General features: G+C 40.5%; 4 protein-coding genes across 10 annotated transcripts; 2 read left to right on the plus strand and 2 right to left on the minus strand.

Annotated features, from left to right (window-relative positions):
- The first annotated feature begins 435 nt into the window (after positions 1-435).
- On the plus strand, positions 436-4,552 carry LOC308400028 (regulator of G-protein signaling 1-like). Of its 4 annotated transcripts, none has more exons than XM_080887486.1 (5): positions 436-696; positions 994-1,053; positions 1,358-1,419; positions 1,573-1,739; positions 1,907-4,552. In XM_080887486.1, exons 1-5 carry the CDS (start codon positions 617-619, stop codon positions 2,093-2,095), a joined length of 558 nt encoding a protein of 185 aa, XP_080743612.1. In that variant the 5' UTR covers positions 436-616; the 3' UTR covers positions 2,096-4,552. The 4 variants fall into 4 exon arrangements, with proteins under 4 accessions (XP_080743612.1, XP_080743611.1, XP_080743613.1 ...); XM_080887485.1 differs by having other exon boundaries at positions 437-696; positions 1,355-1,419; positions 1,907-4,551; XM_080887487.1 differs by lacking the exon at positions 994-1,053 and having other exon boundaries at positions 437-696; positions 1,355-1,419.
- Positions 4,553-12,209: 7,657 nt separating this feature from the next.
- On the plus strand, positions 12,210-14,516 carry LOC308399757 (regulator of G-protein signaling 2-like). The gene is made up of 5 exons (XM_080887195.1): positions 12,210-12,474; positions 12,589-12,666; positions 13,043-13,104; positions 13,304-13,470; positions 13,614-14,516. Exons 1-5 carry the CDS (start codon positions 12,383-12,385, stop codon positions 13,806-13,808), a joined length of 594 nt encoding a protein of 197 aa, XP_080743321.1. The 5' UTR covers positions 12,210-12,382; the 3' UTR covers positions 13,809-14,516.
- Positions 14,517-18,251: 3,735 nt separating this feature from the next.
- Positions 18,252-30,738, minus strand: uchl5 (ubiquitin carboxyl-terminal hydrolase L5). Its single transcript, XM_080886021.1, has 11 exons — positions 30,536-30,738; positions 30,064-30,127; positions 29,882-29,987; positions 29,247-29,372; positions 27,963-28,024; positions 27,634-27,764; positions 27,315-27,378; positions 27,124-27,226; positions 19,503-19,616; positions 19,266-19,364; positions 18,252-18,639 (listed from the first exon to the last, which is right to left on the minus strand). The coding sequence occupies exons 1-11, from the start codon at positions 30,609-30,611 to the stop codon at positions 18,595-18,597; spliced, it is 990 nt and encodes a 329-aa protein (XP_080742147.1). The 5' UTR covers positions 30,612-30,738; the 3' UTR covers positions 18,252-18,594.
- A 141-nt stretch (positions 30,739-30,879) lies between these two features.
- Positions 30,880-37,829, minus strand: glrx2 (glutaredoxin 2). Of its 4 annotated transcripts, none has more exons than XM_080886026.1 (4): positions 37,783-37,829; positions 36,586-36,652; positions 35,111-35,287; positions 30,880-32,091 (listed from the first exon to the last, which is right to left on the minus strand). In XM_080886026.1, the coding sequence occupies exons 2-4, from the start codon at positions 36,649-36,651 to the stop codon at positions 31,927-31,929; spliced, it is 408 nt and encodes a 135-aa protein (XP_080742152.1). In that variant the 5' UTR covers position 36,652; positions 37,783-37,829; the 3' UTR covers positions 30,880-31,926. The 4 variants fall into 4 exon arrangements, with proteins under 4 accessions (XP_080742152.1, XP_080742151.1, XP_080742150.1 ...); XM_080886025.1 differs by lacking the exon at positions 37,783-37,829 and adding an exon at positions 37,596-37,776; XM_080886024.1 differs by lacking the exon at positions 37,783-37,829 and adding an exon at positions 37,501-37,776.
- Positions 37,830-71,096: the final 33,267 nt, after the last annotated feature.

Here is a 71,096-nt window from a genome sequence, read left to right on the forward strand (position 1 = left end):
TGTGTTGTGCACATTTCTACCACATCTTGACGAATTTCCCTTTTTTGGGATCAAAAAATGTTAAATATGAAAGACAGAAGGACAATCCCAATATTTGGTTTCAACCGCCTTCTCTTTTACATCCCATTTAATGGACTCACTACACAAACAGCGTGCGAAGGTCACGATTTGCCTATCAAAGTCACTGTTGCTGTCATTTGCATCTGTGCTGGCAGACTAAAAATAATGGGAACACAGCAAGCTTTCAGCCACAGAGAGTGCTGTTTGTTTGGCTAGTCCGGTTAGGAGGCGGGAAGGAGCAGCAACAGCAGAAGGGAAGGAAAAGAAGCAGAGACATAATAGGGAGTAAGGCATCAAGGCGAGGGAGGGAGACATGCATGCAAAGCACCGAGTGAGTATGTGTTGTTTCTAACTGTGAGGTAGAAGGAGGAGGAGAGGGAGGGAAGGAAGGGGTGCTTCCTCTTTAGTTTAAGCTTCTGATGTATCCCATCAACCCCAGACCGTCAACAGGAAACCTTGGTATAAAAAGCTGCATTGCAGGGGGAATCCTCCTAAGTGTCTCTCAGCCACAGCATGACCAGGACCGAGAGCCCGAGAGAGTGGACTTAATAAAACAATGCCAAGCTTAATCGTCGAACCACCCAACACACAGCGCTTCATCATGGACAGAGATGACAGGAAGAGAAACAAAAACATGTGAGTGAAACTTTTGACTTTAACGCTGAGCTGGAGTTTCCAGTAAATGTGCTGACTTGGAGCTTGACGAGAAAATCTCGAGCTGTTTAATAGCAAATAGTGTGGTGACATAAAAAATATGTTAAAAATACTTCATACTATCTCTGAAAATAGCCATTCATCTTATATAACGGCACGAGTCACTGTCTTTTCTAAACACCAGCCCTCCTAACATTCTTTGACACATTCATTGGAAGCTAATCGAACAGCAATAAACGCAACAGGGATATATTCATATATTTTTTATTCCCTACACAGTGGAAAGAACTTTATGTGCCGACTCCAGTGCATGTTCTCTCACTCCTCCAGCTCTGAGAGGTAAGGAGACTTATGGAGTGTTTTGCATACATTTCAGTTTTAAAATAGCCAGCCTGCGCCTATGATTTCCATCTATGGCATCATTGAAAGGATTCAAATGATCCTGAGACACCATGTTTGCTTTGGCACAGCACGCACACCAACCCGGCATATCCCAGGGTTCGGCATTTTTGTTTGAATTCGATAAGCCCATCTGCTATGCTTTCTTAATGAGTGTGCTTCTGTGTGACTCGCACCCTTTACAGCTTCGCTTTGCTCAAATTTGATTCTGTTAAGTAATCCAACTTGCATTCTCTCCCAGCAGGCTAAGTTTAGAAGATACCCAACAATGGTCACAGTCACTGGAAAAGCTTCTCGAGTCTAAATGTAGGTTCCTTTTCCCCCTGAGAGTGAGAATGCTGCTAAAACAATATTGTGTTTGTAAGAATGACAGTTTGGGCAGACTGATTTGGGTTTTTTCTTCTTTTTTTGTTTTAAATAAAAGCTGAAAATGGGCTTGTTTTATTTGCTTCACCTCAGATGGACTGGCTACTTTTCGCAACTTTCTCAAGTCCGAATACAGCGACGAGAACATTGAGTTCTGGCTCACGTGTGAGGACTACAAAAAGATCAAGTCTTCATTCCGAATGTCCTCAAGAGCCAAGAAGATTTATGAGCAGTTCATTAAAGCAGAATCGCCTAAAGAGGTAACTTCAGAGTCACACACAGACACCGTTTCCCTTACATATTGTCTTTATATGTCAGTGCAAGCAGTCCTCTGAAAGAGGAGAGAAGTGCCAGCTGAAATGTTGAATCTCACATCTTTTGCTCTTGGCTCAAATCCCCTCATTCCTACCTTTGTGCTTCATTCCAGATCAACATCGACTATCACACCCGAGAGCAGATCAAAAGGAACGTCAAGACTCCCACCATGCACTGCTTTGACGACGCTCAGAAGATCGTTTACGGGTTGATGGAAAGAGACTCGTACCCGCGGTTCCTCCGCTCGGACATTTATAGAACTCTTCTGGAGAGCCTCGCCGCCGACGCCATGAAGGGATGAAAGCACGGCAAGAGGAGGGGAGAGAAAGGACATAAAACCCATAACTGGAATGTTTGAGCTCCTTCAGGTGGAAGGACTGACAACAAAGATGGAAGAAGGGCCAACCGGCGCAGCACACGCGTGCAGAGGACTTGTTCCTCAGTGTCCAGAATCAGCCCTCAAGCCCCGTCACGGAAGTATCTCCCCCCGACTCCCTGCCACCTCACACTTAGCATCACACACATGAGGACTATATAAGAATGAGAAGCACAGGCAGATTTCTCAATATCAAGCATGTAGTGTGCATTTTCGCACTGGATCATGAGTTTGTGTGCGCACTTTTGACAGTGAATGAATCAGCGGGCTGGTTGCCTCTCGGTCTGACTGTAGAGCTGCGTAAGCAAACCATTCAGTAGACGCCCTTTGGCCTTTTTTGGAGACGTGTTTCCTATGCAGATAAGGATAGAGGATGTAACATGTCACGGTCACACTTGAGAAACTGTGTGTATGCGTGTGTAAAGAGGGAAAGAGAGCGAGCATTTTAGATGTAGTGTTTTTAACCGTCACTGATTCAGAATAAGCTGTCATGAAAAGAGCCGCCCAGTTACGGGATGACAGCACCAAGGAAGACAACAAATCTATAGATTTAACACTGATAAGCAATCATCAGTAAAAGCATGCAGAAGGCCACCTAGCAAGAGCCACTCATGGACACTTTCTGGTTTTTTTTTTAAATAATGTAGATTGCACCGATATGGGGTTTGAAAAACTGATGATTTAGGTTTTTTTTTAGTTTAAGCTGTCTATAGGCGTTATTTTGTGCCGATATTTAATATCCTTTAGGGTTGTTTTGAAACTACAAAAAGTAAAAATAGTTTGTTTCAATAAAAATAACTATTAATGGTATAGTTTTGTGATTGCAAGAAGCCTAATCATGTATATTTTTTGTGTGGGATCTGAACTTGCCGTTTCTAGCCGCTGACGTCTAGCCTAGTGACGCAGCGTGTAAAGACTAAAATCTAAGCAGAAACCTTACAACGCTGAAATGTCATGAGTTGTGATTTTGTTTATTTAAGTTTTCTGGCGTGGAATGATTATAGAAATAGGATGTCTCACATTGCATGCCGGGATGTCAAAACTCCTTTTATACCATGAGAATAGGCCCGATTGCTGATGTCCAAAGCGCACTGTGTGAATGTACTCTTAGGGAGCTGATAGTTAAGTTAACTTAAAAAGTTCAATGTTGTGTTATTTATTTTTCATTGTCACCATTTGAGTACAAAGTTTGCTGCAGTGTTTAAGTACTTGTTAAACTTGTTAGGGATTTGAATTACATTAAATTATTACATTGAACCACATTTACATTATTTTATTTGCCGACCTGCAACTAAGTGAACTTTTCAGTGTTGTGCACCACCCTGCGGTGTAGGTCCTTCTCACTCACAATGTCACTTTTAGAATTCTGATTACAGTTTTGTGGTCTATTTATAGAAGGCTTCAAGACGCTTAGAGTGAAACAGTTCTTAACGCATTTCATTCAAAAAGAAATGGGATGTTTGCACGTGGTTGTGGGTTTTATGTTATAACAGACATATGCAAACATTTGCATGCAAACATGTATGCATGGGAATGTATGTACCTAAGTACAGATTAAGCTCATTCACTTAACAAAATCCTTTCAAAGATCACAAAGAATGTTAACTTCTAGTTTTAATTTCAGTTTATGAAATGACATTAGAAAAAAAAAATCTCTAAAGATATTGGACCAATATATTCCTCTTTTTTTCAATCACTGAAAGGCATCTGGTGTCTTGAAAATCAAGCTCGTAACAGATATGTGCTGTTTCAGAAAAAGGAAGGCACGAACTTCCAGTTTCTTGTGAAATCAGACATTGTGAGAAATGAGATTTTCTCTGCCTGACTTTGTACCTTCTCTGTTCCTTCCTGGAACGTAGTGCAGCTGAACAGGCGTCACTGGAGCAGATTAACAAGGCTCACAAAGGCTGAAGATGTGACATGATATTCACACAATACACAATAAAATACACAATCATTACAAACTTTTTTTTGTGGTAATTTTAAAGAATTCTGTGCCAAAATTATAATTTTTCAGTATCTTCACACTGGGCTTGATGCACAGACTCGATAAAATGATAGTGTGAGTCACCTTCAAGTAACGTAGGCATTTAATATACTCAATTTTAGCTTTATGGCCATCGCTATCTTGATTTTTTTTTTTTACAGCAAAAAGAGACCATAATAGGGTGAGAAAGTGAACCCATAATAATGCAAACTTTAAGTTTTAGGTTTTAAGTAATAAAATGTAAAGAGCTGAGCTGTAAAAAGTTTCCATGCAAGTCTATGTGGATTGTTTGGAGGCAGCCCATAGACTGTAAATAAAATGACTGATGTAGCGTGCAGGCATGATAAGTGAAACTAGATGACAAGTGGTTTTTAATGGCCCTGAGGATGCTCTTAAAAACCAGCTCCCTGTGACCACTTTAACTACTTTTCTGATGATTTAATGGTCTAATTAGCCCTTTTATGATTTTCTGATTATAATATACAAAATTAACCTCATGTTTTATTGATTATGACTTGAGACAATCCAAAAAGACCGCAATCTCATCAGGTTTCTTGATAGTTTTTAGTTACTGCAGAGCAAGATATCATATTATAGATTTCTACACAAATGAACTTTGATTAAAAAAAAGAAAAAATTCTATACAGGATTTGCTCTCTGCTGGCTATTTGAAACCATCACAGTTTCAAGTATTTCCACACTGGGTTCACTTTTCAGAACTGGAATCTACGTCAGTCTTTTCTATACAGGCTTATAGGCCAACATCAAGTGGCCCTTCAAGGACTTGCAGCGCTTGATTTTTTCAGTCCTGGATTATTATGTGGTATGTTTGCACCACTTAAAGGTGCAAAATCTAATGTTGGCAGTGCCTTAGGTCAAGTTTCTCTCTGTGTTTCATTCCGCCAAGGTCTAATGAACAGGCAGTAATGCATTATAAAGCTCACATGTGGCATGTTACCACATTAGCCAATGGAATTTAAATTATTACCTGCTCCACAAAGTTTACAAAGTAACAATTAAAACACCTTTTGGAGAGCAGTTGTACACTAAAGCAGAGAAGGCCGCCAAAGCAATGCTAACTGTTTTGGTCTCCTTTGAAGATCATCTGCATGCTTAAACACAAGCAGCAACAGGGTTTGCGTGGTTGAGGACAGGACGCTTGTCAACACAGCAGCAGGTGATTTGCTGTGGTACAGTCTTTGATTAAAATGCACCCCCATCAACACTGTTGTCAACTTAATTATGTGCTTGTTTCACAAATACACTGTTGGACTGAGCTCAGCTGGCAAAGTGCACCTTCATGTGGGCATGTCAACACTATAAGGACAGTGCCTCACAATGGGGGGAAATTTTTTTTCAGTAACGTGGTCCAAAAATATCGGTACTGTGCAGCATGTGTTAATAATTTCTTGTAACTTTTGACTAACATCAATGCTAAGGGTGCAGCCTTCATTTCTACACACAGTGCATTTTGCATGCACTCTCTGTCTGACTTCCCAATACAGTACATGTCTGCCATTGCAGAGTATGAATTCATTACACAACTTTGCCCACATCTTACATTTCACATCCAAAACACTACCGATCAATGTTGTTTGTAGTTTCCAATAAAAGGATTGAAAACCAGCTAAATTAGCCCACAGTGAAAATTTAATTTTGAAAACGTAGCTAAAAGATGTAAGTATTGATGAGCATTGCTGTAGCTAGGATTTCAGCTAAATACAGCACACAATAAAAAAAAAAGATTTTAAAGAAATTGTCAAATGGGTAATGTAACTATTTAATGTTTTCTCATTGACAACAGCTAGTCACACAGTTCACGCTGCAAATATTGAGTTTCCCTGAATAAAAGAGTGCCACTCAGGTCAAGAATGGTTGGTCAATAACAGTGAAATAAGGCATATTGCCGTCACAGTCACATGTGCATATATTATGGATTTTATTGTGTTAGATATTGGTTGCTTTTGAGCTTCCCCTTGACATGACATATTTTCTAATATGCAAAAGCTTGGCATGAAATTTGAAAAGGTTTAGAATTTACTGGGAAACCTATTACAAACAAGGTAAAAATAAATAAATAAAAATTGGCCATATCTACAAATGCTTGTGAATGCTGGCTGTTTGAGGACCGAAGAAAATAATACATCAGTCATTTCTTCATTAGTCTTAAGTGGACAAAGAACATAGTACTGTAAAACCTCTGAGAGAAACCCTGCCAATATTTACTTGGAAGCATCAGGACTGTTTTCACTTAAATTAAGAGTCACTTGTATTTTTGCTACTGCATGTCCTAATATGCATTTGCTTAGAGTGCAATCTGTACAGTACCACTGCTAAGGATTGCAGATGTGAGACAGCTTAGTTCATACCAACAATTTTTGATATTTAGAACCAAAACTAAATCCAACTTAATAAAAACTAATTTGTGTGTTTTGCATTAAGTCAGAAATAAATGTAAGCTTATGTGAGTAAATGTGAGCTTTAAGTTGGCAGTGATGCCTTTGACTTAAGCCTCTAAGGATTTTATACATGACTAGAAGAAAGATGCCATTTCTGACAAACTGACTAAAGCGTTTCTTGTGTAAAGACACTAAAATTTAGTGTAAAGGGCAATCCACATTCTAGTATGGCATCTTTTTAGAGGTCTTTTGACATCTGTGACTTATTGTGCCTTTTATAGTGCCTATAATCATAACCAACATGAAATCGAAGAAAGCGCCAGAGTTACACGCTGTAACTAACAGCTAAAAGTTGAAGAAAACAAACTGGTGGTTTTCATGTTTCAGCTTCATACTTTATGGTTATTACTGTGGTGTTGAGAGAAAAGTGATTGACTGAACAATTGAAGATGCAAAATAAAAGTTGTTACTATGTAGGTGACATCATCTGCATATGTGGGTATTTGTTGTAGATGCAGATTAGATTAGGTGTAGTTTTTACCCATTTTCCCTGACTCTGTACTGGCCTCCACTATATAAACAAACGGCTTTTGTGTTTATTTTATTGGTGCCACAATGAATTGTTGCTGGCTCTGTCTGCCTCTTGAGCAATATCATGTCCTCTTGTATTTCTTTCAGAGTTTTTATGGGTTAGTGTTGTCCTCTATGTTGTTGACTGCCCGTACTGCCCCTGTGGACCCATGAAATTTATCATCCTCTGCTGCCAGTGACCAGCTACGACTTTTATGACTCCGAGAATTAAATATGTCCACATGATAAACAAATGAATAAATAATGACGATAAAAATACAATGAGCAGCTTTCCATAGTAGAATGTGCTGAAAATGGCATCCTCTGTCAGCCCACCTGACACAAAACCTTTCGAGCCTTTGTGTAAGATGTGCCAGGACCTGAGTCTCAAGCCACCGAGTTAGCAATTATGGAGGCAAATTTAGAGCAAAATGCTTGAGCTAATGAAACAGGCTGCCAGTATGCACCACTGTTTATTTTTTTCACTTGGACAGGATCACTGTTATGAGTAAGCCAGCAACCTGTACTTCCTGTTAATATGCCAAAACAACAACATAGCAGAATCAGTTGCCATGGAGAGGTTTTTGCTATCCCAGGGCCCAGCAGACTAAGCATAAATAGACAGTATATACTATTCTCATCTTAGCTTTGCTGATACAGAAAAATACAGGAAATAGGGGTCAGAGATAAGTGACAATGCAGAACCTTTCGCTTTCACTTGTATACTCAAGATGAGGCCTAAAGTTGGGGACTTCACATGGCCATTACCTCTCCTTTCTGTTAATCTGATGGCATCTTAACCCGTCTTAGTAAAAAGTTGCGGCAATAGTCTTACTTTGTCACACCAAATGCCAATAAAGTATTCAAATCACCCAGCTCAGGTCTGGCTGCACAAAGGATAGCACACATTGCTACATTATGTGTTCAATGAGCACTCATTGAGCATACACTGTGATGACCTCATGTGCCATTTTATGTACTTTCCATTCTTGGACTCCGAAATTTTCATGCATCTGTCTCTCGGAATCCACAGGGAACATTAACATAAAATGTACCTGTTTAAAAGACAGGATGACATCAGTGGGATTTAAGCCAGCAATATTACACATCCAATGTCTAAACAAGGGCATAGACAGACACTCACAGGATGCTCCACAGATAACACACTCCACCAGTCATGCTATAGGGGGCACTTTTTTTTTTACCTTGTGATCTCTTGTGTCACAGTACCCCAGTTCCACAGTACATACCCCCATGGGTAAGCACACTGGCAGTTCTTGGTACATGCAGAAAATGATAGAAAGCTCGTGCCACCAGACATTTTCATGTAGTCTTTGACACAAGGATGGTAAACTCAATACCAAAGCAAGTCCAGGACCTTTTGTTTATTTCTTGTCCATTTTACATCACGAAAATAGCCCGATGGTTTAGAAGGCTAATATTTGCTGATACTGGTGTTAGCTACACCCATAATCCCAAAGCAAATGCCTTGTGTCCTGTGGAAATTACAACACTTGTGCTACGTAACTCCAACGCTTGAATGATTGGTTCCCTGTTATATGGGCTGACTGTTAAAAGTCAGTAAAGCGGAACTGGCTCTGCGGAGGCATCAGCCTGAAGAAAAAAAAAAGATTTATCAATTCCTCATCTGAGATACTAAAGCTGCCTCTTTAGATTACGTAACTAGGAGAAATGGCACTTACTTGTGAATAGTGCTCAACAATGTATGTATCCTCATGTCCAGTGAAGAATAAAGGAGAGTCTCTCGTACAAATACATATATATATATTTATCTGTGTTTTCTTTGTGTCCTGATTCATGATAAATAGCCTGCAATTTACTAATGATATAATTTTTTTTGACGATTCATTTCAATAATTAATCAGCTTCTCCTAGCACGTAGGAATAACCAGTATCAGGTGCTTCAGAGCAGACAAACTAGCTTTGAAATAAAGGTGATAGTAGCTTGTGTTAGTTTGCAGAATGTGTCTGCAGCTGCCCACTTGGGATTTTGTCTTGTGTTTATGAGATGAACTTTAGACAAGTAGCACACATTGGTGCTAAAATATAGAAAGTCAATTTCTAAGCAAACACTATCCAAAGCTTTTCTTTAATTTATTTTTAGCACCTATTTGTTTTGGAACGAGTGCGTGTGAAGCAGCCAGAATGGCTCTTAGGGATTTTTTTCCCCCCTATGGTCTAGAGCAAATCTTTCATTAAGGGTTTGGAGCTCCATGCTAACTTTAGGATGGCTGTCGGCACTTGGCTCGGTGCCGACAGCCATAAAGCACGAAAGAAAATCACCTGGAAGGGTTAATGAGTGCAGCTGTAAAGTCCAAACACAAAGAGGACAAACTCTGCAAACCGGTGCTGGGAATCACCTTCTTCTGCGTAAGCCCTCTTTGGACACAACTCGTGCCTTAATGGAAACTTGGCCCTGCGCTTCATCCACTTCTAGACAGACAGCTGCTTATACACTGTCTGCACATCATAATAAACATGTGAGGCGAACACCAGTGTTTTCACCCTGCAGAGCTCCGAGCTGAGAGAGAAGGAGGGAGGACAGCGACTATCACAACAGTACACAGCAGGTGACGCAGTTGCAAATGCTGCCAATACTGGGGGACAAAATGTGAGGATTTTTACATACGGGCATCCCATTCAATGGCAGAAACGTTCTTTTAGGCTTTCTGGGATGTGACGTCACTTTCAACTCAAGTTCCCAGAACAAAGGGTTCACTAAGCTGAACAGGTGACCTTTACAAGCAGCCGTTTTTAAAATGTGATAGATGTTGTCCAGATGGTTGAACCAAGTGGACCATCACATTACTTCTCCTACTTGATCGCCGCTCAGGTATATGTCATTACATAGAGTAGTATTTTTTATGAATGGAAGCTCTGCAGTAATATTTTTAGTCTTCCTTTATCTCCACAAAGCCGTGCAGACTCTGCATTCAAAACTGCGTTCATGAAAATGTTGTCATGCTATTTTAGGTAAAAACACCAAGCTAGTGGAAAGATGGCAGGGTTAGTGCCACGTGAAGGTGGTATGGGTTACTCTTTGACTGTATATAAAAACCGGGCCTGCAGGTTTAGCAAAACAGTTACTCATCTTCTTTACATGACACCTGGCTATTTGTGTGCAAGGATACGCAGGTTTAAACGTGACTGGCACGTTTGGTAACAAGAACACAATGTCCTTTCAATAATATCAGTAACGTAGTCAAAACCTAGCCCTATGTTGCCAGCAACATTGAATTTTTTTCTGGCTCAAAAGTGAGCTCATATCAATTCAGTTTCTAGTGCTAGCTCGTGGCTGCTTGAAGAAAATGATTAAAAGACAGAAAGCAAAGTGTAAAAAAGACCAAAGAAAAAGAATAGGCTTTACCCTAAGAGAAAACATTTAAATACTAGGTAGAAAATAAAACGTTAGCGGTTAAGAGCTATATGCTTGAGTTACATGCATACATCTCACAGACAGCCTACAAGCGCAAATTAATGCTGATAACATTAACATTTACAAGTATTGGTTATATGTATATATATATATATGCTTACTAAAGGTATTAATTGCTTGATAATATTTTAAGATGTTCTAATTGTGTAGATTTTAGTCAAGTAGCACACTCCATGGTTCAAAACAAAGTGAACATAGTAGGGCTTGAAACGTTCGACCACTATTGGTTTGATTCAAATTCAATTCAATCTTCACAGACTTTCATGTTCAAATGCTCACATTTATATCAGAAACAAACATCTTTCCTGGTAAAAACAGTGGTCTTTGCCCCTCATTTTCCTTTCCTGACATTTGTAAGGGAATGTATTTTTATGTAAATTACACATTTAAATTGTTTTACACGTTAAAGTTATGAATAATTAAGGCCTTGAGGCTCTGGGTGACACGGATGTCATTTTTTTCTTACTGAGCAACAGTTCTAAAGAGTCTGTTTAGTTTTTCCAGTAAACAAGCCTGTGTCTTGCTAGTCAAATCAGCATGCCATTCGTGTGTGTGGGCTCATGGTGGCTGTATCCATGTTTTATATAAAATCTAATCGAGTATCAGTGGAAGACTCCAGACAGGAAACTCAGCGTGATCAGTATCAGATACCTCAGTCATACTTTGTAATCTCGTGTCTGATCAGTCACCAGCATTATTCTTTGGTATTCATAGTGGTGCCTGAGAAAGCTTTGATAAGTTGAATCTCTCGCAGGTGACTGCTGATACCTTCGTGCTAACATAATTGGGCTGGAGTGCTACTCAGATCTCTGCCTCTGGTGTTGAAAGTTTTTGGCTGTCTTCGCTTTAATAAAATCTCATGTTTGAGCATGTGTTTGGTGAAGGCGGATCAGTTCTTTAGCAGCAGCTTACTGCAGCTCAGATCCCTCTGAGAGCTCCCTCAAAAGGCACGGCCTTATCCACTAAATCTCGCCTCCATAACCTTCTGCTATAAATGGTCAGTTCCTTAACTACTGTGTTTCTAACTGACTAAAACACACTTCAAGTAAAGCAGGTAGTACTCCCCTCTAGATAAGGTTATGCTTTAAAAACAAGTAAACCTTTTTTGAGCTTTATAACAATACTGGAGGTAACCACCTAAAGTTTACTGGTGGACTCAATTAAAGCTTTTTTTATTAGGATAAAATGTGAGGAATGAAAACATTGTTCCTACATTTTTACCTAGAGAGGTAAGAGGATATTACATCATCACGTTTGTTCCAACTTGCCCATATCTAACATGCCATCAAGACAGGAGTCAGGATGCGAAGTGACTGATCCACACCCTCTATGAGTAATTAATTAAACATCAACACAGAAGGTAGCAACGAATCACCTGTTTCATCTATTCATTTCAAATATATTTTGTTTTCAACTCACCAATTACAGTCTTAAAGATATTGTGATTGTGTCTGGCTATAAACACAGGGGGGAAGAAGAAAAAGAAGAGAAAAGTTCCATTACTCTCCCAACACAACTTTATTTTAAGAACAGGGGCACTGAGTGTGCTATATACGTCACGTCTTGACCTTACTCTTAAAAATGGAAGCCCGCAGGCAACTCAGGGAGGGAATATTTATGCAGCGACAGCCTATCGTTGCTTCGGGCTGAGAGTCACAGCGGGGCGAGCTGCTGTTTACTCAGGGAGAGCCAATCACATTACAGACCCGCCGTTCTAGTTCCGCCTTGCTGCGACGCATGATTCTGAGCTATAAAGTTGCCAGACAAGTCAAGAGGGAGAAGGAGAGGCGGACTGAACAATGAGAGAGAACCTTGCTAGTGTGTCATCCCCAAACATGGCATTTACGGACTGCATGAAACCAACAGAGCTGGCCGCAGACAAGGGGATCAAGTAAGTTGATGCAGTCTTTAATGAGCACGTTCCTGGTCACTATGTCCTTGTAAAAGAATTGCACATCTTTAAAAGCAGATGAGTGAACTCTTTTTTTAATTTTCTTTTATAAAGGAGGAAAAACTGGAGGAACAGAATACGACTTCTCCTGAAGACAAATTCTACACAGCGTGTGAAAAACAGACTCTGCCGGTAAGCCCTGTTTGTTTTACAAGTTGTTTTAAAATGATTTCTGTGGATTTAATGTCTCAAATTTCAGGTGTTCAGTTAATTTGCATTTTATGTAAATTAAGATTTGGCATATTTTTCACTTGTGCATATAAGTGAGAACTGTACACGGCTCATATAAGTCCTTAAATTCTTAATGGAAAAGATATGAGAGCATCAAATGGCTGTAAAATAATTCATCAAACAGTTTGCAAAACAATCATGCAACACGATCATGCAATATGATCATGCAATATGACTTTCAACTTTGATAAGCAATTCTTTACAGTGACACTTCACTAACGTAGTAGTTAGCGCTACTATAATTATCTCTTACGTGAGCTGCGTTCTTTACCCTCAGGCCAAGCGTAGATGACGTGAACCAATGGGCGCAGTCGCTTGACAAGCTGCTCAGTCATAAATGTAAGTATCATTCACGCTTCTATTGGCACATTGAGTCACTAAGGTTACACGGTTACTGTGAGCCGAATGAAATCTTTTTATAGTCATCAGTAAAACAAAGCTGCCACTCCTTTCACCTACATGAATGGGCAAAGAGCCAGTAGGTGTGACGGAAGTAGTTTTCTAATCTTTCTCTTCTCCCTCTCTATCTCTCACGCAGATGGGAAAATTGCATTTTGTATCTTTCTGAGGTCCGAATTTTGCGATGAGAACATTGAGTTTTGGTCAGCCTGCGAGGAGTTCAAAAAGATCAAGTCACGGAAGGAAATGGTGTCCAAGGCAAACCGCATTTACGAGGAGTTCATTAAAAGTGAAGCGCCAAAGGAGGTAACGGCTAACAGATGGCTTCGGATTTGTTTGTTCTTTTTAAGCTGATTTTAATCAGAATTCACGCACTTTTAATAATAAAGATATTCTTTGTTAAAATGGGGGTCAAAGGCTCATTCTGGATGTTTTGTCTTTGGTCACAGGTCAACTTGGATTTCCACACCAAAAATGCCATCGCACAGAGTCTCCACAAGCCCACTGCAACTAGCTTCCTGGTAGCTCAGAGGAAAATCTACAACCTGATGGAAAACAACTCTTACCCCAGGTTTATCAGCTCTGACCTCTACAACGAACTGTATGCAGCTGCAGCAAGAGAGGACATGGACGTTGAGTCCTAGCATAACTAGACACCCACTTGTGGAGTCATTTGCTTACCCCTGTGACTGTAAATAGACTGTCCACCGTGTTCATTCCAGGCGCTACCTCGGTATAATACAGCTGAATGCAAATTCGTAGCATAAACATTAACGGGCGAGTGTGGAAAATGCAAAGTGCTGTCAAGAGCTCTCAACGAGGAAGCGGGAATGATTTGGCCAGATCCTGTATGTCGCTGCAGACAGTGCACAGACTGTCTCAAGCAGATGGGACTAATGCTAAGCTTTTATCACTGAGCCATTACCTGAACCTTCTTTTCAATACCAATAGACATTTTGATCAATGATGCAGATCTAGTTCCACTGCATTCAAAGTCAAAACACTTGCCTGCATCTCTTGCCTTACATCAAACCAAACACAGTGACAGGAAGTGTTTTCTGTCACAATATCCATTTGAAGGCTTTGTATGGTCAAACACACCTCGCGTGTACCTCTAGTTTTCATTTCTCTGCTGGTTGCAGCAGTTTACATTAAAACAAAATTACAATTGTAATTTATATGACACAGTTTCATCTAATGCCTATGTTTGGCCTGAAATTACTGTGATACTGTAAGATACTGTAAATATGTGATGTTGCACTATGTGTTTAATGTGAATTTAAGCATTGAGCAGCTGGACTGTTTGGTTATTAAAATGTTTTCTTCAACACTGAAATGTTCTGGATGTGTTTGTTTACCAGTTTAATGCACAAAATATGTAGCACTGAAGAATGCACGAGTTGTCTGAAAAAGTAGTACGTCAGCAAAAAGGGATTTAAGGTAGCTCCCTAGCTGGATCCTCTTTTAGCAGACTACTCGGAAATGTAAAATCTACATTACTGCTAGAGTGAGTTTTTCTTAACTCACTTCAACAGTAAATTTTAAAATAATGAATTAAAAAAAGAAAAAAGCTAGCTGACGTAAATAAACTAGCTGAGGCTAGCTTGTGCCCAAGCTAACTTTTTGGGGTAACTGGGGCCTGTAAGAAAAACTCAAACATAGTCGACATCTTTTCAAGGTACAAAGCTAATATGTGCGAAGTGTTTAGTATACCGTTGTTTAAACCACACTACAGAATAAATATAGTCAAATATAGTTTGTCTGAGTTTGCATACTTACAACTGAATGTACTACGCTATGTACATTAAAGCATAGGTACTCGTTTTGCAAAGTGTTGACAGAGTACTTTTGGCTCAGACTCAACACCCAACGTCAAATGTTTCAAACAGGAAAGACTTCACGGAAATAATGACTGCCTTTGTCACGCCAGCTCTTTTTATGCAGCATTTGCAGAGTTCATGACAGAACACATTATCATATACATATAACACATATAATACTAAATTCTTCTACTCTAAGGTGATATTTTCATATACTTGAACACCTGTGCCTAAAAATACTGTTGTTAGCTAGCTAGCTAACACCAGCAGTATTGAAATCAGATTTGCTGGTGGTTTTTTACTTTCTGCCATGTTACCTAATATACTAATACAATAAGTTAGTTTCTAGTCTTTAAACTCAAATTTTGGTCTCCACCAGGCCTCAAGGGAAATACGTCCTTAGCTGTTCTATATTTTCTTTCCATACATTTTCTACATACGAGTTGTTTCCCAGTTCCTGCAGCATGTCGAGGTTGTGCACAGTAATGCGAGCTCGAGGAAAGTGTTACATTCAAAATACAAATGAACGTATGTGGAAATGCTGAAAAAATACGTACAAATACAAAGTTTTAGAGGACCTTTAAAATCCCAAATTCTTTGTTTAAAATAGAAATAACAAATGATTACTGAGATAAATGCCTCGCAATGTTTAACAGAGCAGTCAGACTTATTAGATAACGTGCAGCATGTTCAGTTGCCCAACAACAACATTCCTCGTCTTTTCTGGAACATTGCATTCCTTTTTGTACAGTTGAGTTCGCACACTGTAACAGTAACCCCTTATGTTTAAATTTCTAAGTGTAGGAGAAGAGGGCCACCTGACTGACAGGGAGAGTCCCCTTCTGTGAACTCACAGTGGTGGCTGACAGTGGCCAGACACCCAGACCTTCCCTTCTGCTCTCTCTGTCAGATGTCTGCCCTACTGTCGTGACGAGACGGAATAATCTTTTAAAGCGGCTGCTCTCCAGAACCATATGTTCTGCTGTTCTCTGTGATGTGAGCACCATCAGCCAGCGATTTTATACCAGTGCGTTTAACTCTGCTCTTTCTTTGTTTTTGTGCTGGATTCATGTTCCCATAAAACTGCAGGACATCTATGGGGTGAGGGATGTTTAGGATATGGAGTCTCCAAAGATGTTTGATACACCAGTAATTTAGGTGAAACTTTCTTCTAGTCACGTCATATTTATTTGTTTGATCCTTTCATTTATACCTGGAAACCTTTCATGCTTCTATGTATGTTTTATTCAACTGATTCAGGTGCAGTTTGCAGTGGCAGCAGTCTAAACAAATGCCGAGACCTCCATTGCCTTGGAGACCCCCTTCCCTTGGGGGGGGGGGGGGGGATACTGAGGTACTTTGAAACCAGCCAGTATGTCGTAGTGACTGGACATGTCTGAAACACCTTGCCTAAGGCGTGTCTACTCAAATCCCCTGGTTCCTTTCAACGTGGAGTAGCAACTCTACCCCAAGTCCGTCCCAAGTGACTTATCTTATTTCTAAGGGCATGTCCCGACACCCTCCGGAAGAAGCCCATTTCCGCCTCTGGCATCTGTGACTGTTTTCTGTTGGTGACTTTCTACAGTTCCTGCCCACATACGTGAGGGTAGAAACACAAATTTACAGTAAATAGCTTTAATTTCAATGCTTGGCTTTCATTTTTAGCTCTCTTCACCACAACAGATGAAAGCTGCTTTCTTTCACTTGGTTTGAAGAGTGAGCTGAAGGTTAATGCTCAATGAAAACAAATAAACCCCCCAAAACAAAGTAAACTAATGCTTTGTGTTTAGCCCATAGATACCTCTCCAAAGCACTGCTAGACTTTTTATACAGTTTGCACATCTAGTTGTCAAAGGAGAAAAGACATCTAGAAGAAGTATTTCTTCCAGAGTGTCTATTTGCCCCCCAAAGATTTATCATGAAAACCTATGAATCTTCCTAATCTTAGTCAACAAACAATGCCAAACATTCGATGGTTCCTGTTTCTCAATGCTTGTGCGTCACTGTGAAATCGAGTTCTTTTGGGTTTTGAAATGCTGGCTGAACAAAAAGAAAGCAACCGAGAAATTTAACAGTAAGGGAATACAAAAAAGTGAATTGTGTCCTAGTGCTGATGTTATTCTGCCACACATTTTCTCCATGTCTGATTATGGAACCGTCATCGCTTCAGGCCTCTGAAGACCTTTGAGGAATCATATGTGATAATGAGCTGTGCAAATAAACTTGCCTTGACCTTTAAAGTAGACTTACCCAGCACACATTCCATTACGTAGATGCCTGGCTATTTTTAGAATCTTAATTCTTTTATCTAACATCTGCATCCATCTACCACATCATCACACTCATTTTTGTGACAACAGCCAAATAAAGGATACAATAGGCGTGAAAAAAAACAATGGCAATTGGTGTGCACAACAGCAGATAGTCCAAAAAAAAAAGCACAGGGTGTTGGTATTCACAAACGCAAAACTGGTATGTCATCATAGTGAACACCTTTGCTGATCCACATGGCTTGATGCAAGAAAATAAAACTGTCTTTGCCTCTCTCTCTCTCTAAACTGGTAGTAAAACCTGTGGGTTCTCATTTGTTGCTATGGACGATCATGGCAACAGACTACTGGGATCAGATCCAAGGAGTACTCAAAAGGTGTGTAAATACTGGATCCAAATTTAGAAACGGGCCACGTCCTACTTTGGTCAGCACTCTGCATATACGTCAGTCTGCACAGGCCTTTAGACGCACACACTGTTCTAGAGCAGCCAATTTCTGTACACCGCCGTCTCGAATTTGATTTACTTGACAAATTAAGAGAAGATCCTTTGCCTTCAGTGTTAAAAAACATCAAAACACTGCAATGGGAATGTATCCAAAAGCCACACAGACGTCATTAAATTTCCAGTCCATTGTTGATGATGCACTTATAAGGACCTGGCGGCTTGATTGTGTCCTCCCATCAGGTCCAGCTCTAAAACAAAGATCTGAATGTCTGATTGCTTAAGTAGGAGCTCTTTTAGAAAAACAGCTGTAGTACGAGTGTGCCACCATGTTAATTAAATGACAAAGCCTGGAAAAAAATAGTCTTGATACACGGCCTTCAAGAAGTACAGTAAATACATGCCCTGCTATTTCAACGCTACACCACCAGATGGAGCCAAAGATCCACTAGTAGAAATTTAGCTACACAGCACTGATGGGTAAACTATCTGCAGACACATCTAAACATCAGGGGAACGCATAATACAGGTCCATAAAAGCAAGCAGTCCGCAAACATCTAGACATTTTTATTATGAAAATAAGACAGAACATCATTTGATAACAGCTTTCCTTCGAGCATGCATTAGAGCTGATGGACACATGATTTTTCTTTTTTTCCTTGCCAGACAGTCTTTTGGCTACACCCGAAGGGCAGTCCTGGATGGTTTAATGGGTTGCCATGGTGAGAGTGTGCTGCAGACCATCTTCGGTCATTAATACATATGTGACAGGTACAGTGTGTGTGTGTGTGTGTGTGGGAGGGGTGGGGGGGTTGGGGGGGGGGGGGGTGGGGGGGGTGACTGTAGGGTTTAGGATGGACGTGTGTGTGTGTATAAATCATAGTGTGCTCTTGTTCACTTGGCCTCCTGGGCTTTTTTGGCACTCTGTTTCTCTTTCGCCTGGGGAAACAAACCCAGAGACATTTTTATTAATAGCAACGGAGGACCTTCTCATTTCAAATGTAATTTCTTTGTATAATTCCTCTGGTTATTTCCCATTAAACTATCATAGTCACAACAATTAAACTCATATGCTCTAGTTACAAATAGATTAATAAACACATTTATTTTCTGTTTTTGTTGTCCAGTTGGAATCAATTAATGAAATGAAAAGTTATTTCCCATGAAAAGGTCCTGTATTAATAAACAGAAATTACTTCACTCAAAGACAGCGCCTACTTTTCAAATCAAGTTTGCCCCCTAGTGGACACAAAAGCCAATTACAGTCTGGCTTTCTACACAGTTTCACTAATCAGCGTGTTCTTAAAGAAATGCCCTCACCAAAATCTCAAAAGGGAATTCTTAATTCACAGAGACCCTTCACATTAAGAAAAGGTATTTCATTATCACTCCTCCAATGCTCATAAAAGCTACCTGCTGGCAGCACTCGGCTTATTAATTAAAATAATGTGCTTGTTAAAAGAACAATGTTTTAAAATGTCAAAGTACTCGAGTCTTCTGAGAACACTCGCCTGCTCAAAGTAAACAGGGCTGTGGAAAGCTGGAGAAAGTGGGGGGGGAATTACCTTCTCCACCAAAGGTATTAACTGCTGGTACTCTGCCAGCGTCTTCAACAGCTCCATGATGAAAGGAAGGTAGTTGTGCTTTCGTCTAATATTTTCAATCTGTAAGAAAGAAAAATAATAATAAAAAATCCGCATCCACCAATCTTTCTGGAAGGAGAATTACTTCTTCATGGACCGGCTTTCTGTAAGACACGTCACATGCAACATTATGAAATTATTACTGAAGAAGAGACCCACCTTATATCTTTTTAGTTTCTGATTTTCTTCTTCAATAAGGAGCTGGTACTTGGCAATCTCTGACTGGATGGAGCTGAGGAACGTGCTGCTCTGGTCTGTGTCCATTGGTTCATCCTGGAAACAGAAGGCGGGAGAAGGTTTCCGTCCACTCACTGAATACTTGCACTCAGAACAAACGGTGATGATAAGTAGATGAAACGCACGCAGCAGCTAAACCTCTGCAAATGGCTTTAATCACCAAGATATGGAAATATAACACAGGCAACGATTTTATTAGTCTTAACAGAAGCAAGACACTAGATAATGAGCTGCAGTGAACAATATGTTTAGTCATTTTTACATTCTTCCACCCATCATTGAGAAAACTTTTGTGAATGTTAGGTGTGGTTAGTTACAGCAACATCCCATAACAGTGCACAGGACCATGGCAACGGCCTAAAGCTTTCAATCAGAGAGAGGCCAGCTTTCTTTCATCACTCTCTTAAGACACCTGCTCTTCTCTGGCAGGCCCCACTTTGAAACCCCAAATAAAAACAGCTCAAACCTACGCCCTGCTATTCTGATCAGTCAGCAGGACCAGCCTGAACTAGGGCTGTTCATATAACGATATATATCGGATGACGATATAAAAACGTCTATCGTTTCATTTTACGCCATCGTTTGTTTTGTGGTGTCGCAAAATAAACTGTTTACAGCAATATATTTTTCATTGTTTTGATGGTCACTGTAGTGGCTATATTAATTTCTTAAAGTTCTCTCTTTCTCTTATATTTAATATAACCACACTACAGACAGACAAGCGCCTGTTTTTATGCGTTGTCGTTAGCAACAACGATGGTAAAACCATCATCGCGTGTCCGCTTGTTTGTTTTCCACATAAACCTTTCACAATAAAGCTCAAGATCCTGTTGAGACTTTTCAAAATAAACTGAATCACGTGAAAGAGTGTGCAGAATGTTTACGGATGAGAAGCATAAAATAGCCGTCAGGTGCTAAAAAAATAAACCTTAGACTCAAACGTGTCTAAAAATGTATCGTTTCATGCATCGGTTAAAACACTCGACTCCAGGTACACGACGCCCAGCTGGAAACACTTCACACACGTCGAGCTGCCCGAGATTCACAGAATTTACAGAAAATGTTAAATTTTTGTGATTTATATCGTTATCGGGATGATAGATGTCTTATATCGGGATTTTGGCCATATCCCACAGCCCTAGCCTGAACTGTATTTAAATAAAGGTCAGCTAAACAGCAACAAACAGGCCGCTTTCTAACAGTGCAAAAGGTGCCAAGTTGTATTTGTTCCAACTCTTTCATTTTAATTTGAAGTTCAAAGATTCTCTCTCTTAAAAAGGGGGGAGCGGGGACTTAAAATCCTTAACCCTTTACAAATCACAGATTTTGTGAAACTTCCAATCATTAACTGAATGTGAACAGATAAATAAATGTCAGGCAATTTGCTGATAAGCTGATATCCATGTTTGGCTCATGTATCTGTGCAGCCCCTTTCATATACATGAAATCCCATTGATTTCATAAATATGAAATCTTTCACTCATGTCAGGTCATGTAAACTCAATATTTTATCTAATATACGTTATCAAGCAGTGGAATAAGGTTTGACATTTCAACCAGTGTCAGAGCGTAAAGATCAGCCGTAGACAGTCTTAAACTCCTTTTCTGAAACAAGTTCCTACAAATGTTTGCCTTCAAAAGCTTTAAGAAAATAAATTTCTGTGCAGAGAGACTAAAAAAAAGGAACTGTCTCACTATTAAACAGAAGGAATGAGAAAAGGCCAGTTATGTTCAGCAGAGTATCCATTACTGTAAGATGATATGCAGTTCTTGTGTTGTTTGAAAAGTTGGGTTAACTTTTAGTTTTTACTCGTGTAAGCCAGCAGCCGATGTAAAACTTTTCCACGCTTGTCTTTTTGATGCAATCTCTGATCCTGAACCAATGAGCATAAATACTGACAGCTAAAAGGAGTCTTGAACCACAGCCAGAGCCACATGGTGCTCTCTGCTCATCTTCAGTGGCTCACTGTGGTTTTGAATTAATAATGGGGGGCAAAGAAAAAAAAAATAGACGAATATGAAAATGAACAGTGGGCATTTCATTTTTATTCATCATTGATGATGACTGATGTCGAGCTTATATAGATACAAAAGTGAATGTTTGCATCACCTGCCTTATCGTCTCAACTTTCCTGAACCTCGACAGTGGTGGGGAGCACAGCTGTATACACATAAATGGCAAAAAGCTCCGTTCCCCAAGCTTTGGGCTCCACATCCAAAAAAGGAAAAGTGACACAGAAGAAGGGAGAACTTAGCAGTGAACGGAGAGATCCGCAGCCGGACTTTAGCCTAAATTTAATTCAGAGCGGCTTGCTTCTTTTCCTTTTACCATTTTAAAAAGCTGTTAGGCTGTCGTTATGTACTAATACATAGATGGGCCTCAAAGTGGCCCGCAGAGCTTCTGTTTCACAGTAACCCTAACAGGGTTGTTTCTCCCCCTCTACAGCCGTTCTGCTTGTATATTCATTCAAAAGGTAAAACGTTTTCAGTACTTCAGTCCCATCATTTCAGCACTGATTTAAGGTGTGCGTTGGGGGCCCCTGGTGGGACATGATGGTACTGCAGGTCGGCCACAGTAATAACAGAAATTCAGTTTGAAATTAATCACAAGTATGTACAGTTACACATTTATCTCAATTTATTTGTTCATATAAAAAGTGAGTTTTTTAAAAAGCTTTTAAACATGTAGCTTTTCCACCGAGGCGGAGCAACAAAAGTCTGTTTCCTGTTTGAGAAGACTGAGAATTTACGTTTGTTTCACAGGTAGTTGCTAGCCCATACAAACGTTTGGACATCTATAGAACGTTCCCGCATTAAGAATATAAATGGGTATGGGATATTGTATTTGTTTTAAATGTTATATACTTATGTGGTATGTGTATTTTGACTTTCGTTGCCATGAAGCCAGGTCTCTCTTGAAAATGAGATTTTTAATCTCAATGACATTTTTTACCTGTATAAATAAAGGACTAATAATAATAATAATAATAATAATAATAATAAAGTATACCCTGCTATGAATGTTTTGTAGTTCAAACTTGAAGTGTACATTTGAAAGTTGGTTCAGATGGAGCTCGGAACCTCTCTCGAGGTCATTTGGCAGCTGTTTTGAAACAAGAGGGACAAATGAATTTCCTCTAGGGCTGGGGGATATGGCCTAAAACCCCTATCATGGTATAATTTGAAGCATGTGCGGTAACGATATATATCGCGATATATTATTTTCTTCTCTATAACGTATTTTACACACTATAAGGCACATTTAAAATCCTTTCATTTTCTCAAAAATCGACAGTGTGCCTTATGTGTGAATTCTGGTTGTTCTTACTGACCTCAAACTGATTTTATGTAGTACACAGCACTCAAAAATCTGTCAAAAATGTTTTAGTACAACTTTGGTAAGCTACGAAGCTGCACCACCTGATGGATTGTCGGAGCATTATGGCTGTCGTTGTCAGGAGCCTTGTGAAGTAATCTGGGTCCAAAACTCCATCTGCTTCAGGTCCCACAGTAAAACGAACACTGGGGCATCAATGAGAGTTAAAAACTGTCTAAATTATTTCATCTTTAATCAAATTATCAGCGTTGCTGCTTTACCAGGTGTAACAATTAAGTTTAACATCCAGGCATCCATGAAAACAGAATTTATTCAATTCAACGGAGTTAGAAGTTAGCTCGCTAGTTTCCACCTAAACATGATACAGTGGGGCAAAAAAGTATTTAGTCAGCCACCAATTGTGCAAGTTCCCCCACCTAAAATGATGACAGAGGTCAGTAATTTGCACCAGAGGTACACTTCAACTGTGAGAGACAGAATGTGAAAAAAAAAAAAAAAAAAAAAAAAATCCATGAATCCACATGGTAGGATTTGTAAAGAATTTATTCGTAAATCAGGGTGGAAAATAAGTATTTGGTCAATAACAAAAATACAACTCAATACTTTGTAACATAACCTTTGTTGGCAATAACAGAGGTCAAACGTTTACTATAGGTCTTTACCAAGTTTGCACACACAGTAGCTGGTATTTTGGCCCATTCCTCCATGCAGATCTTCTCGAGAGCAGTGATGTTTTGGGGCTGTCGCCGAGCAACACGGACTTTCAACTCCCGCCACCGATTTTCTATGGGGTTGAGGTCTGGAGACTGGCTAGGCCACTCCAGGACTTTCAAATGCTTCTTACGGAGCCACTCCTTTGTTGCTCGGGCGGTGTGTTTTGGATCATTGTCATGTTGGAAGACCCAGCCTCGTTTCATCTTCAAAGTTCTCACTGATGGAAGGAGGTTTTGGCTCAAAATCTCACGATACATGGCCCCATTCATTCTGTCCTTAACACGGATCAGTCGTCCTGTCCCCTTGGCAGAAAAACAGCCCCATAGCATGATGTTTCCACCCCCATGCTTCACAGTAGGTATGGTGTTCTTGGGATGCAACTCAGTATTCTTCTTCCTCCAAACACGACGAGTTGAGTTTATACCAAAAAGTTCTACTTTGGTTTCATCTGACCACATGACATTCTCCCAATACTCTGCTGTATCATCCATGTGCTCTCTGGCAAACTTCAGACGGGCCTGGACATGCACTGGCTTCAGCAGCGGAACACGTCTGGCACTGCGGGATTTGATTCCCTGCCGTTGTAGTGTGTTACTGATGGTGACCTTTGTTACTTTGGTCCCAGCTCTCTGCAGGTCATTCACCAGGTCCCCCCGTGTGGTTCTGGGATCTTTGCTCACCGTTCTCATGATCATTTTGACCCCACGGGATGAGATCTTGCGTGGAGCCCCAGATCGAGGGAGATTATCAGTGGTCTTGTATGTCTTCCATTTTCTGATGATTGCTCCCACAGTTGATTTTTTCACACCAAGCTGCTTGCCTATTGTAGATTCACTCTTCCCAGTCTGGTGCAGGTCTACAATACTTTTCCTGGTGTCCTTCGAAAGCTCTTTGGTCTTGGCCATGGCGGCGTTTGGAGTCTGACTGTTTGAGGCTGTGGACAGGTGTCTTTTATACAGATGATGAGTTCAAACAGGTGCCATTCATACAGGTAACGAGTGGGGGGCAGAAAAGCTTCTTACAGAAGACGTTACAGGTCTGTGAGAGCCAGAGATTTTCCTTGTTTGAGGTAACCAAATACTTATTTTCCACCCTAATTTACGAATAAATTCTTTACAAATCCTACCATGTGAATTCATGGATTTTTTTTTCACATTCTGTCTCTCACAGTTGACGTGTACCTCTGGTGCAAATTACTGACCTCTGTCATCATTTTAAGTGGGGGAACTTGCACAATCGGTGGCTGACTAAATACTTTTTTGCCCCACTGTATGCCATGTTCTGACTGAGAGATATTTGAAAAAATTAAAACGTACAGCTCTGCTATCACTTCCAACATAAATGAAGACAGAAAACTAAGCAGTGACATTTGTAGGGTTACTGAAGTTGGGCTAGATGGTATATAATGATGTCCTACGTGATCGCTAGCGACACAGCTATGTTAGCATAACATTAGCACAGTGAAGCTGGAGGATGAACGCTAAGTTTTTTCCACTCGATAAAAGTAAACGTGAGGGTTTCTGGTGGTTAGGGGCTATAAACGGACCAAACTTCAGTCAGGAGAACAACTGAGATAATCCATCCAAAAAAACGAGGTTAGTCATTAATATACTGCAACAACACGGGAATAGAGCGGCTGCAAGAGAATTCAGCATTAATGAATCAATGGTAGGGAAGTGGAGGAAGCGCAGTTTTTGGCTTTCCTCATATTCCAAAAGTGCTTTGTGTCTTTGCTATGACTGTCACCCGGCATAATTTGCAGATGATGTTGTTTGCAGCCGCTGCGATGCTTTCGACCAAAACAGGCGCAGCTTGATGACACCATCAACATGCGCTATCGCGGTTAGGGATGGGTATCGAAAACCGGTTCTTGTTGAGAACCGGTTCCCACTGTTTCAATTCCTTGGAATCGTTTGCCACTTTTAAAAACGATTCCCTTATCGATTCCAGTCGCCCCGAATGACGTCATCACGTTGAGTAGCGTCTTTTACCCAGTAGGAAACACGGCGCCTGAGCGGCACAAACGCTCAAAAGTTTGGTTACACTTTATGAGAAAGGATGACAAGAGGGCAACGTGCAATACTTGCAAAGTAGAGATTTCATCAAAGGGAGGAAACACTACGAACATGCAAAAGCATTTGCTCAAAAAACACGCGATTGCTTTCAACGAATGTCGTGTTTTTGATCCGCTCCGGACTAGCGAAGCTCAACCCAGCAGCAGCGGTAGCGTTTCCACGTCCTCTCCCGTTAATACTGCAGGTAACTAATCAATTAGCATTGCATATTATGTTAGCGCGATTTACCTTATTACAAAACCTGCTATTACTGTGCGTTGCATTTAGATAACCATGATGAGAGAGACAGAGTCTGGCTCAGATGCTGGCAGTTCTCGCTGCAGTCTACCGGTAGCGTAGACTGCTACGGTAGCGTAGACGAATGTCACCGAGCAGTGACCAAGTTTGTGGTCAAAGGCTTGCACCCATTTGCCACAGCAGATGCCCCCGATTTCACTTTGGTAAGTGAATGTGTTTAATTGTAGGCAGGACATTACTGGATATTCTTGTGTAATTGCTACAGAATAATTTATGTTAAACTTTGTTATTGCTACAGGAGAATATTTATTTTATTATTTTACATATACATTTTTTTTCCTGGGGACCCTGTGACACCCCATTGAAGAGCCGTAGGCTGTAGATCTCTTAAGATCTCACTGTTGGGTTTGTAAGGCCATGTTACTCCTAAATTTCTATCTTGTTCAAAGAGAAGATATAAAACACAGTTCTAAGCTAATCGACTTTAGTGTTCTCCTTTAAAAAAAAACAAAAACGAATCGATAAGGAATCGAATCGTTAAACAGAATCGAAAATGGAATCGGAATCGTTAAAATCTTATCAATACCCATCCCTAATCGCGGTAGAGTGGTATAGTAAAAATCTCTACCATTGGCCAAATTTATATCGTTTCTACCGTATACCGTTTATACCGCCAACCCCTAATTTCCTCTGCAGCAACATCCCTGCTATATTTGTTTATATTCAAGCAAGCACCGTGCTTCAGTCCATTTTTGCCTGTTGTATTGACAACATGACACATGTGCAGTCTGTTTCGGTTACATATCCCCATAAACGGACTCTGTTCTGCATGTTATTTTGGTTCAGCTGGGTTTGAAATTGCAATGTTATTAAGTTAAATGAGATGACAGAATTTTTACAACCCTGTCCATCAACATGACAGACAACCGAGTCCCTCTCTGACCCATCGTATTACTTATGGGAAAAAAAAAAGAAAAAAGGAATAGATGAAGTCCACAAAACATTTCTTGCCTCATTTCTTTCTTTCTCTTCACTTCCAGTGTAGCAGAGCTTTATGATCTCCAACTTTTGAAAGCTGCTGACGCATTATACAGGTTGCCTCAGAGGCAGAAAGCAACAGAATAAAAAATGATTCTCTGTCACATCTTCACTGGATTCAACCCCTTTCACTGCCTCTCACCTCAGTAAGCTGGGCCTGGAGCTCCGCAATTTTCCTCTCATATATCATTTTTCTGTCAGACACGATGGCCATTAGGTTGAACCGGATCTCTCCCTCACTGTACCTGAAGAAGGAAACAATGACGTGTAATTACAAAGTATCTGGTTAACGCAAGCCGTTCGTGAAATACATGTACAACACACAATGTTTACTTCTGTATTCTTTTCTCAATCACAGGGCGGACTGCGCTGATCCAGTCATCCTGGTTGCATGCACCTGGTGACAAAAAACAGGAAAAAAATAATAATAATAGCGCATACACTGACACCTGCACTAACCCCAAGCACGCACTCTACATCATCATAAAAAAAACAGGCAGCTTTATGAGGAATGGAGCACAGCCAAGAAGACAAAAATCAGCTGTGCACAGCAGGGCTGCACACCGAGGGACTTTAAACATTAAACTGTCAGTTTGTACTAAGCTATTAAAACCATAATGAAAAAAATAACAAAGGACATTTTTCTGCTTACCCAGGTCGATCGGCCCCTCTCGAAGCCCGTCCAGCTCATATAGCCTGCCATTTACAGGAACGTAGCTCACAAAGTGGAATGCGTCCTCGTCCTTCGCCGAAGACTTTGCATCAAATTCAAACATTTGCTGTCTGCAAACGCAAAAAACACAATTACAAAAAACCTCATACACAAATTATCGAGCAAGCGAGGATGCAGGACAGAACAGAAGTGACTCTCACATTTGCCCGTCTTACAAAAAAGGCACACTCGTCCACTGACAAACAAATCGACCAATCTCTTTTATTTTTCATCTTCCCCAGCTGGAAATGACAGGAGCAGAGCCTCACCTGGCAAAGCTGTTGTGAACTTGTCGGATCACTTCTGAGTTGCTGAGAGCCAAACCTTTCATCTGAGGAGAGGAGAAGATGCTGATTTTACGGGTCGTCACAAGACACCACTTAATTCTTTTCTCATCATGTGTTTAAATAGCTTGTTAACAAGTCATTACAGTAAATTATTATATTACTGACTGCTACCAACGTATAGTACATATAATAAACCGACTGATGCTACTGTTCATTAGAACAATGTGTCAACATGATTGCGGAGCCGCCGAGCCTTCCCATGTCTGTCTATAGAGGTCGAGGTCCGTATACAATTAAAAACATAATCCTCAGATCTCGTTGAATTTTGAACTGATCTTTGTTACAAATGCATGAACTTTGACAATGATACAGGCTAATGAGTTAACATCTTTAAAATGGTAAATGGACTGGTTCTTATGTAGCACTTTTATACTCAACTTGAGTGTTTTATACAACATGTCTCATTCTACAAGTGTTTCTTTCCCTTGTCTATGTTCTTTCTATCCAACACTAAGACTCCAATAAATGAATCTTGCCCAAGAATACTGCTGTGGTCCATGAATAACTCCTAATCTAGTCTGTGGATTAGCTGGGATTTCTCTTTGTGGAGTCTGCATCTTCTCAGTGTGGTTGGGTATTCATTTTCCCCCCACAATCCACAGACATGCATGGGTGTGAGCGCTCAGAGTCTAGAGTGCAAACCGATGTATACATGGGTAAAATGTGGCTTGTAGTCTTAAGTGCTTCGAGTAGCTAAGGCTTCCCAACAAAAATATTTGTCACAAGACTGACAATCATTTACGCTCACATTCCCACTTACTGCCAATTTAGAATCACACATGACCCAAACCCACACATGCCTTTGAACTGTGGGAGGAAACCAGGGCGCCAGGGGAGAACTTGCACAGAAAAAAGAGCTCCACACCAAAAAGCCCTGGGTGCACGATGGCTGTTCAAACCTAGGACTAGCTTGCTGTGAGGCAACAGTGCTAACCGCTACACTACAATGCTGCTGAAAATGTTTTCTTTTTTCCTCTTTATGCGATAAAAAAAAACAACCCTAAAACAACAACAACAACAAAAAAACCAAACTATACTGAGTCAGTATGGTTCTCATGACAATCTGAAGGACAGATGGCTGAGTCATCTCATAAAATGTATAAAATAATAAAATGTCTTGAAATCTATTTTTCGGTTAGATTTTTCCCCTTCCTTTTTTATTTATTTTTTAAATTTGGATTTGAGACAAAAATACCATTGACGTACAGCTGCATCAAAACTCTGTGAAAACTCTCTGAACTCCGTCAGCGTATCGCCGAGCAACATGTCAGGATGAGAGCAGTTGAGCAAAACACTGATGATGGCCTGGGTGGCACAAGCGTTGTTAATGACCTGGAAACACACAGATCAGAGAGGCACAAAATAAATAGACCAATTAAAAACAAACTATGACACGAGACTGGAAGTGGGATCTGCATGTTGATCATAAACATAATGAACATAAACATTTAACAAAAAAATATAACTTTAAACATTTTCTGCAGATCAGGTATCTCAAGATTATATATATATATATATATATATATATATATATATATATATATATATATATATATATATATATTTTTTTTTTTTTTTTTTTTTTTTTTACACTGAGGAGCAGCATCCTTTGGTGTGGGCTTAGTGAGATTTATCCAGCCAAGTAAGATGTGCTGCAATTTATTATCTCACTCATTTTCCAATGTGAATGAACTAGAGCCTTTTGCAGAGCCACTTCATTTCTCGTCTGGTAAGCGCCACCAACACTAACTAACTGGAAAATGCATTGCTTCTGCAGTGAAGATAGTGAGTCAAATGCATCTAAATGAACACAGGGACATTAATTGTAATGCTAAGAGTACCTGCTTGGCAAAGAAGATGTGATCAAGTCTTGAATCCTGGACAATTGATCCTGCTGGCTCTTCACCAGGCTGCCACTTAAACAGGAAAATCAACCCGTGAACGGGTCTGTAACAAAACACATACATTAAAAAGCCCTGTCTTTAGCAGAGGCATGCAAGATAAGAGGTGTAGATGAACATACTTCAAGTTTTCAAAGTTCTCTGGCTCCATACTCCATATCTCTTCAACCTGGGCTCCTCTGCAGCCTGACAATGACAAGTGAAGCAGCGAACATTTATTTACATTGCTAATTACCGTTCAAGTAACCATTAACTAACGGAGAGAAAGCATTTGTAGTCTGACAGCTGAGAATGCACGACACATGTCAAAGGGGTTGCTTTCACGCGCGTTGTTTTGAACGCTGAGTAATGCTAGCTATTTAGCTCGCCCAATTAAAGTAGCGACCCAATTATTACAAGCAAATCATTCAACATTAAGGTGTAATAAAGATGCACAGTATGTAAAAATTTTTTCCTGTTGCAATACAAAAGTAAAAAGTAGCAATTTGGAAGCTATTGTTAGCTTTATTGTATCCAGTTAACCACCTAGCTAGCTTGTCGAGACAGCCACGTTACATTCAATGAGCCGCTAGCGTCACCCTACGAGTCACTCACCGAAACCTTTTATGAGCTCCGTGAAAACCCCGGGGTCGCTCTCCATGAGACACCACTCTCCTGCACTTCCAGACATCCTTCACACTGTTACTTATTCAGCCTACAGCACACATAAACGAAATGCTAATAGCTTAGCAGTGCACTGCTCCCGTTAGCCAGGCTAATTTAACCGCAGCACGACAATGACCTCACCGTGATGCGGCGCGATGTGGACGCGATGGTTGCGCGCGTTTTGTTTCACAGCGTACAACGCACGGGAATGGTGTAATTGGCAAAGAAGAAAAAAAAAATTCGATTACTAACATCCTATTAACAACATCCGTGACTACATTGTTTAAAAAAAATAAATGCATAAAAACAAATATAGAAATAATAAAAACAATCTCTTTCTCCCGGCAAGGCAACCAGTACCCGCCCTCATGTGAGGTGAAGCATTGACATATGGAGCGCCCTTTGTAGAAGGGACACATTGCGACTTTATAACGGAATTTCCTTCATATTTAATATGTGAAAATCATTATTCACTCTATTTTTTGTAGTAATTATTATTTACTAATTTAATGAATTCAATGTCTAGCTCTAAAGTCAAAGATTCAGGAACTTCTTAATGTTGGCGTGACCTAAAGATTGTCCATAATGCGTATATTTGTAACAGGATTTCTTATCAGTCTACTTCAGTTCAATTGTGTTTTATTTAAATAGCAAAAATCATAAGAGCAGTCGCCTCAAGGCACTTTCTACTATAAGGAAAATACCCTACAATAATACAGTGAAAACCTCAAAAATCAATTACCCCCTCTTTTAGCAAGTACTTGGGGACAGTAGGAAGGAAAAAAAAACCTTTTAACAGGAAGAAACCCCTGGCAGAACCAGGAACGGGCAGCAATCCCCCGCGACTGCTTAGGGGTGGTAGAAAGCAATAGGACAACTGCAAAAAAAATACACAAATTACTAAATTTATTCACATTTTATGCAAATAACAGCACAATACTCTGCATATTTTTACAAAGTGTACCTCTTTTGCTCTTGCAAAATATGAAAAGTTACCTGAAATAAAAACCAACGGCTAAGGTAGAATCAATACATCAAGATGTTCACAGTTCAGTGAAGTGTAATATTGTTCAATAAAACAAACATGTACAAGTGCTGTACGAGTAATACAGCAATCCCACGCTTTACACAGAGGCCATAACAATAATATTAAAAACAATATCATCATCATTATCATAATAATGTACATCCCTGGATGAAAATGTATTTTTACATCAAGTATCCACCGCACTTTGATGCATAAATACTATAGTCATGCTCAAGCAATGTACACCTTGTACCATGAGCTCAAGCAAACATGTGATAAGTGGTGCATTGATAAAAACCGTAAGAACGGTTAGTCATTTGGCCGCCTCAAACTGTCTGGCGCCTGAGCCTTCAGAGCCTGTGGCAGCACAGCAGGAAGCACACTGCTCGATCAGAGGCACCAGCTTTCCTTGCTGATGGAGCTGTTTGGTATCAGACCCGCCCCCAATGCAATGGCCATTGACAAAGACTCTTGGGACCTAAACAGAGAAAAAAAGAGGGGGGAGGGTGTCAGGGGGATACAGACTTTAGCATGCTATGAATGAGTTGCTAATGATCAACGATTTCAGATTAGGTTAGGTTTTTTCCCCCAAGTTTCATGTGCCATCTCACATCTCCAATCTGTCCTTGCATTCAAGACCCACACACAGTCTATTTGTAGCTCCAGGTTTGTTTGTGTTCTTTCTTGGCCCCAACTTGACAGCTGTGTGAGCTGTTAATGAATTTTTACAACTTAAAGTAGGAGCAGCTAGTGATCTAAAGAATACAAGTAGAGGAAATGGGCCACCTCCAAGGGCTCGCTGACTAGGGCTGAACGATTATGGAAAATAATCTAATTGCGATTTTTTGCCCCAATATTGCGATTGCGATGCGATATGCGATTATTTTTTAAGGTCTTTGTCTTCTGTATTATTAAACAAAGACAAGCAATACATCATATAGTATGGCCAATACTATATTACATTAATTTTAAACTGTTCTTTCCTGGAAGACAGACCTCTGTTATGATGACATGAGGTGACGCATGAATTGATGACTGACATTTTTATTTAACTTCTTCAATCACAACAGTATATTTGAACATACACAATAGTTTATTTTTAGCTTACAAACATCTGAGCATAAAGTGCTGACAAGGAACCCTGGTGTAAACATTAAAATGAAAGTCAGTACAATGTGCAGATTGCAGAAATATACATAAACAAAATCAGTGGCTTTACCACATTCAGTTTTTCGACATCTGTGAACTACTAGACAGTCATTCAATTAAAAAATAATATTAAATAAATAAAACTAATAAATAAAAAATACACACATCTTACTGATCTCTGCAGTCAGTAACATTACACATAAAGTGCAAACATAATAGCAATTGTATAAACACACACACAAACACGCCTTTAAAATTTAAAGGCGTGAAATTGGACGGTCTAGCCTTCTGAATCAGAAGGCTAGTTCTGATTAGCGTCACCGCTGTCTCGGTGGAGTTTAATAAACTCGGCCGTCTGCTTCTTGCTATCTAAAATATAACCAGACACTGGTGTAAATTCTCGACTGTCTCATACTTCTGTTTAATAAGTTTTCTGTTTGACGTTTAGTCAGCTGTGTGAAAACCAAGGAGGAACCCACCCGGGGGATTAATAAAGTTTTATTTTATCTAATCTAATAACTTTAATCTCAGCCAAACCGATTTACTCACGAACAAACAAAACACTGAAAAAAGCCCAACAATAACATTTTTAGGTTGTCTAAGTGACTTATATATTACGTTTAACCCGAGCAGCGAAAGTCCGCGGTGATCTGAAAATGATGTGCCGGGAGTTGTGCCGTTCTCGGCCGCATCAGTAACCCTCGAGCTCCCGGCTAGCTGTCGAGCTGGTGGGTAGCAGACGCCTCTGAAAACGTCGAAGCACTTTTGCAAATATGGGATATCTTGATAAACCGAGCAGATATTTGATGTTTACACAACTACTTTCTCGCCTGAAAATATGTTAAAAGTTTATTTTGTGACCCAGAAAGATTAGTATGAGTAATTTTAAAACTTAGTAGCGGCCGCCATTGCTGGAAACTGGAGTTTGGCTGGGCCGCGCTATGAATTCTGGGATATGGTAGTAATTTGGACAGCCTTCGGCGCGTCGCTGTGACGTAATCGGTCTACAAATGCGGCCTCAGGAGGATGCAGCCCATGAATTTGGACATGTCCAGAGTATAATCGCAGCCTTTGCGGTTAGAAAATTGCACTTGATCATGTCGCGATATTATCGCAAATGCGATATATCGTTCAGCCCTATCGCTGACCCTGGTGAGGAGCCTGGTTATTCAGGAAGGACTAACAGTACAGCCACTACTCCTGAGGTGGTTCAGACACCTGACTATAATGCCTTCTAAGTGAGTTTGTTTGGCATTTTTCAAGCGGGAGGAGGCCCTGGGGCAGACCTGGGCAATGCTTGAGAAATTAGATCTCTCTAGGCTGGCTTGGGAATGCCTCAGCTGCAAGAGCTGAAGGAGATGGCTGGGGAGATGGTGGCCTGGGCATCTGTGCTTAGACTGCTGCCCCCACAACCCAGACCTGGACAAGTAGCAGAAAATGGATGGAATTACAGAAAGAGTAGATACTTTGTAATTAAAAGGAAAAAGACAGCATACATCCTCATGCTCAGCAATACTGGATCCAGTGGTCCAGACTGGCCTTTTTGGAGGTGCTAGTTCACGCCAAGGGGCTGCAAGTTTGACATAGTTGTTGAAATCGATGAGCCCCTAAATGTGGGCTGCTGCCCCCTTGTGGATGGTGGGCAGCAAGATGTTGTTCAATTTGCCATGAAAATGTAATGATTAAATATTTAGACTATAAAAGTATCAAGGTGATTTAAATTACGTGCTGTTCTTTATTAGTTACATGGGCTTTGAAACATCTGGTTCGATAACACTTCACAGATAACGTGTACGAGCACAAGGACATGCGTGGCTTCTCTGATAAAAAACAAAACAAATACATACCCTAACAGCGACCCTGAGTCGAGATGCTCCTATTTTGAATTATAAAATTCATTATCAACTTTCACAGCTTTCAAGCTGAGGCCAGGGAACATGAGCAAGGCTGCAGTGGCATACACCTGAAGGTAAAGCAGACGGCCTATGTATGTGTTTTTCAGCTTCATTGTTTTAATGCACAGTGTTCATGTGCGGACAGCCTTCCTCGTTTCCATGTTTTCAGAACTCTCGCATATTGGAAAGTGACTAAAGAGCAACAGAGCAAAGGCTATGATGTAAAAAGATGGGACTTGCTATGGGGATTCATCCTGACTCAGAGTCAGCTATTCTGAGCGCCTATAAAGTCCTCAATCTTGGCTGCAACCCCAACAAAGATGCTTGTTAACTCCACCTAAATTTAACTTGAAGGCAGAGCTGCCAGAACAAACAAGCTGTCAGAGATGTGTGTTTTGATTCTTCTTCTACTTAAAAAAAAAAAAAAGCACACGAAGGTGAGGTCCTTCTTACCGTCCTGGCACCGGTCATCTGAGCTAGGGCCTCTTGCAGACTCCGCCCGTCATTGTGCTCATCCAGTTCGATCACTTTGTAGGTTGCGCCAATTTCGTTGAAGACGTTTTTGGCCATTTTACAATATGGGCAGGTGGTCTTGGAAAATATCACAACACAGTTCTGTGACACCACATCCTGAAAGGGCAGACACAATTAGAATACTTAGTTATGAGTGTGGAGTCCAGAAACAGCTTCAGCATAGCAGGAATCAAGTTGGTGAAGGGCGAGAAGGATTTTATCTCCACTTCGGGCAGAGACCCAATTGCAGAATTATGGTGGAAGTTTCACGGCTTCCTTTTTGAGGGCAACAAGCACATTTCTACACCAGCATGACGACGGCTCCTCCTCTTTGCATTCTTTCTAGCAGATTGATGATTCATCACCAGAGTGTTGTCTGCTCTACTCACTTTAGGGTAAGCTGGTAAAGGAGGTAACGTCAGTAACCACAGATCTATAGCTTTAGCTGGAATATAGTCAACAGATGTAGAAAGAATTCTGATTAACCACCAGTTTTATTTGAATTTTTGCCTGTTTGGAACACCTGAATGCAAAGGCCTTTAAGTTTAAGGATGCAGTCAATTTGAATGCACAAGACTTTGTTTTAAAGTTAAGAAGTTTCTAAAAGATTGCTCATTCTTCATGTGGCTAAAACACATTTCTAATTATTGATGAGTCGGTGGTGTCTTAATGGATTTTAGGATGTCACCTCCACTCATAAGCAGACCGCCTTCAAAGTTAAACATGCCACTGACAAGATGACATGCTCTGATACCACAGAGCGACTGATCTGGAGAAGTGTAAAACTGATGTGCACAAGAAAACCTCAAGGCATCTTGATGCATGCAGTTGTGCACTTTGTAATCACACTCAGGTCATTTAATGGAAAGATTTGTTGACTGACTACTGTGTAATGGACCGATATAACACCTATACTAGAGGCAAGTATGTAAAATGCAGCCGCACAAGATGAATGACCATAATTTACTAAATTAGAGCCAGTTTTCCTCATAAATTTCTGCAGTACCTTCAGTTTCTGTAGCCACGCATACCGCCCCCTGGTGGCACTTAAAAAGAATGCAGATTTAAGGCTTCACTTTTCAGACCCAGACCTTACACCCATTTTCATGCAGTCTACAGTAGATGGGCATACCCCTGAAACATTACAGGGCCTTGTCACAGATTTATTTATATTTGTTTGTGAACACGTGTATTCACACATGTCACTTCTAGGTGTGCTGCATGACATATGTTTAATTCAAAAGTCTTCAGGTAAAACATGTATTGAATCAGACAGAATATGTCATGGTTGTGTATCCATAAAAAAATACATAAGCCTGTGAGACCTGCACAACTGAAAACAAGTTACACAAAGACCCACTGCACGCTACCATACCCAGCAAAGTAACAAACTGCTTGTATGTAGCAGGTCTTACCTGAACGTACTGTAAACAGGCAGTGCTGGACAGACCCCTTGGATGGGAGGAGGTTAAATTCCCCATTCTGGAAAAGAAAAATCACACTCACATGATTATAAAATGCAGTGTTTGAGGCAACTGGTCCAGTGCTGATCTTGTGAATCAAGTGGAATTAACTGACACACAAGAAGCAGGCAGAGGTCCATAGACGAAGCTGAAGATATGAAAGGAAGAGACGAAGAGAGGACATATCAGAGCCATCAAAATAAGATCTAACTGAAGGATAACTGCTGCTCTGATTATAACCATGTTTACTGTAGGTCAATTTTAATATTCACTTGTGCCGCTGGTCTTAAACTGCAGTAAGGTTCGTGCGCTTGGTAATCCAGGATTAGCACTGCACTCGCTTCTCATTGGCACTGGGCAAGACAAGCCAAACACCATCAGGATCTGGCAACACTGAGCCGGCGGCACGGCAATAACAAACTAACAACGCTCCATAAAACGTGGCTCTGTATGTTAAATGAAAAGTGACCGCCTTCTTTTATAATCGGCATATCTTTTAGTGCCATTTTTATCGTTTCTTATGCCTAGCTAGCTACCACCGCTTAATCGAGTTAAGACTGTATAGGTAGCGTTTGCTAACGCTGATAACAGCCGGCACGCCGGGGATAAAGACTGATATTTAAAGCAATAATGTAAAGTTAATTTATATTAAGTATGCCGAATTTTTCAGAAGGATCCTTTTGATCAAGAGGCCGCGAATAGGTGTATTTGTTAATGAGAAAGTCATTTAAAATTAATTTCATGTTAAATCACGGGAAGTTATGATGACAGACGGTAAAGCATGCAGCATGCGGGAGTGAATTAACAAGAATTATGAGCTCCTGGGAGCGGGCAATGTTGTCCACCCATGTAGTATTATTTGCTTACGTTACCAAGCAGAGGAATATTTCTTTATAAATTTGGTGTGGGGGTGATTTTTCAGATCGACAGCTAGTTGCTATAGTCAAACAAGTGAGAATGACCTTCGACAGCCGGTCCATAGCAAACTACGAAGACATCCTGCGTGAAAAAACATGGCGAAGACAGAGCACACCGCAACAAAACAATTACGTCTTTGCCCTGGATAAAACATAAGATTAGTGTAGGAGCCGTTCTGAGGCTACACTAGCCCTGCCAGATGCTATACACTTACTATAGCACGATACTTACACTGTTTACGCCTGATGCCTACCTTACGTGGACACCGGAAGTAGTTTCTGACGCAAGTCGCAGCGTGAATGTAACGCTCGAATTAAAAAAACACAAACAAACTATAAAGCAGTCTTTAAGTACAGTTAAAATAGCAGTGTAATCCTTTAATGGCGGTATCATTTTTTCATAAAGAATACATCATTTGGTAAATTAAATTACATTATATGTCATTTGAGCTTTAGGGCAAATGTAAGGCTCAGGGGCCAGAATTGATCGGGCAAAGGCTCCAAATCTGGACCAATGGACAGCTTTAAAAAAATGTGGAGGCGTGCATAGATTTTTTTTAACTGCCTGTCCCACTGCAACTAACAGATAAACAATTAAATTACAGGAAAGTTCCCCGTTTTTCCATTACTAGTGAGTCCATGGTAAATAAACAAAAACTTTAAGTTTATTATAGGACAGTCTGTATAATGAACTGTTAGAACAATTTTTTGTAATTTTACACATTTGTCATGAAGTTTCACTGGTCAGGTCCACTTAAGATGAGAGTGGGCTGTGCCTGAACCACAATTTTAAATGAGTTTGACAGCCCTGCTTAATATAAATATGTTTTTTTATTACAATACCATTTACATTTATAACTTTAGCTTTCTGAAGAAGGAATTTATTACATTTTGCAACATGTATTTTTTGGGATGCTTTACTATGCTCTGTTGTTTCAGAAAAACACACTGATTTAACCTATGACTGACCTATGACTCATTCTAGCATCAAGAGATGAACCAATGTTTTCTTGACAGAACACACAACTTAGCGAAGAACTAATTTTAAATTTAATCTTTAGGCACTTTGTTACTAACATCCTGTTGCAAAAACACATCATTTGTTTCAATGTCTTTAGTTGAATCAGTTGGGAAGGCGTAACATACTATTTTTGTAGCAAAAAGTTTTGCTTTGTATTTGTTATGTTAGTTTTTGCTCCCTTGTCTCCTGATAATTGTAGTGTAGCTTTAGTGCCATGCTGGTCGCACGCTTTCAAACCCCACTGAACATGATAGTGCTCAAAAGCACAGGCGTTTGTATTCAGCTTAAAAGAACAGCAGCATATTCTGACAGAAGTGGTAAAATGTAATATTGTTAATAACAACCATGACGAAAATATAGTCATTAACTGTGTGCTGCAGTCTGATCTTACTCCAGGGCCATGTAGGAAAACTTAGTCTCAAAGTGATTACATCATGAAAGCATGATTGGTCAGTTGCTGTGCTCTTCCTGGAAATCTGCTGTTTTCATTTTACTTTAGTGTCATTTAGTGTGGGTTTGCCTTTTTTTTTCTTCTTTTTTTTAAATTGCATTTGATTTTTATCTATTTGATTCACTTGCTAAAAATGTGTTTGTTATAGGTAGAATGACCAGGGTGGTATATGTCAGTCTGAAGAAGCTTTGAACAATGTTGCATTTGTTTTTCATTTAGTCTAAGTGAACTCTAATAACCTTGTTTCCAGAACGACATCATTTATGATGTCGGAACAACAGCAACACAGCACTGTCAGAGATGCTCATCCAATAGTGTGGCTACCTTAAATGCACAGCTTTCCCTTTGCTCTCCTCTCTACCCATTTCTACTCCTCACTACCTTAACCTGCTGAAGCAGAGAACCATCATCACTGGGTTTCCTCCCCACTGTCACAAGGTGCTTGCATGTAGAGGAATTATTGATCTTCTCTCTAAAATACTGCAAATGCCTTGAGATTACCAATAAATCTGAAGCCAAAAAAGATGCAACCTGGGATGTTTGAAAAGAAATCAGTGGAAAGACAGTATAATATTCTTCCCATCTCACACTCTGTTTGTAGAGCACAGCCATGAAACCTGGCGTGGATGCATGGCTTCTTTTGTATCCTCAAAGATTTCTGTTCCCCCTCCCTCTTCAAACACAGGAGAGGGAGGAGGAGTTAATTCAGGATTAACTGTAACAGCAAAATGGGAAACATTTGCTGTGTTAGTCTGTGCTAGGCTGAATAAAAAAACAAATCTAAAGATACGTGACGAGGCAGCACAGGAGTTCTTCACTTCAAATGCCTTCATTCCTTCAAAGCCGAGGAAGAAATGCATCACGGATTCGCAGCATCAAAGACATCAACAGTTTTTCCCTGGAGTGGGTAACATCCAGAGACAGAACCAAAAGGTTATGAAAGAAAGTGGAGAATTGCATTACGGTTCAAACACTTGCTCACAGCATTGATAGATGAGAGAGCTGTCTAACCACACCAGTCAATCAGCCGCAACATTACCACCACAAACTTTAATGTGGTGCTGGTCCTCCTCAAAGTCGCCAAAATAGTCCTAACCCATTCAGGCATGGATTCCCCAAGACCTCTGAAAGTTTCTTGTGGTATTAGACACCAGCACTTAAACAGCACATCCTTTAAGTCCTGGAAACTGTGGGGTCAAGTTGTCATGGATTACTTGTTTTTACATCCTCCAGATGTGTGGAACTGAGGCCTTATCAAATGAGAACTTCTTATCATGTTCCTCAAACTTTTTTTGAGGCCCCCGCCATCAAGGAATCTGCTTATTTTCTTACTTGTTCCTGTCATTTGGAGTTTCATATTCTAACCTTATTTCCATGATGTTATTCCCATTCTCAGTTAGATTGTGTTTTCTTTTGCAATTATAGTTATCCTTTTAGTTGATTCCCTGAGTTTATTTTCCTGACCTCCTGTATTCTGCGCAGAAAGTCAATGTTTCGGTGTTAGATGTACCCGTGTTCAGTTACTTTCTGAATTTATTTTGTTAGTCTTTAGTTTTGTTTCCTGTGTCTCATCTTCCATGACTGGTTTCAGCTGAGTTTCCCTGATGTTATCCATTTCTCTGATTACCTTATAGCCTTGTTCGTTGTTGCCCTCATCTGTCATGACTGTGTACACCCCAGTTCTGTATAACTTACCACAAAGTTTCTTGGTGTACTTGTATCTCCCAGTGATTCTGTATTTTCTGGCAATGTCTAGTATTTTGATTGCCGTGTTTCATTCCCTGTTTGATCCTGAGTAGCGAACAATCACCATTAAAGACTCGTTCTGAGTTACTATGTTCTGCACTTAGACGTTCAACAAATATCTCATACTTGACAAATGTCGGTACTCTGAAAGGTAAGGTTTCCATCTATTTGTGTTACAAAAACTCTTCTATTTGAGTGAAACCATGTTTCATTGTGCCTTGCACACCCATGATTGTACTACCACTATGTTGTCCTTTCTTAAACCACTTTTGTAGGAACACTGTGCCATTCATCATGTCACACGTTTGCCCTTGTCAAAGTTACTCACATACTTACACTGCTATCTTTCCTGTTTGCTCCCTACCTAATATACCCCAGCCTTTTGACAGGTGCCTTTAAACAAGAGGAACTTACTCACTTCTCCCATCCATGGTAAATGGCCTGTATTTATATAGCGCTTTTCTAGTCCCTAAGGACCCCAAAGCGCTTTACATATCCAGCCATTCACACACACATTCACACACTGGTGATGGCAAGCTACATTGTAGCCACAGCCACCCTGGGGCGCACTGACAGAGACGAGGCTGCTGGACACTGGCGCCACCGGGCCCTCTGACCACCACCAGTAGGCAACGGGTGAAGTGTCTTGCCCAAGGACACAACGACCGAGACTGTCCAAGCCGGGGCTCGAACCGGCAACCGTCCGATTACAAGGCGAACTCCCAACTCTTGAGCCACGATCGCCATCCATGGTTTTAATTTTGTGGCTGACTGGTGTATGACAGTCATTTTGAGGATTTACTTACTGGGAAGGTGCCTCTATTGTCTATCATCTTCAGTCAGTAGTGTGCCAATGCATAGATTATCATCCTTCCCAAAGATCATCTTTGAAACATTCAGTCAACATAACCTGGGGTGTCCATACTGTACATTGTCCAAAGGTTGGCCAAAATGCAAGAAAAGAACTGTTTCTCACTGGCTAATAGTTACCAGTAACAGGCACATACACCTTAAATGCATTAATGTCATGTACATAGAAAGCACATTTTTATTACCGGACTTCTTAAGCATCATAAAAGCATGTTATCTCACACTGGTTTAGATGCAGCAGTCTTGTAATATTTTCCAAGTACAGCTGTAGAAAGCATGGTGGAATTGTCTAAAAAGCTGTTGGCCAGAGGATATGATAATCAGCTTGAACACTTAAAAGTGACATGAATTTAAAAAAGCTTAATTCATTTAACATTTCAGACACATACAGGAAAATGTGCTCTCCCCCCACATGTAAAACAGGCTGGCAAATGAGACATCCACAACCATTTCAAGCTGCAGTGATATGCTGCCATGATATGACGAATTGTCGGTACATGGATTTGCGCCACTGAATGCTATAGTCCAATCAAATCCATGAGACATATGTGATGGAATGGCCACCAACACATATAAACAATCCCTTGGCATAGTGTGATTTATACAAGTTTACGTAAGCACCATAAATATCCTTGCCATTGTAAACTTTAACTGCAGGATGCTGGTGACACAACACAAGACAATGAACTGCAGAAAAGCCTTACATGGACATTTCATAGTTTCGACTATTTCTGGACACTTTAAGAGGAGCTTTAAAATCTGACAGTAGAAGCCAGAGAATAGACTTTGTCCGCTGTGGATAATTTGTCTTTTTAGAAAAGAATGAGGAGCCATTAGTGTGATCTATATCACACATCTCATTTTCATTAGTCCGCTGATGCTTCACTCTGACGAATTAGAGTCAGCATGGGGTAAATTTTTAACTCTGCTTCTTCTTGTTTAACATTATTTGAGATACAAATCTGTTTCAATGGACTTCATTTATCTGTGTCATTTGTTTCTTGTCAGGGTCACGTGGGGTTAGAGACTATTCCATATGCATCTGATTCTGCTTGCAATGTTGGACAAACGCCATGTATTTACAATCCAGCAGGAGGACATACAACCATAGTATAAAACAAGTACACCCATTATCATTTTTAAGGTTTTATAGATCATAATAAAAATCTAGTCTAAATCAGGTCAAATATAAGTTCAGATGAAACATGAGACATTACACTTTGTCATTATTGTGTTTGATTTAACATGTCTTGTTTTCTTATATTCTTATATTTTTGTTGAGCATAACAATTCTAGGGGAACTATTTTGTTAAGGCATTTGTTCCCAAAAGAGCACTGCAACACCAGAACCAGCCAAGTGAATTGTAATGATCTTATCAGCAGTTACAAAAGAACAACTTATGTAATTGTTCCAGACTTTTTAATTAGTGGAGGGCTACATATAAATCTCATTACACATGAGTCCTTCTGGTGTGCTACTACATGGCAGTCAGTACTGCATAAGCATGAAATAGGAGTGATTTGCCATGCAGAAAAAATAGTTAAAACAAGACATCTATGCCATCTCAGTTTAAGTCATGATCTCAGCCTGTAAAAACTGTGTGACTTGAGGTTGAGCTATACTTATTTTTAGTTTATGTTGTAGGACCATGCCAACAAGCATTTCCTATTTGGATCATGGAAAACCAGCCATGATCCAAATAGAGGTGACACATTGTCATTTAAATATGGGGATAACAACAATCCTAACCATTCCCAGACAGTGTCTCCTGGTAGATGTTCGGAAGCTAATCAATAAAGCATCAAATACTTCTGAGGAAGTATATCCACAACTATAAGAAATGTGCATTTCAGGGTCCCAGTTTCACTCAGTGGGTGGGCAGGAAACCACATGCCCACCCACTGAGCAGGTTGAAGAGTAGCAGCCAGGGTTTGAATCAGACCCGTGGCCTCCCCTGTGGCATGTTGTATAGAGCACTTTGAGTAATCCAGGATAATGAAAAGTGCTACATAAGAATCAGTCCATTCACTGTATGAACAGAGGTTTGTCGTGTTACTTTTGCACTATTGTGCACATGTTGTTATTACATGGCTTGATTAAGGTACACATTAGGCTGACATTTGGGGCCAGAGCTAAAACTGTTCTGGCACAGGACCACCAGTTTGTCTGCAACTGGTCTTGTACTGGCCCACCTGGCCCATGTGCTGGCCACATCTGGCAAACCAGATCTGGGCCACTAAAGGGCCATCATTCTTTGCGGTATGTGGGGCATGTGTAAGCACATTGTATGGGCCAGATTCAAAACCTTTGCAATTTTATGTTGAAGAGCACACACTGATAAACACAGTTTATTCCAGGTTGCTAATTAACCTAACTAGCTGCAAAATGTTCCTCCAGCAGTTTCCTTCTAGTATCGCGTACTTTTTCAGCCTTTTGGTGGCCTCGGCCCAACTTTTTCTTTTTCTTAGATGTTTTGATGGCATCAAATTCAAACTGAGCTTATATTTTCATGTAATGTCTGATTTTATAAACATTTGAATATTTTCCATGTTGTATTAATTAAATTATTGCTAATTATAGCGTTCAGATAGTATTTATATTTTTCACAGCATCCCAGATTTTTGGAACTGGAGTTATATTATCAAACAGACCACCATTAAGCCCAGCTGAAATCACACTCCTGAATGTTTGTAAAATACTTTTATCTTTGCCAGCTTTGAAAAATGACTTGTGAATTAATAGCTGCTTTGGGGGAGAGCTTTTACTTGTTTGCTTTGTGAGTTTCTCTGCACATTCTGCACACGATTATATTTTCTTTACAGTTAGCAGTTGCTTCAGGCCAAATAACCCAATAGTAGAGAAAAATCTCAATTGCAGTCTTCATTGATCAAAGTGTGGCTCTTGGCTATAGTTTGATTGAGTGCTGTAGAGTTTCTGCCTAACTGACAATTGCCATAGTGTATAATAACTAATTTTCAGTCAGTTAATCAATGAGCTAACACTAAAATCTATAACACCTATCATACAGATAAGTAAAGAGTGTGTCACTGTGGGTTTTTTTTCACTATATGTGGGCTTCAGTCAGGATTGGAGCTTGGCTGCAGTCAGATTCTCAATTTTTATGTGTTGATAAAACTGTCAATCAAGACTGGCTACAGTGCGGAGGGCCTGGGTTCAGTCCAAGTCTGCCAGATCATGTCCAAAAGACTCAAAGCTGAGCCGAAGCTACAGCCAGAAAAGCTCCGAGACTTTTATGAGCCAATACTTGTTCCAAAATCTGCAGTAATGAGGTTTTCCAAATATGAAAATCCTATCAACCTTTTTGCATCAGTCAGAGTTTTTGTTAGAAAGGTCAAATTACATGAATCTGTGGAGCATCTGAGATTTTGTTCAGCTGCATGGAAAACCGGGGCTTTTTCTTGCAATTAACAGTCAGATGCTTACCAAGCACGTGATGGCATTGGGAGAAAACAACATTAAGTGAATATCTAAAAGCTGAAAAGCAAGATTTAGGTTGAAATGAATGGAGACCAGAAAACTCTGACAAATGAACACTTCCCTGTTGGCCTGACTTCAGCTGAGTTCCAACTGTCTTCTGTAGAAGAATGGACTTTAAACTTCAGGATGGATGGATGGGTTGATATACTGTATATGTCGTCTCTCCTTCCAGCTTGATGTTTTTCGGCCCCATACTGGCAAAAAAAGCACATTATGCAACTGAAAGAGGTTAGAATGGTTTTTAAGGTTATAAATATTTTATTTATTCCCACAACTGGGGAATGAAATGAATGAGTTACAGCAGTCAAAACAAAAGGCAATGCAGGACATACATTTAATTATTACAGTGACAAAACAAACTAGCAGAATAAAGTTAAAGGGGTGGAATGGATAAAAAAAATAGATAAAATAAATCTAAACAAAATAAACACATCTGTTGTGGGAGGAAACAGTTCCTGTATCTGTTCTCATCTACGTAGACACAAAATGACTAAATCAACAAACTGTACTACACTGAACAAAAATATAAATGCAACACTTTTGTTTTTGCTCCCATTTTTCATGAGCTGAACTTAAAGTTCTGAAACATTTTCTACATATACAAAGGACCCATTACTATCAAAGATTGTTCACAAATCTGTCTAAATCTGCACAGCAAATCCAGCATGTCCAAATTGACACTGTCAGATTTGATTTCAACACTATTAAAGTGTCTATATGGGTCCACACCAGAGAGTGTTAATTTAACTCTTTTTGGAGAGTTGGTACGTTAACTCTGATTTAGTGTTAAACACCAAATCTGTCTGGAGTTGATAATTTAACACTTGGTGTTAAGAGTTTACCGTAAATGTCGGGCTATAAGCCGCTACTTTTTGCACAAGCTTTGAACCCTGCGGCTTTTAGTCAGGTGCGGCTTTTCTATGGATTGTCCGTGATTTTTGTCATATCGTAAGACGATTTGTTTTGTGTGTTCCGCTGTTGTACGGCACTACGTTGCCTGGCGGAAGGATCGGGGTTCAAGAGTGGTATGTTAGTCACATGTCCGTCTGCCAGGCAACGTAGTGCCGTACGAAGTAGCGCGAAAAACAAACTTCAAAGTAGCGCTACGCGTTCAGCGGGAGTCGTGGATGATGAGCGGCGATAAACTTGCAAGTTATGCCCAAAAAGCAAGTTATGCCCAACTCCACCGGTGGATTCTGACAGCGTGGAAAAGTGTGAAAACATCCACGATCACCAACGGATTTTGAAGGGCTGGACTGCTGCATGATGGAGAGGAGGACACCGCCACGGCCCTTCTGAGGCTGTTCGACTCTGACACTGACAATGAGGATTTCTTTGGTTTTGAAAGTGACAACGAAGGAGAGAAGAAGAGTGGATGACGAAGCCATCATGAGCCTGTTTGTATCCGACACTGGAGAAGAGGACTTTGGTGGTTTTAGTGCGTAGGAAGAAGAGAAAGATGGTGGTGAATGACTGACTTTTCTTCTTGTTAAAGCTGTGTCACTGCACCTGAGCCTAAAAGGTAGTCCGAATCTATTGTTCTGGTGTGCTGTAGGTTATTGTTATGTACTACATGTGCAAATATGTACCCATAACTTGTTTTTCAAAATATTAATAAAAGTGATGTCTCCAAACAGCCATCTCTTTCCTGACAATTCCCTTTGTGCATATTCTCTTACATATGATAAGTCAACATTGAAACACCTGCGGCTTTTGGTCAGGTGCGGCTAATGTATGTACAAAACAGGATTTTCCCCTGATTTTAGCTTGTGCGGCTAATATTTAGGTGCGCTTTGTAGTCCGGGAAATACGGTATATATTAACTCTCAAAGAGTATTTTAGTTTAACTACGTAAGAGTTATCTTCTAATTCATTCTAAAAAGCGGGAATTTTACTGTTCTGAACTTCTAGAAATTTCTTTTGGAAATAAACATTTACTAAAAAGATGCAATGGTTTTTGAAAAACATTTATTCTGAACTGTGCGCCACAATTTCAAAACATTTTCTGAAAGATGTAACAGTGTACATGTTCTCACTTTCATTAGAATTTTGTTTATCAAAAGGTCTGACATGGTAAATGCAAATAACAGCATTCTCATCACTTATTTCTTCAATACAATATGCATGTCCTTCATTCATCACTTTGTGGAACTTCAACGCACTTCTGCTCTCCCCCATATTCCATCTTCACAAGCATATCCTATGTGGAGATTGAAAAAAAAAAATTAGTTGACACTAATTAATGGCACAAATAATCCGGTAATCAATTGCAGCACAGTAAAAAAAAGGAATCCTCTTTGAGCCATTACTTGTGTAAAGTAATTTCCCAAAAGACAAGGACACAGGCAACAGGTAATACTGAACTAAATGTAAAACCTCAACCTTTTTCATTTTTACCTAAACCGTGTGCACAAAACTCTGAGGATCTAAATGCTAACGTAGAACCCAGTCAGGACATCTGCTACTGCTGTTTGCTCGTTTTTTTTTTATGGGAGATCATTTTCAGGCTTCAAGTAGCACCATTATACCAACATTTCACATTCTAGACATTGTTTTAGGTGGTAGGCTGTGGTATTTGCCCGCAAACAATACCTTTCAGCTAGCTAAAACAGAATATTATGCTATCACCGAGCAACATGGCTAATGCCTTTCACACAGCTTTGTCTCAACTCCAAAGAGCCACAGAAGTAAAAGCTAATAGAAATGATTGAAACAATCTTTGAAAAAATGACTTACCAAGCATGCCAAACAACTCAAATATGTAGAGCAAAATGTTCTGAAACGGCTTCACTTCAGCTTCGATTGGAGCCTATGGTGCTGGGGGCGGAGTCTGTGAATTTACTCTATTGGTGTCATAGCCCCTGTAGGAGTTCAGAGTTAAGAGGTCAAGAGTTAATGTTTCCATTGTAACACCTCCAGATTTGACATAGAAACACACATTTTTAACACTCGATTTTAACTACTATCATTTTACACCTCAGAGTTACATTAAAAGAATGTGACTCTACTTAGAGTAAAATTAACTCTACTTTTGCAAGAAGACTACTAACACCAATACATTTAACACTTTTGAATTTGCTGTTTGTTAGTGAGAACTTCTCGTTTGCCGAGATAATCCATCCCACTTCACAGGTGTGGCATGTCAATGTGCTGATTAGACAGGATGAATATTGCACAGGTTTGCCTTAGACTGCCCACAATAAAAGGCCACTCTGAAATATGCAGTTTGATCACACAGCACAATGCTACAGATGTCGCAAAACAGTCAGTATCTGGGGTGGCCACCATTTGCCATTGTGCAATTGGCATAGAGTTGATCAGGTTGTTGATTGTGTGCTGTGGAATGTTGGCCACTCCTCTTCAATACTTGTGCAAAGTTGCTGAATATTGGCAGGAACTGAAACACGCTGTCATATACGCCGAGCCGAGTGTCCCAAACATGCTCAATGGGTGACATATCTGGTGAGTATGCTGGCCATGCAAGAACTGGGATATTTTCACCTTTCAAGGAATTGTGTACAGATCCTTGCAATATGCTGCAACATAAGGTAATGGTCATGGATGTCAACACGGTATCTCTGTGCATTCAAAATGCCAACAATAAAATGCACTCGTGTTCAATGTCCATAACCCCACCACCACCATGGGTCACTCAATCCACAACGTTGACGTCAGCAAACTGCTCATCCACACGATGCAACACAAGCTATCTTGACCTGACGCCATCGAATGTGAGCATTTGCACACTCAAGTTGGTTAAAGTGACGAACTGCAGTCAGATCCAGACCCCAATGAGGCGCACGATCATGCAGATGAGCTTTCCTGAGATGGTTTCTGACAATTTTTGCAGAAATTCTTTGGTGGTTTGGTTGATTGTTGCTGCAGCTGTCTGGGTGGCTGGTCTTCACCTGGTCGACCATCCTGGAGGTGAACATGCTGGATGTGGAGGTCCTGGACTGGTGTGGTTACATGTGGTCTGCGATTGTGAGGCCGGTTGGATGTACTGCCAAATTCTCTGAAACGCCTTTGAAGACGGCTTATGGCAGAGAAATGAACATTCATTTCACAGGCAACAGTTCTGGTAGACATTCCTGCAGTCAGCATGCCAATTGCACGCTCCCTCAAAAGCTGCGACATCTGTAGCATTGTGCTGTGCGATCAAACTGCATATTTCAGAGTGGCCTTTTATTGTGGGCAGTCTAAGGCAAACCTGTGCAATATTCATGCTTTCTAAACAGCACCTTGACATGCCACACCTGTGAGGTGGGATGGATTATCTCGGCAAACGAGAAGTTCTCACTAACACAGATTTAGACAGATTTGTGAACAATATTTGATAGTAATGGGTCCTTTGTGTATGTAGAAAATGTTTCAGATCTTCTAAGTTCAGCTCATCAAAAATGGGAGCAAAAACAGAAGTTTGCGTTTGTATTTTTGTTCAGTGATGATGCATCTGCATTTTTTTTTTGGAACTTGCATGTCTTTGGACTGTGCCTGGAAGTTGGAGTAATGCCTGAGGAAATGCACATTGGTCCAGGGAGAACATGTAAAGTCACACAGAAAGGCATGGGCTCGAGTCTAAACCAGGAACCTTCCTGATGCAGAAAGGTTCCTAATCACACAGAGAACAGTTCCCTCACTGACTTCCTCCACCAATACGGCCACAGTCATTCAGATTTGCAGAAATTAATAAACTTTTTTTTAAAAACTTGAATAACACAAAATGTTTGTAGTTAGAAAAAACCCTTAAGTAAAAAAGGCCTAATCAAAAAATCAGCTAATTTATCCGTTACTTTAAAAAAGCACAAAACAACAACTTTGAAGTAGATGGCCATTTGTTAACAAATAGAGTACAAACAGACATCTCCATGACTTCATGAATTTTTGAAATACTAAACATAAAACACAACTTTTGACAAAAGGCCCTAATAAGGAAATTGGCTAGATTTCAAGGGAAGACTGGCTGTCTTCTCAGTTAATGCTGTTAGATTTTCTTTTGCGATAGTAGATTTCTAAATATAATGGAGTGCTTTATATGACTCTAATAATTCAGACTGGCACATGCACTTCTTAAATAAACACTGTAAGAAGTGAAAGACGTGAGAAAATGGTCTGGGGACCAGACTCAACTATAGCCCTGCACACGTCCAAAAATAGACTTCTCTGTACAGATGACAGCAGACAGTCTGTAAGAGCATGCTGGGTTAGAGATAAAATGAGATACTTCTGCCAGATTTCTCTTTGTATTGTTTGGTCTCTGGGAGCTTAATTTTATACCAAAGGGCTTAAAAATCAGTGCACGGCATGTGGCAATAAGTTTCGATGGATCAGGCACCAGCTCTCCTGAAGGATGAGTGGATTTCACTGGATCTGTGCTATTACTGTGGAAGGCTTATCAAATCGCTGACCTCAAACAGAACAGAATGGCTTCCAAGTGCAAAACAACCGAATCTCATACGAAGCAATTTATGGTACCATCACTATTAATCATTGCCTTTGAAAGAAAGATCGTCTAACTCATCTGGAGCCCCCATAGTAATGTAATTCTTCCCACTGCCTGTTTATAGGGGCTGGCTGCAGATGCATTTTGCCCATGCTCAGGGTCGGTCCTATACTGGCATGGCAATAAGCTGTGCTGATTTAATATCCATTTGCCGCATGCATTTTCCTGGACGTGTAATCAGTCCACAAGGTTCTGCAGGAGGCTGACATGAATCTCGCCAGCTACAAAGTCACCCCCACCATCCCAAACTTCCTCCCACCTCGCCTACAGTGGACAATCACTGGCTCGCCAGTAGGATGCAGCAGATCCAGCAGCCCTTCCTGATTACACTCATGAGTCAGGTTGCCGATTGGCTGTCAGGGTGCAATCATGCACAGCGTCGTCTTTTCTTTCTTTCTTGCCTTCTTTCTTTCTTTGGTTTTCTTTGGCACAGCTTTGTCTCTGGAAATTTAGTGAGACTGTTTTGAAATGCAAATTACCTCACAAGAAAAAAAATATTAAAAGGAAGGAAGGCAGGCGGGGGTTTGACACTGAATAATGGAATAATGAAGCGCTTTTGTGTTTAGTTGGTGGAAGCCAAACAAATTGTGAGATCCTGCTGACAGTAAAGACTCCAAAGGCCGAATATAATACTTGCTAATATTTTTCAGTTTAATTTAAGTGTTTCCACATCATTCTTTTTTCTTTTTAACATAGAACTTTTGTTGGTGTAACCATTGCTATACTCACTGAGAGATGTAGATAAAGTACTGGAACAGACTCTTTCACTGTTTCCAGCCAATAAGTTTCATGAATCTCTGGTCTTGCCTCTAGTGTTACCAGCAGGATAGTCTATGTGGTTCAGACAAAAACATCTGGGCAGCTGCTGCATCGGTTAGAATTTTATGCACATCTGGCTTTTTGTGAACTTTGTAGAGTCTTTGTTTTTAAGCAAATAGTTTCCTTTACAATGAGGATTAGAACCTCCAACCAGCAATACTATCATCTCTTTGTGGCCTAAATATCTTCTCCTAGATTACTGTACTTGACACTGTTTCAAGATGCAGCACTAAAATGCTGAGGAGGGTCCAAAATTACCTTGATCCATGTGCAGATATTTATCTATATGTTTGTAGATATATATATGTGTAGATGCATCATATGGACCAGAGGTGTTCTAATGGATTTAGATCAGGGTTGAGTGGGGACCAGTCAATGGTATCATTTCCTCCCTTCTCTGAGAACTGCTTGCATACTCTTGTCACATGAGGCTGGGCATTATCATACACAAAATAGAACCCAGGACCCTGACAGCGGGTCCAAGGACTTCATCCTGATTCCTAATGGCAGTCAGGGTGCAGTGGCCTAGCCTGTAGACATCTGCATGTCCCTCCAAGGAAATGCCTCTCCAGACCATCACTGACCCACCACCAGTGTTGGGACTAACGCATTATTAAGTAACGCGTTACAGTAACTACGTTATTATTGTGGTAACGAGCACGGTAACTAGTTATTATGCCAAAACCGGGAACGCGTTACTTGTTACTGGGATTTAGATAGGCTCGTTATTCGTTACTTCATGTGGTGGCTATCGCGGAGTTTCCACAGATTCAATAACATTAGCAAGTGTTGGAAGCCAGCAGGTGGATGAAGGAAAAGGGAGGCAAGAGGAGAGACCCGAAGCGGCCGCTGGTCCGAGAGTGTCAGGTGAACTGAACTTCAGGTAAGAAGTTATAACCTGCAGTCTATCTGGGTCAGATATGAACCAAGTTTAGGTGGAGTTTATTTGTGTTATGCTGACTTTTTCGTACTGGGTAGCTACTAGCTAGCATGACGGAGTTTCTATACAGCTGGGTGGGTGCTATGTTACTGATGTTGAACTTTATTTTGTTCATAAGGTTAATTATTAGAGTTGCCAACCGTCCCGTAAAAAACGGAATCGTCTCGTATTCAGAGAAAATATTACGCGTTTCGTATTGAGGTGAAAAGGAACATTTTGTCCCGGACTTCAGCTACAATGAAAAAGACACAAAGTTATTCTGTGTCTTTTGCTGCACAGCTGCCTCTTCTACTCTCATCCTCTCACCCTCTCTCTCCCGTTTCTACTTCAATCATGAAACTGATTGGCTTTTCTCTCTTGTTTGTTTATCGCCCACTTTGCGCAAGAAAGAGGAAACCAGCAGCACTTTTAAGCTTGATCAGCTGTTGTTAGAATTTATTTAATATTAATTTCTAGTACAGTTGATGTTGGCTGGAGCCACAGATGTAAACCTGCTGGTCATGACGTCGGGTTATCTGGTGAGAGGGAAACATGAAGATGAAACCAGGAGATGTCCTTACTGGATCATCAGAGCTGTGATGGAGAAACAGGTTTACCTTTTAGGTGACATGAATGAGTTGAAGGGAAGTTATGAACTGTTTCTGAGAGACAAATAACACCAGGATCCTTTTCTAAGTAGCTGACAGCTGATAACTGTGCAGGGGTGGGTCTAGCAAAGTGTTGCCAGGGGTCCATGTAGGGCATTAAAAGGGAAAGGGGGGCACAAGGAAATACTTTCTTATTCTCATTTAAAATGTCTCACTTTTAAAAAAATAATTATCTGAATCTTACAACAAACGATTGATAGATTGATACATATATACCATCAGAACAGTGTACATCACTGTCACAACAGTGTTTATTTTCATTCAAAGGCTTTATGATTTTTCCTATAATGGTGGGCCGGTCTCTAGTCAAAACGCCCGGGATGATTTTTTTGTCCCAGTCCAGCCCTGTATGCAGCTCATCTGCAGTCTGGTGTTACCTACATCTTCCTATTCAGAAGGCAGAATTTCCGAGTTCTGAGTACAATCGAAAGCACCACGACTGCAGTTTTTGTGTTGGATGTAAAAAGCAGGCTAGGATAGAATCAGGTGTGGGATTTCTCATGTGGAAATGTGCACATTATTTTTTCCTTTCTATTGGTAGGTGGCACAGTGCACTTGTGGCAAGTAAGCAAGCTAGAAGACTGGCAATCTTGCTGGGTATCCAGTTACGGAAGCAACACATTAACAAGAGAATTCTGAGTAAAACCAAAGTTACTTTCCCTAGTAACTAGTTACTCTGAAAGTACCGAGTAACTTGAAGTAACTGAGTTACTTTTGATAGAAGTAACTAGTAATGTAACTAAGTTACTAATTTAAAGTAACTTACCCAACACTGCCCACCACCAAACTGGTAACGCTGAACAAAGTTACAGTCAGTATAACATTTTCCGCAGCTCTTCCAGACCCTTTCACATCTGTCACATGTGCTCAGGGGGAACCTGCTCCCATCTACGAAAAGCAAGGGCACCAGTGGGTCACCTGCCAATTCTGGTATTCTGTGGGAAATGCCTGTTGGACTCCATTGTGCTGGGCTGTGAGCACTGGGTCTACTAGAGAATGTCGGGCCTTCAGGTCACCCTTATGAAGTCTGTTTCTGATTGTTTGGTCAGAGACACTCACATCAGTGACCTGCTTGAGGTATCTCTGGCAGTGTTCATCCTGTTCCTCCTTGCACACAGGAGCATATGATGGGTTAAGGATGTTCTACAGCCCTGTTTAGCTCCTCTACATTATTAATGTGGAGGAGTTGAACTGTGCAACCTCTGTAGGGTCCAGGTATTGCCACTACATATAGTGAAAAATATGTGTACAAATATGCATCTATATTTTTGTGGTTTGATTTCATTTACATGTCAACTACACCTGTTCTCATCTGTCCCTCTTCTATTCTGTCTGTTTCGGTTTGGCATGTGCAAGAAATCTAATGCTGCTTCTGAGAAAGCCCTTTTTTTGAAAGCTGTGACCATAAACCTTTCAAACACTGGACTGAGCCAAAAACAAAAGCTAGAATCAGCGCCTCCAAATCTGAGGCCATGGTTCTCAGCCGGAAAAGGGTGGAGTGCCCACTCCGGGCCAGGGACGAGTTCCTGCCCCCAGTGGAAGATTTCATGGTCTTGTTCATGAGTGATGTGAGAGCAGGAGATCGACAGACGGATTCATGCTGCGGCTGCACTGACCAGTCTGTTGCGGTGAAAGAGAGCTGAGTGTAAAAGTAAAGCTCTCAATTTATTGGTCGATCTACGTCCTTACCCTCACCTATGGCCACAAGCTGAGGGTAGTGAGCAAAAGAACGAGATTGTGAATACAAGCAGCGGAAATGGGCTTCCTCTGAAGGGTGGCTGGCCTCTCCCTTAGAGATAGGGTGAGAAGTTTGCCCATTCGGGAGGGGCTCAGAGTAGAGCTGCTGCTCCTCCACATCGAAAGGAGCCGGTTGAGGTGGTTCGGACATCTGACAAGGATGCCTCCTGGGCGCCTCCTGGGTGAGGCTTTCCGGGCATGTCCCACCGGGAGGAGGCCCCAGGGCAGACCCAGGACACGCTGGAGAGATTATATCTTTCGGCTGCCCTGGGAATGCCTTGGTGTTCCACTGGACAAGTTGGAGGAGGTGGATGGGGAGAGACAGTCTGGGCTTCCCTGCTTAGGCTGTTGCCCCTGTGATCAGGCTTATCTGGAAGATAAGCGGAAAAAGATGGATGGATGGACAATACTGGTTCATACCTCGAATTATGTCTTTTTTATGCTTGAATGATTTATAGGTTAGTGTTAAATGACATGACATCCAAAAAACACTGATCTGAAAATACTCAGGTTCAAGGACTGGACTGAAAATGAGAGAACACTTTGAAAGATGTTCAGAAAAACCTGGAGAACTATTGCTAAAGACTACTTTTTGTTTTTCTTCTACGAATCCAGACTCTCTAGTAAATTTTTAAATATAATTTTAAAGAAATGAAGCATGGCTCAGGAGTTTTGTGCAGCATTGTATGTCAGACTGTACTATATTATTTTCCAGTTAAAGCACATCAATGTCCATTGCATACAGTTGAAAATATATTTATTTTATTTTTGGCCTCTCACTGATGCTGCACTTAATAGCATAATGTTTTCCTTTATTTATGAGAAACATTTTCAAAGGTTTGTCCAAATATATCATTTTCCCAATTATACATTATCAAAAGTCTCTCCCAAATATATGCCTTTTTTCTTGTTAGGCCTTATCTTGGACAAACATGTTTCAGCAGGAGTGCACACTCCCCCCCCCCCCCCCCCCCCAAAAAAAAGGAAAAAAAGGAAATCACGGCATGAAAGATCATGCTGAAGGAAATCAGAAACACAATTTCACAATTCTATTTGCAGGCTTTAAATGAATTCTGCTGCCCTGCTTCCTGCTTGTGTGTCATCTTTGCTTTTTAAATGCCTCTGCTGAAAGACCGGACATGGCTTGTGTCAGCCGAGATGAGCCCCGCCATCGACGGTGACATTTGTTTTAGGGAAGGTTACGACAATGTGTCAAGTAAGTATTCTCCTGACTGCTGTCAGCACCAATTGCTGTCTTTGTTGTTGTTGTCGAGGGGGGCTCGGTGGAGGGACCGCAGTTGACACAAATTGGATTGGTGGCATGTCAGGTTAGTGTTTAAAAGTCTAAAAAGGACAGGTCCCAATTCTTTTGACTGTTGGTGTGTGTGTGTGTGTGTGTGTGTGTGTGTGTGTGTGTGTGTGTGTGTGTGTGTGTGTGTGTGTGTGTGTGTGTGTATGGGTTATTTATTTATATTTTTTGTTCCTTGTTATTCAGGTTAGATGCTGACCAGTGTGTGTTTCTGTGATAGGGGAGGCGGACACCAGTTGTTTCAGTGGCTTGAGGTGTCGGAAGAGATTTCACAGCTCCTTGAGCACAGTAATCCTGGAGCTCTTGATACAAGATGGCAAATAAAACGATCCCCTTGGAAGATGCTGAAACACTTACTGAACCCTGCTTCCCCTGATCTGTATCGCACCACACTGTGAAGTGCTCTTGTCCCCCACAAATAAGGTCAGCAGCACCTTGCTGTAGTGTGTTATTTTCTCTGAATTGATTAAACACTTTTACCAGACAGTCACGGCAGCTCCATGGTGATACAGCAACGCCTTCACGCATCAGTTAAGAGCACGAGATGTTGATGCTCTTCGTCATTTTGTTACCTTTATGTTTGAGTTTAAAGCCAGGGCAGAGCGGAATGTCGAAAGTGGAACTCTCATGAGCTGTACAGATGGATCCAAATATCGATAGTTTCAACACCAACACTGGTATTGGTATCGGATTGACACAAGCGCAGTAGGATCTGATTGATACTGAAAGAGAGAGCATTTTTTTTTCCTATATTGGCTTCCCTTCATTGGCTTCCTGTTAAATCCAGAATTTAGTTCAAATTCCTGCTCCTCACATACAAGGTCTTAAATAATCAGGCCCTATTTTATCTTAATGACTTTGTAGTAGCATATCACCCTATTAGAGCACTTCGCTCTCGCACTGCAGGCTTAGTTGTTTTTCCTAGAGTATTTAAAAGTAGAATGGGAGGGAGAGCCTTCAGTTTTCAGGCCCCTCTTCTGTGGAACCAGCTTCCAGTTTGGATTCGGGAGACATTCGGGTATACCAAAATTTGCACCATTGCACTAATGGTCTTTATTTCAAAGCCATATATAATAAATTTATAAGAATAATATATATTTTTCTTTTTTTTAAATCTCTTGACTGATGATACAGATTATTAAAAGATATAAATGAATAATAAAAATGCAAATACTCTTGATGAATGCTTGACAGATCAATTTGTTCTTTTAAGTTCACTTCAGGGGGGAAAACAGGATAGAGCTGACATTTCATTTCACAAGGTGTGACCATTTTGCCTCATCAGTGCCAGACGAGGTGTTTCACGCAGTTTCGATGTCATCCTGCGGAGGGCAGAGTTGCTTTGTTGTCTGACAGGCACCGAAACTCGAGCTGAATATTTACCTTTCCAACAGTCTAATCAAGAGAGGTGAAAAACTTTATTTGCAGAAGAGATAGCCAACCACCTCTCGCGCTGTTATTGAATTTGCCTGCTGCTGGTGCAGCGTGCTTGGCCAAGAACAGTCTCCTTTGGTTTAATATCACCTGTTTAAGAGCAGACTTTGTACGAAGCAAGCAAGCATAAAAGGGATGATTACTAATAAAGCATCAGAGTGTGCAGCGTTACCGCACATCAGAGGGGAAAATGCAGCATTTATCTCTAATAATCCCCGACCCCCGAGGCTCAGTAGGCCAAGGTAGATAAGTAAACGGCCTGTCGCTGCTGCTGTTCCTGTGTGGGTGGCCTGCAGCATTCACAGATGACATCCTGTTGGCTATGGAAGCTGGCGATCCATCTCCCACCAACCTTTCCCATCTTCTTCTTCTTCTTCCTCTTCTTTTTCCCTTCTTTCTCCTTTCACTCTTATCTTTTTTTCAGGACCCCCCACCACCACACACACCCACACAAACACACACACCCTCCCCTTCCACACCCAGTGCAGTTTTATCAGCTGGTTTCAGAGCCCCCAAGCGGAGCTCTAGGTTTCTATGTGTTGCTTTATCTGGAGCAGGAATAGCGTTGACCTCGCGGCAACTAAAACACTTTATCAGAAACGCAATAATCTTCTTCGTGGGAAGGCGCATCGGCAGAAGAAAAATAAGCGGGTTGCGGGGCTACAGCCAGTCTTTGGGTTTTGGCTCTCCGTGGGAGGGGGTTGCTCACAGAGCCAAAACCCAAAGGCTGGCTTGAAGTCGGAGACAGCAAGGCTTCTTACATGCTGAGACTCATTGTCCCCGACATAAGAAAGCTGAAAACGTACTGACTGCAGCAGCCAGCTTAACTGGTTAGAAAGGGGGAAAAAACATTAATAATTAAAGTGCGAGAATTCAGGTAGTAGATAATAAAGGGTTCAGTTCTGATTCTACACATTATTTATTCCTTCTCAAAAGAAAAAGCGTGACTTGACAGGAAAATTCTTTGATGTTGCCTCAGTGTTATTTTTCATATGAAGCTGACTGTCTACATCATCAGAGTGATTGGATATCGCTACACAAACTGATGTGTGACAGATTTTGCATTCCTTGATATTGAGATGTTCTGTCCTCTCTCTTGGTCCCTACAGGAAAAACAAATCCACTATCGCTTTCTTCTCTGTGGCTGATACGTCTCTTATCTGCAGGCTATGTTTTTTTGTTGTTCTCTCCTGCTATTTCAGTCACAGTATCCATACTGCATTAAAGTGTGTGTGTGATTTTTTTTAACTTCTCAGGAGGGACATATCTGTTGTTGCAGGGCTGTGAGGGCACGCAGAGTCTGTCACAGAATACGACTCTGGGTGAGCTAGCATTTTTCTGTTGAAATAATCAGTCAACCATTCAATTGGACCATCAAGAGAAACTTTTTCAAAAAGTATTATTGTTTGCTTCAGCTCATTAGCTGTTTCATTAGCCTTTCCTTCTCCATACTTTTCTCTTGCCATGATTCTGGTACGAGTTCATCTTGGTGTCCTCTGTTTTTCCCCCCAGAACTGTGCAGTCCTTTTTATTCTTGTGTGTAATTAGTAGTGCACAATCACTCTGTATTTACATTCATGAAGGTGTCTTTTATTCATAGACTTTGTCAATAAGACTCCTAACTCCTGGAGAAAGTTCTTGACTTGACTAGTTGTTGGGATGTGGTTTTTCCAGTTTTGTTGTCTTCTTTGATCTTTACTTTTGGTGTTGCTGAGCAGGCCCATGCGTTCCTTCTTTTTATGAATGCCCCAGATTCGTTATTTGGCCGCTCTTAAAGTTTTTGCCATCTCTCTGATTGATTAATTTTCAGGTGGTACCTATCACCATATCGAAACTGCATGCTTTTGTGTACTATGTGTACTTTGTGTACTTTGTGTACTATGTGACTTCACTATCATATCACTGATATGATAGTGAAGTCAGTGATACTTTCTCTATTATGTGTTAAAGTGCTGTTGTACATCTGCAAGCCACTTTGCAACCCACCAACTCCATTTATGTTATATGTGAACTTAATGTTGTGTCTGTTGTTGCTACTGCCTTCTCTGTTATCTACTGGTGTATTGCTGCTGCTCTTTCCATACCCAGCTTTGTATGTGTGGACATGGAATGGGTGGAAAGGTCCAAATATAAATTATTTGAGATGGAAATGTCAGTGGCCCTGACTGAACTTTTTTTAATCATTTTTGAAACATGACTTTTACAAATGAACTGCAGGGGGAACCAGATTTGGTTCCCCCTGCAGTTCCTCCCACAGTTCGAATAAAGGTTAATTGATGACTAAAAATGTCTTATATTTGTGTGTCTGTTTGCTTGGGGAGCAGCCCCCACAGAGGCTGAGTAAAAGGGGTGCACTGTAAATAATGGATGGAAAGTGAAATTCTGGTCGCCATTTTGTTCTTTAAAATTCACTGTATGTCACATTAATAAGTGATCTTAGGAACTGATAACTCATGTAGTTCTCATTAGTGTTAAAGCAAGTAGATGGCTGCTGAATTCGGTAATCAATGGTAGGGGAAAATAATAGTCAGCTGCAGACACCTCATTACTGTTAAAACCCCAAATCACATATTGTGTTGCACAATGTGCTGGAAACAGGCTGGAAAAGATTAATTCTTCAGGAAAAATTGTTCTGATATCTAAAGTATGCACACAGTCAATGGAACTTCACCATCCAATTAGAGTTTAAGGCATACTGATCAATATTACAATGAAGTACAGCTAAATAAAATAGTAAGAAAAGTAGTAATGAGTTTCACCCAGCCAGCCACAGCTTCATGTTGGTGCAATAACCATCATTACAGTAATGACTGTCTAGGGCCAGAGGGCTACACCTTTGATACTGTTCCTTTGAGTCTGTGATCCATCTGTTTGATTGCATTTTTATGCATGAGGGGAACTCCATAAATTTTATTCTGTGTTACGACAGAGTTGCAAAAATAGTTGCAGATGCTATTCTGTCTTTAGAAGCTATGAGAAGCTATGGATTATGTACCAGAAATGCTGGATTCTCTGCTTCCCATAGAAGAATCTGAAGCAATTCTTTAATCCCTACCTCAACAATGAGCTCCACACTAAACTTTACATGAGCACATTCAGCTCCTGCTTAAACTGTACGACTGAATTGCAGGGGTTAGAAGTTCGTAGCTCACGTTGCATGTTCTCACACTATGCTCTGATGTGACCTGAGTGCTCACACTGTGCGTCCATGCACAACACGTGGTGTTCTTGTTTCCGGAACTGTAAGAACCCGGAAGTGGGGAGTCGGTAATCTGAGAATTTGAGAATGCTCACCAAGGAGAAACTTGGCATTCTGTGTTCAGAAACGTCCAGGCAGCTGCAATTGAGCAGGAATGTCCGTCCAACTCTATTCATGGTTGTTGCGGTTGATAATGTTGATAATTTTGTGAGGCCATCGAAAAGGCTCGGATGAGTTTGCCAAAGTTCTACATGTTGGGCCTCCATCGCTTGTGTCCAGATCACACGCTGCACTGCCGTGCTACTCTGTCTTTTTCACTTCCATTTCTGTGTTTGCACATGCGCATTGTGAGAGATCGCGTTAAATCAGCTTGTGGCACTGCTTAAACAGTGCGATACCCTCCCGAGGAGCGACCAGAACAGACAGGTTTCATTTTCTTGCGACCATACGATTGCTGATTGGGAGCTGGTCATGTGGTGTCAATCGCTTTTCATTACCCCATGACCTACACGATGCAGGAGACACGATTAAGGTGAAACTCGGGCCGTTCCCCAAAATGGTCGCACGAGTGAAAAATCATCTCAAAATGGGCCAAAAATCGCACAGTGCATGCCCAGCTTAAGCAGTTTGCTTGAACCAAAGATGGAGTATGCCTTGCTCTGAGCTTTGTGTTGTGCATTGTGGATTTCATAATGACATCCCTACACAACAAAAAATTTCTGTCACAACTTCACCTGCTTCCAAGGTGCGTGAAGAGGATGAAAAACAAACAAACAATGCAAGTGTTAAGTGTTGCTGGAGTCCCTGCATTGTGATCACTACACAACAGCCTATATGGGACTATCAATTATGTAGCTGATTGCTGTTGTGATTTGGTGCTCTGTAAACAAACATGAAGAAAATCTGTTTTTGGAAAAATCACAGATTTCTACACATTGTGTTACAGAGATGTGTAGTAAAGTTAGCATGACCCTTCCTTTCTTTGCAAGACAGCGCTCGGTGTGCCCTCAAGTTGCAAGAGTAAAAACAGGAACTGTTCTCATACTGTAATTTTCTCCTATGCAGTCTGTGTTTAAGGTACACATAATAATGGCTGAAACTCTTGTTAAGTGACCCTTGGAGAGTAGGTTTAATGGCGGGGCTGACTGGCATCACTTTTAGCCTAGCCCTCTTTCCTCAGTTCAGATTCCTCACACAATGGCTGTGAAGCAGTGGAGATTATTATTGTTGCGGCGCTTCTGTTAGCAACAGTAAGTGCTTCACAGAAAGAAATTGAAAATGTATTATTTAAATATTGTTACATCTCCCAGGAGGATGTTGGTTTTCTTCTCTCAACTAACTCCTTATGTTTTGTCTAGGCTCCACCTCCTCTATCCTGATTGGATCCTACTCACAGAATCCAGCTAATTGTCAATCAGCTACTTAAGGCCTGTGGAGCTGTGTTTCTGGGCCCTCTGGCCATTTTGATTGCCATACCTGTGCAGGCTTGCGTGCCTTTGTGACTTGTGTTTTCATGTTCAGACTGCCTGTAGAGGAGAGCTGCCTTTTTTTTTTGACACCCTGTTTTCTCCTTTTTATGTGTTGTTAGGTAGGTTATGGTTATAGGTTGTGTATTTTGTTTTCTTTGGAGTTAGGTAAGTTTCTTTTATTTTCACATCAGGGATGTTTTGTTTGTTATTGTTGGCCTTGGGTCTCCCTGAAGTTAACCCTCAGTCTGAACCAGAATTTCAACACTAGCATTAAATAAACCTTTTAAAATTACCATCTGGGCTCCTCCTTTACTATTTACCTTTATGTTTGTCCCTTCAAACCTTCTAGACTAGCCAGGGGACGTAACAATATATACTGAAAAGAGACATCTAAAAATATTATTTAAAAAAACAAGGCATAAAATAAAAGACATGAGAAGATTTCAGAATCTTAATAGTCTATTAATCTTAGAGGAAATTATGTAACCATTTGTTTCATCCAATATTCATTTACAAAAACTAATATTTTAGAAGAGATTTAAAAGACACTGAAGAAGCTCCAGTTCTGATCTAAGTGGGCAGACTGTTCCACAATTTAGAGTAGGAGCTCTGAAGGCCAACACATAACCAACTTTGTTTTCTAGCTAAGACCTCAGAATAACCAGCAGAGACCCCATTCACCAGTCTGAGTAAAAGCCCAGTCACATAAGGGGTTAATGTCCTTAATGTACTTCAGAGCTAGGCCTTTCAATGGTTTAAAATAATTCTCACGATTCTGAAATCTATACGTAATGCGACAGGCAGGCAGTATAAACTTACCAGCGCTGGAGTGACATGTTCATACTCCTTGGTGCCACTTAGAATCCAGACGGCAGCATTTTGAATCTGCTGAAGTCAGTGAAGTGAGCTCTGGCTGATGCCGGTTTAAAGAAGCAAACGTGAAGGCAGATGGTAGACAGGAACACGGTTTATTCATGTGCCATTCAATTTTCAGAAATATGTGCAAAGAAACAAAACAAGACCAGCTGCTGTGTGCCATTGCCAATAACCTTTCCTAGAGTAAGGTATTCTTCATAATGCACTTTAAAAAATAAATAAATATTTGTCTTTCATATTATTGAGAGCTTTTTTTTTTTTACACCAAAGTAATTAAATAATAGATAAACAATTTATTAACTAATAAAATGTCATTTTATATGAATTAACAGAAACTTTGTTTCTGGCAACTTTTCTTACAATTTAAGCCCAGAACAGTCATGCCGACAGATTTCTTTCATATACTGCAGCAGCATTTCTGTATCATATGGAAAAACTGAGACACCTTTTCCCCTTACATTAAGATGTTTAAGTGTGTAGTTACACTTCAGCTCACTGACAGAAAAGGGGAATTTTCACTGGTCCGGCCCCCTTAAGATCAAAGTGAGCAGTATGTGGCCTACGATGTAAAATGAGTTTGACATCCCTGGGCTAGAGTATTGCTCTCCATGAGCGATCTAAAGCTTTACTATAAAAAAGTTCCCCTTTAACAATTAAACATCAATGGCAAAATGAAGCCTTGTGACAAAGGCAACCCTTTAGCATGAGCCAGAATCAGCAGCTTACAGTCATCAGCGCAATGAGAAGTAAAAGCAGGCATGGGGGATGAAGGGCTGCAGTGTGAGTCGGCCAAACAAAAATGATTCTGCTTTTTTCTCTGATCCTTCTGTATATTAGTCTGAGACTCTGTGTGTGTATATTAGCAGCTTTCTCACCCACCGCGCCATCTCTCTCCATCCTCCACCAAGTGCTGCTTGCTCTCCGTCATTAATATTCCCTCTCTCACAGCATAACTCAGGGGATCAATCACTGGTTGCCATGGCAATAAAACCACCCATGCAGGTGTATGTGTGCGTGTGTTTGTCTGAGTGTGCTTGCGTGTGTGCGTGTGTGCGTGTCGTAACAACTCCTGTGTACAGTGTGCTGCACACACTGTATCTGCCTCTCAGCAGTCAGGGCGACGAGGCCTCCACCGGTGATGCGGCTCTCCGCGATGCCCTCCCGTTCCGAGTGGCTTTGACAGCTGTCTAGTCAAGATGCTCTCACCTGCCACACTTGGCTTCCTTTCAGCTCTGTGCAGAATAATGACCAAATTCAAAGGAAAGGAAAGGAAAGAAATAAAAACCACACACACGCAGCGCTGTCAGGCTTGTTTTGTTTCCATCTAGTTAAAGGCACCGCTTTGCATGACGGCCGTTTATTGAAGTTTTTCTTAAATTCTGGCGGCACCGCAGCAGAGGAGCCCATCATCAGGAGGAATAACAACATTTTTTGCCTTTGTTTACCGCCGAGCTTTGTTTGGAGGTTTCTCCCCAAAGGTTCCTCACTAATCGTGCACAGCTCCTGTGTGGCCAGAGAAAATGATCAGAGGATAATCTATATGAGAAGAACTGATCTAGTTTGGGGGGAGACTGAATCTTTTTTCTTTTTTCGTCATCCTTTCATTCTCTTTTAACTTCTTCTTTCCGAACACATTTCACACCTTTTTTTTTTATCTCTACCCACACACATGTTACCCCACCCCCACTTCCTTTGTCACTTTTCCCTCCTTAAAACCCATCAACCCCGCCTTCCCACACGTACCCCAACCTCCACCTTTCCTCTGTTCTTGAGTTCTCCTGCTTTTTCTCCTTTCAACTTCCAGCGATGACTGATTCTGGGTATATTTATAGTAAGACCAGGTAATTTGAATAATAAACCAAGAGGGATGGAGCTCCCTTTCTCCAAACTTTATTATCTTTCCAGCAGGGAACGGTGAACTGTTGTTGTACATCATATGCACCGGGGCTGACCTTGTGCTGGAGAGATATCTGGGCAACGGTAATGAGAAGCAGCGCACAATGAAGACAGGATGATGAGGCTGGCAGAGACAAACTGCATCATATTCAGGAGGCTTTGGGACACTCAACGCCGAGTTTCAAATGTACAAACCCTAACACTATCCAACAAACTCCATGAAAAGCTTTCGGTTTATCCAGAATGCTGCTGCGAGAGTACAGACTAGGACTAGAAAGCGAGAGCATATTTCTCCTATACTGGTTTCTCTTTACTAGCTAAATTCAGAATTGAATTTAAAATCATTCTCTTCATTTACAAGGTCTTGAATAATCAGGCTCTATCTTATCTTAAAGACCTCAAAGTACCATATCACCCTAATAGAGCACTTTGCTTTCACAGGGTTGGCTTACTTGTGGTTTATAGGATATTAAAAAGCTTTCAGGCCCCTCATCTGTCGAATCAGCTCCCAGTTTGGATTCAGCTGACAGACACCCTTTCTACTTTTATTAGGCTTAAATTTTCCTTTTTGATAAAGCATTAATTAGCTCTGGATGAGGTAATCCTGAATTTTTTCCCTCATTTCTTCCTGTTAAAAGGGAGGTTTTCCTCCCGTCTGTCGCCAAGTGCTTGATCATAGGGGGTCGTCTGATTGTTGGGATATTCTTTGTATTATTGTAGGCTCTTAAAGTATAAAGCATCTTGAGGAAACCACTGTTGTGAAATGGCTCGATATAAATACAGTTTAACTGAAATGAAGATTAATTATGTTCGCAAGTACTGGTGGTACACGGCAAAGGAGGTCATCGAGCGGTTAAAGGAAATAGCCAAATTGGGAATAAACTGTCAAAATTGACAACATAGTACTTTTAAATGTTTGTTTCTTGGAAAGAGAAGGGAGTGAAGCATCAGAGCAGAGGTTAAAATAACATTAATACTCTTCTTGATGCCTGCGGTTCAGCGATCACTTATTCATCATCTGCTGAAATGCTCTTGCCTTTTTCTTTTTTGCTCCCCACATTTTCTATTCAACAGAGATTCCAGAGAAAATGAGTCAACTTCCTGCAGTCTCCTGATGAAAAATTACTAAATAAAAGTACAAATATATTTAAAAAAATGCACGCATAAAGTCTTCAAGGGAATGTTTGGAATTTATTATGCATTATGTCTGAAAATACTTTGTTTGTTTCACTTTTGTGTGATATAGTACTTTCAAGAACCCTACAGAGCTCTTAATGAAAGTCAGTGGAGGATGTTTAGGGGAGGGAAACAAAAGAAGGCAAATATAAATAAATAAAAAGAAGGAAAAAATAAAATTTAAGAAATAAACAAACTCCCAGGCTGCAGACACACATACGTGCTGTTGTTCCACCAGACGAGCGTGATTGATGCCCCCTCCCTCCAGAGGGTAATATCGCCCAGACCAGGAAGCAGCCAACCTTGAATTCCTGCATTACTTCTGAAAGTTGTGCCTTTAGTGTAGCTGCGACAGCTGCAGTTGCACTTCATAAAATGTTACAGTGGATGGATAGCCAGTGAAGGATGTACTGAATAAAGACTCTTTAGAGGTTGAACAGACTGTTCGGCTGCACATCAAAGTCTCTAAAAACTCTCAGCCAATGAAAGCAAAGTGGTGTGCCTTTTATTCCTGATGGTGGTGACAAAGCCAGACTTAAATACACTTTAGAAAGCAGTGCAGTGCAAAATTGAGTATGTGTATATATGACATGTGATTGATATTATTTGTAAAAACTAATCTTTGTTCTTCTTTTGGCTCTGTGGAAGGATTATGAGTGATGTCTGCTGTTTCCACGCCACACCTCTCTGCATAACAGTGACTCTCTGCCTTTTGCACATAAACTGTCTCCTTTAGTGGCAGCACACATGCCAAAGATGACTGCAACCTGTCTCAAAAGGGGGCCTCCACCAGTAATAATGTTGAAGTTGCCAGACTCAAACAAGGAAAGCAAAGGAAAGGAGACTTAAAATGAAATACTCAGTCACAATGATGACACAATCTCTTAAGGCCTGAAGATCAAAGACATGCACGCACAGAGATTTCTCCAGATTATTTAAATTTTTTCATCTTCACATCTGGGAAACTGCCTCTCTAGGATGTTGTTTTTATACTAGTGTTACTGACCTGCTATCACTGTGAAGCGTTCTGCCAGCTGTTTCTCTTTTTATTACCAACAACTTTTTGAGACACTTCACTTATATCAAAATCAAAATGAGGTAATATTTTTCATGACAACATAAAATTTTTCATTTTAAATATTTGATCTGTTTTCTGTTTTGCAATGTGAATAAAACATGGACCCAGGTCTTCTAGGCCCCGAGTTGGAGAGATGGAAAAATGAATTATTTTAACCCCAAATTAAATAAGACAGACTAGCTTGTTTCAAAGGTTACATTCAGCGTGTATTTAGCATTTAGGGAATTCTCTCTATCTGCCTAAACACAAGGTTATTATCTTTATAGTGATAATACTGGAATATGAGATGAATTCAGCAATATTATCCAAAACTACACTCTGCGTCACACAGAAACGTTAAAAACTGACTTTAACTGCTTTACATACATCAGATAGAGCTGTTGGGAGTATTTTGTGCATGCTTACAGCTCAGTCACACCACACAGTCTGCATTGCAACATGTTATCAAGAGGAGGCTGTTGGCAAATTTTCATCTTCATTACCCTGAAATGATGTGAGGTGATATCAATACACTGCACACAGCACACAACTCATTACCGACACAGCTATTCTGTAATATTTGATGATAAAGAATAACGCAATAAGGTAGGCCCCACTATCTTTTGGCACTACTATTTGTTGTCACTGTCTTATTACATTCTGTCAATCTGATAACTGGCAGCCAATAATCCTGACAGCTAGCAAGATTGAGTGATTTTCACAAAAAAAGCCTCATTTTGTTGGTATTGTGGGAGACAGTAAGTGACTTTGCAGTCCTGGATCGGGAAGGTCACCACACCATTGGAGAGCCAAGTAGAATAGATTTGAAGCCCGGGCTGAGTGAAGTCCAGACCACCATAGAGGAGGGAGAGCTGCCAGTTATAGCAGAGAAAAGAGGATTGGTGTGCAAGTGAAACCTGGACAGTACAAGGTTACACTGCCATTAGCACTGGGGTTTGAATTTGATATGAGCAGCCACAGGGAAATTATACAGTAGTGGAAAAACTAGGGAAATTCACTTTGACTGCACATCAGGTTTTCAGTCCTGCAGGACCTGGGTACAAATTCAAAGTACATGCACATGCATTTTTATGTAATGCCCATATACTCAATTACTATTGAATTACAATGATTTAGACTACTTTTATATTTATTTTATATATTATATAGATTCATATAACAATTAAAGTATATATTTGCTGGCCACTTCATTAGCTACACCTATCCAGTTGCTCATTAATGCAATTATTTAATCAGTCAGTTCCTGGCTGACTCAATGCACTTAAGTATATTGGTTAAACCGAGTATCAGAATGGGAGGAAAGGGCATTTAAGTGACTGCGAAATGCTCAGATCAGCCAGCCTGCCATCAACAACCATTCCACATTCGGACCATCTCCAAATGCACAGAACATTAAACCTTGAAGCAGGTGGGTTACAGGAGCAGAAGACCACACCAGGTGTCACTCTTGTTAGCTAAAAACAGGAAGTTGAGGCTACAGTTCACATGGGCCTATCAAAGTTGGACAGTATAAGATGTTGCCTAATTTAATAAGTCTTCATTTTCGCTATGGTATTCAGAAAAATAAGGTCTCATTTTGGTGTAAAAAAGAAAAACAAACAAAAAATAACATGGAATTATGGACCCATTCTGCCATGTATCTATGGTTCGTATTTTCTTGGCATACTTTAGGCCATACCATTTGTGCCAGCCTGAGTATTGTTGTTGACCACGCCCGTATCACATCAGATCATCTCATCTCATTTCTTGAACATGAGCTCAAACGGTCTCTGCGGTCAGCAAATCTCAATCCAATAGAGCACCTTTGGAACGTGGTGGAACAAGAGATTCACATTATGCATGTGCAACTGACAAATCTGGGGCATCTGTGCAATGCTGTCATGTTGATTTGGACCAAAACCTGTGAAGAATGTACCCAGCGCCTTCTTGAATGTATGTCACAAAGAATTAACTAATGCAGTGATTGGTGAGTCTGTACATGCATATTAACTGTTATGACATACATTGTTTGGAATGACAGCAGTACAAGCTGTAGTGAGTAAATTAGTACATTAAACCACATGGTAGGCCTGTATCTTTATTGAACATAACAGAGTATAATCTAGGATTAACACTCTCCAAAGAAATCTCACACTAAATAAAGGCATTATTTTAGGGGGGAAAAAAATGATAGGATTTAACTTTGCATACTTGATTTTCTGACTGTCTGAAGAACTTAACAAAGAAACTAACCAGATACAAAAATACTTACAGGAGTGTAAGTTGTACTTGTCTCTCCTAACCTTTCAGTTTATTAAGTAATTCATCGTGATATGATATTCAGTTCCATTTGTTTTAGTTGCACCTGTGTTGTCCTTAGCCTAGCGCACTCCTCAGTACCTCCAGTTGTTCACTTACTTCCTTGTCAGATCGTCTTGCACTTCCTGTAGTCAAACATAGTAATTTCTAGTGTGTCTATAATCCCATGTCGTTTCCATTGTGGAACTGACCCAATGGTCGATTCTTGCATTTTGCCTGTGCCTTGTTGGATGTGTTTACTCCACTCATGTTTTCACATTAACCTCCTAAGACCCAAACTCTTATATGGCATGCATTTTTAAATTCTCTTTGCTATTTGGGCTGTTTGGGCCTGATGAATGTAAAAACAAAGAATTTCCAAAAGATTTTTTTTTACCTAATTTTTATCTCTGACAAGGATCCACATAAGATCCACATATGAGGACATTTGTTTTAAATTTCGATAGAACAGTGTCAGTATAATGTTCTCGTAAGTGGATATCAGTCCCTTGTTGAGTAAAATTTTGTATTTTGGTCTAGAAATCCCAAAATCTGATGTCCACATATGTGGACGCCAGGTCCTAGGAGGTTAAAGATTTGGATTTTTTACTCTGCCCTCTTTTGTTCCGTGTTTAGATCATTCAGCTGTGGTGATTCTCAAAAATCGGAGCCATAGATGTCTCCAAAGCATGTGCACTTTGAAGTCAATAAAGTAATAAGTAACCTCTTAACATGACAATAAATGTACTTGTGCTATAACTGCTGATATTAGATAAATGATTATTATACATGGACAGAATCTCCAGTGTGCAGGAAATCATTAATACAGGGAGTGCAGAATTATTAGGCAAATGAGTATTTTGTCCACTTCATCCTCTTCATGCATGTTGTCTTACTCCAAGCTGTATAGGCTCGAAAGCCTACTACCAATTAAGCATATTAGGTGAAGTGCATCGCTGTAATGAGAAGGTGTGTGGTCTAATGACATCAACACCCTATATCAGGTGTGCATAAGTATTAGGCAACGTCCTTTCCTTTGGCAAAATGGGTCAAAAGAAGGACTTGACAGGCTCAGAAAAGTCAAAAATAGTGAGATATCTTGCAGAGGGATGCAGCAGTCTCAAAATTGCAAAGCTTCTGAAGCGTGATCATCGAACAATCAAGCGTTTCATTCAAAATAGTCAACAGGGTCGCAAGAAGCGTGTGGAAAAACCAAGGAGCAAAATAACTGCCCATGAACTGAGAAAAGTCAAGCGTGCAGCTGCCAAGATGCCACTTGCCACCAGTTTGGCCATATTTCAGAGCTGCAACATCACTGGAGTGCCCAAAAGCACAAGGTGTGCAATACTCAGAGACATGGCCAAGGTAAGAAAGGCTGAAAGACGACCACCACTGAACAAGACACACAAGCTGAAACGTCAAGACTGGGCCAAGAAATATCTCAAGACTGGTTTTTCTAAGGTTTTATGGACTGATGACATGAGAGTGAGTCTTGATGGGCCAGATGGATGGGCCCGTGGCTGGATTGGTAAAGGGCAGAGAGCTCCAGTCCGACTCAGACGCCAGCAAGGTGGAGGTGGAGTACTGGTTTGGGCTGGT

Source organism: Rhamphochromis sp. 'chilingali', assembly GCF_963969265.1.
Source record: "Rhamphochromis sp. 'chilingali' genome assembly, chromosome: 7".
Taxonomy (NCBI): domain Eukaryota; kingdom Metazoa; phylum Chordata; class Actinopteri; order Cichliformes; family Cichlidae; genus Rhamphochromis; species Rhamphochromis sp. 'chilingali'.

What these genes read in the sequence shown, in the direction of transcription:
- LOC308400028 (XM_080887485.1), top strand. Translation starts at nt 617, where the DNA reads ATGCCAAGCTTAATCGTCGAACCACCCAACACACAGCGCTTCATCATG. An exon ending in AGGAAGAGAAACAAAAACAT is followed by an intron (nt 697 to 993) that starts GTGAGTGAAACT and finishes TTCCCTACACAG; the next exon opens with TGGAAAGAACTTTATGTGCC. An exon ending in AAAGCTTCTCGAGTCTAAAT is followed by an intron (nt 1,420 to 1,572) that starts GTAGGTTCCTTT and finishes GCTTCACCTCAG; the next exon opens with ATGGACTGGCTACTTTTCGC.
- LOC308399757 (XM_080887195.1), top strand. Translation starts at nt 12,383, where the DNA reads ATGAGAGAGAACCTTGCTAGTGTGTCATCCCCAAACATGGCATTTACG. An exon ending in GCCGCAGACAAGGGGATCAA is followed by an intron (nt 12,475 to 12,588) that starts GTAAGTTGATGC and finishes TCTTTTATAAAG; the next exon opens with GAGGAAAAACTGGAGGAACA. An exon ending in GTGAAAAACAGACTCTGCCG is followed by an intron (nt 12,667 to 13,042) that starts GTAAGCCCTGTT and finishes CTTTACCCTCAG; the next exon opens with GCCAAGCGTAGATGACGTGA.
- uchl5 (XM_080886021.1), bottom strand. Translation starts at nt 30,611, where the DNA reads ATGTCTGGAAGTGCAGGAGAGTGGTGTCTCATGGAGAGCGACCCCGGG. An exon ending in GGAGCTCATAAAAGGTTTCG is followed by an intron (nt 30,128 to 30,535) that starts GTGAGTGACTCG and finishes TGTCATTGTCAG; the next exon opens with GCTGCAGAGGAGCCCAGGTT. An exon ending in TAATACCTTTGGTGGAGAAG is followed by an intron (nt 18,640 to 19,265) that starts GTAATTCCCCCC and finishes TTGTTTCCCCAG; the next exon opens with GCGAAAGAGAAACAGAGTGC.
- glrx2 (XM_080886023.1), bottom strand. Translation starts at nt 36,876, where the DNA reads ATGGTTATAATCAGAGCAGCAGTTATCCTTCAGTTAGATCTTATTTTG. An exon ending in CCTGTTTACAGTACGTTCAG is followed by an intron (nt 35,288 to 36,585) that starts GTAAGACCTGCT and finishes CTGCCCTTTCAG; the next exon opens with GATGTGGTGTCACAGAACTG. An exon ending in AGATGACCGGTGCCAGGACG is followed by an intron (nt 32,092 to 35,110) that starts GTAAGAAGGACC and finishes TTCTCTGTTTAG; the next exon opens with GTCCCAAGAGTCTTTGTCAA.